The 67,525-nt window shown below is 32.9% G+C and overlaps 1 long non-coding RNA gene across 1 annotated transcript; it reads right to left on the reverse strand.

Annotated features, from left to right (window-relative positions):
* Positions 1 to 10,256: 10,256 nt before the first annotated feature.
* LOC114330567 (uncharacterized) lies at positions 10,257 to 53,801 on the reverse strand. Its single transcript, XR_003652490.2, has 2 exons — positions 53,533 to 53,801; positions 10,257 to 10,416 (listed from the first exon to the last, which is right to left on the reverse strand). It is a non-coding gene; the product is annotated as an uncharacterized LOC114330567 (long non-coding RNA).
* Between the last annotated feature and the right edge of the window lie 13,724 nt (positions 53,802 to 67,525).

Here is a 67,525-nt window from a genome sequence, read left to right on the forward strand (position 1 = left end):
GATATAACAAATTTTTCTTAACATTTGTCCCTCTATCGAATTGTGGGGTTATTTTTAATAAAATAGTTTTCACCCACGGGAAGGGGTGGTATTTACCACCAGGGTAAAAGTGCAAAATTGCACTAAATCAGTTTTGTTTCTTGAGGTATGCTCTAACTAGTCACCAATTTTCATGCAAATCGATGGAGGTTTAACAAAATAGGTGGTGAAAACCTTTAAAGACTACACTAATTTTCCCCTTTCATCCCTTATTGCTACTTCCTGTATCCACTGAGGTGTCAGCCTGAAAGGGGTCATAATTGTCAATATACAATGGACACATTTCACAGGAAAAACTCCATATCGTCGGCTTAAGATGCAAATGGCCTAACTCCACTTTTAGCTCAAATTAACATTTTAGGTTGGTTGGGTTCATAAAAATTAACCGCGTCGACTTAAATACGCCTAACAACCGAAATGTCAAAAATGCCGCGACAAAATACCAGTCGAAACTCGCCTATCTCCGGCTTGATTTTCAACAATACGCAGTTGGCCTAACTCCCAGTGTGTAATGGTAATAACAGGTGAAACGTTGTTGTTCTTAATTTTATGTGCATAAAACAATATCTGAGGTAAGTATCAATAATTTTTTAATGCTTTAATTACCTTTGACGTTCAAATTATCTAGAGAATATAAATTTAGTATTTAATTTTTGTGCGTTCTTGGGTAAATCTGATGTTAAAATATCGTGTTGGAGTTAGGCAATTTTAATTTTATATTTACTTAGTTTGGATAGGAGATAGGCCATTATAGTTTCGATGATAAACCACATAGGTACCTACCTTTAATATTTTTTTCCCTATAATAACATTCTGAATTTTTGCTTAGCTAGGTACATAAAAGTATACTTTCTAATTAACGCTGTATATTTCAGAATGAATCCGCAATCCCGTGCGATGAAAATGCTTTTATTGGCTAAGCAAAACATCCAGGAAAAGCCCAACAGACAAAGCGATGCCGAAAGCGATGTAACAAGAGATTTGTTAACATTTTGTGATACTTTTGATCAAGATAAGGATTTATCTACACTCTTAACTGATAGTACTAATCTAGCAAGCTCCTCAGCATCTAATCACCACTTATTAGCTGACGACAATTTAATTACTGATGATGATTTACTCACCCTAGCTGAAGAAAAAGTTGCTAACCTGAATTTTATCTCCTCAAATTTTCCTGAAGATGAAATCAACATTGAACCAGAAGATCGTCAGAATTTCGTTCCAGAATCAATTCATGGTGAAGAAGTGCCAACCTCCATTTTGGAAGAAGAAGTTATTGAAGCTTCTTCTAGTCGTTCAGATAAATCTTATGAACCCAGTGAAAATGAAACAAGTTCAAGTGAAAATGAAAATGAAGTAGTAGAAGAGCTACAAAATAACACTCCAATGCAAACCCCTTCACGGACACGCAGAAAGAGACGTCATGTAGATCAAAAGGAATGGAAGAAAAATAAAAATAAGATTTTGAGACAAGAAGGAAAGGAATATTTTGGAAAACAAAAGCAAGAAGAAAAATGGAATTATGATATTAAAAAAAAGCAAAAGCTATAGGACCGAGATGCAAATGCAGTGGTAAATCAGTAATGAATAATGGGAAATCAGTAATGAAGTGCAATGAGATAACAGAAGATCAAAGAACAGAAATTTTTACAAGATTTTGGAATTTTTTGTGGAACGAAAAACAATTGTTTCTAAGGACGCTGGTTGAAAAGAAAAGTACTTCAAGAGCTAGGGATCGAAAAAAAGAGAACGAGTCAAGAAGGGAATTTTCCTATATATATTTTCTTCAAACAACATCCAAGATAAGAGTGTGCAAAACAATGTTTTGCAATACTCTTTCAGTTGCACCAAGAACTGTTGCACATTGGTTGATTGAAAAAAATAAATCACAACACACTGCAAATGATTTGGTGGATGATGACCTTAATGATACGCGTGATAATAATTCCTCCCAAATAGTTATTCCTAGAAAAGCGAAAATCGACAAACAAAAAGAAAATTTGTGCAATTTCTTTACAGTTCTTCCAAAACTAGAGTCACATTATTGTCGAAAGAGCACAAAGAAATTATACCTTGAAAGATCTTGGCAAACAAAAATGGAATTATACCGGTTTTATAAGAATGACTGGTGTACAAAAAACGATTCACAACCGCTATCTATTGCAGCATTTAATAACAGTTTCGACGATTTTAATTTAGCACTTTTTTCACCTAAAAAGGACGAATGTGATACGTGTGTGGGTTACAAGACTGGTAATATTGACGAAGCTACCTATCAAGAACATCAGAAGAAAAAGGAGGAGGCACGAAAGGAAAAAGAGGTTGACAAAACAAAAGATGTAAAAGTTTTTTCAATGGATTTGCAATCAGTTCTACTGAGTCCAAAATCTAATGTCAGCGCTCTATATTATAAAACAAAATTAATAGTCCATAATTTTACAATTATGGACATTAAATCCTTGGATGGATATTGTTTCCTCTGGCATGAGGGTCATGCTGGACTAACTGCCAACACATTTGCTACCATCATTTACAAGTTTTTAGAGACTAATATTATACCCCAAAAAAACTCTACTAGTAAAGTCATTTTGTACAGTGATGGTTGCACTGGACAAAACAGAAATGCAATTCTTGCCAATGCACTTTTCAACTTTGCACAAAAGCATGGGATTACAATTGAGCAAAAATTTTTAGAAAAAGGGCATACGCAAATGGAGTGCGATTCAATGCACTCCACAATCGAGCGAAAACTAAAAAACCGAGTCATAAATGTCCCAGCAGACTATGTCAATATTTGTCAAACTGCTCGTATAAATCCGAAACCCTACGTGGTGGAGTACTTGGATCATACATATTTCAAAAACTTTCAAGAAGTTCAATACATTAGTTCCATCCGTCCTGGTAGATCGTCAGGTGATCCTACTGTAACAAACATTAGAGCACTTCAGTATAATGAACACGGAATTCTCTTTAAAATCAGGCATACAGAAGAATGGATGCCTTTGCCTTACAGAATCACGAAAAAAGATAAAAAAATCTGGAATTTAGAAGAGTTGCCGTTAATGTATCCGACTCCAATACCAATTAAATCGGAAAAATTTCAACACTTAATGGACCTTAAATCGTCAATTCCTAAGGACTTTCATTTTTTTTATGATAACTTACCACATTTGTAAAATGCCTCTTTCTTTTTGTCTTTTGTCTTGTGTTGCCGTCTTTAAATTTTTTTTATACTTAAGTTGCACAATTAATTAGATTATTGCCTATCTCCTGATGCCAACCCATGCTCAGGGAACGCATATTACCTAACTCCCAATTTTTCAAGAATAAAGCCTATTTTTGACAAGAGCAAGTATTTTCTATGTTGTAGCATTAAACAAAATAAAATATTTTGGAAACTTACCTTGTTTTATTATTATTTTCTAATTCTGACAAGTTTTTGCATCTCCTGAATAATTAAAATTTTTGGAGTTAGGCCATTTGCATCTTAAGCCGACGATATTACTTATGACGATGATTTTTCGGCTCTAGCTCTCGGTCTATTCGTAGAAAGGTAGAGATTTGATTAGCATATTATTTCCTTACGACAATTTAATTTGGTACATATTTCCACGGCAAAATTTTACTTAAATTTTTATAGATATTAGAAATATGGTCAGGGTTACTTTTGTAAATTTTTGCTTGGTATTTTCAGATGAAAATTCCATTTCATTTGGAGGGGTTTGATAAATAGTGGAAAATATAACACTAGAAATAAATTTACTCCAACATAACATCCAACATCAACAATGACGATCATATACTTTTATATTCGAAATAACACAGTAAAGTCACAGTCGCAATACCCTATATAAACAGTTTTCTACAAAAGTAGCGAACTAGCAGAAGCAGAGTGACTTAAATATTCCCGCGACGAACGATAGCAGAGCGCAGCGTCACAAGAATATCGCAATTCTCACTGCTTACGTAGAATAGACAGCGACAGCAGTTTAAAAATCCAAACTGCTACTGTTATTTTGGGTGTGCAATAGGGTGGGCCGAAAATGGCAAATTTTTTAAAAGTCGCAAAAAATAAAGGGCGCTAGTTTGGAAAAGGTGCATATGGATATTACTCATGCAGGTAGAAAATTTGAATTTTTTAAAAAAATATTTAACCGAGCCCAGGGGCCACTTTAGGGGTCAAAATTTTTTTTCCAAAAAAATTAGGGGCGCTACCTTAAAATCTTTTTTATTTAATCAGTAATGTTACTAGAAAAAAATTAAAGAAAATAGAAAGCATTTTAACCGGCCCCATGAACCAAAACAAATTTTTAAAAATTCAATATATACCATAAATTAACATATTTGTATAAATGTGCAGTCTTTCGTTTGATTAGTATAATTTTTTATATAAAAATATACTAATCAACCCAGAACCCACCACGCGGAGGTATCTGCACCTTTTTTTTTTTTTTTTTTTTTTTTTTTTTTTCATCACTAGGTGGGGAATCTGCAAACAGACGTCGGAGGTAAACATTTCCAACAGTGCTGGGTTCCTGAGCTGAAACCTCATCAGTGTCACGTCGACCAGTTTGGCCCTAAATCGGACCTCCCTGCCCTCCGTAACTCCGATGTGGCCGGGACCAGCTAAACCCCACCCCTCTCATACTAGGGCATCAGGGTGGAATCGCCCGTTAGGGCATGACTTCTCCCCGATGTCCTTCTTTTGCCCGATTCTCAGTCGCTCGTCATCACGCATCAGCTTCCGTCTCTCGCAATCATCCGACCACCACGTCCCTTAATCCTATGCTATCTGCACCTGGAGTTCCTCCCAATTGGGGACCCTCCCACCCATATATTTTTAAATTTAGGTGACATTCCGTTTTTCAAAATATTGCGACTTGTTATCGAAAATGGGTAACATTTGTCGACCTTCTAACTTTAGTCGAACGTATCCGTCTCTGGACTCATCGCCACATACTTTAGTGGAGGCCTCAGTCACCAACTTCACACAGCGTTCCACTGCCTGAGTGTGACATGGGAATTTATCAAACACAAATGTGCCTTTTAAAAAATTATCTAAATCTTCATTTTTTAAAGAAACTGTCAAAGGTGGTTCTGAAATCACTGTTTTTTGCCAGTCTATTAAATCTATGTAATCCTCAGCGGCTAAGTTGATTAAAGGTACCCTAAAGACTCTCACTTCATTACTTGGGTGCATTCTGCATTTTTTTATCCTCCTTACAGCCAATTTCTTTATATGAGGCCTTGGGTCGGTTAGCATAGCTAAGAGTAAGTTTTCAGGATGAGCAAAATATCCATTGTCGGCAAAGACTTTGTTCACTATTTTGGTAACTTTAGGTGGAAAAGTTCTGGAAAGACTAATGGCTTTCCATAAATGTCGTGCTCCATCATAGATCAGTGGTCGTGTTTTAACATTAAACCAAACAGGGGCATAAATTTTCATAATAAATTCAGATAAAATAACTAGGTTTGATATGGGTTTTTCGGTGGCTACATATAGTCGTAGTATCCTGTTGGCTGTAGTAAGCCAGCGAGCATGGGATAACTTTCCAGGATCTTTATTTGCCAAACTTTCAGAAAAATGTCCATTTTTAATAGCAGAACAAATGTTGTACAGATATTGTTGGTCAGTACTTAGAATATCTGCTGTTACTTCTGGAAGCTCCGTGTCTATAATTTTAAATTTTTTTACTGGCATTTGTTGGCAGTCTTTCAGTTGGGAACCCACTGGCCCTGAAAAACTATAAGGTCCCTTGGTTTCGCCATCTAAATTTTGAAGAAGATGACGTAAAGGCAATTCATTTGTATGGAGGAGACATATACTCCACTGAAGGGGTCTTCCGATATGAGTTTCCATAAGACGAATTATGCCTCCCTTCCATCCCGTATTTACATTTGTTCCATCGCAACCGATTAGAGACAAAAAACTTATATCCGTCTGATAATTATCTAAACATTTTAAAAGTTCATTTTTTATATTCACTGCAGTAGAAGCTCCTTTTGTAGATATATGTGCGAAATATATACTACCAGGTTCTTTTATAATTGAAATGTGTTCTTCTTGTTGAAGATTTTTTTTATTATTTACCATAGAAAGAGTTTGGTCCTTTCGCCCATCAAAATATAGACCTACAATAGTCTTGTTTTCCTGATTTTGTTGTAGTTTTTGTCGACTTTTACGTAATTCTCGTCTTATTTTATTTTTATCTATTACGTTCGTTTGTTCACTTGTTGAAATTAGATTAAAGTCTTCCAACACGGCATTAACAATTTTAGCTACAGCACTGTTAGAAGTTCCAGTCTGATCTGCTATTCTGGCAGTGTTGGCTAAGCTAAGTCGCATCTGTTTGGGTTTCGACACTGATACTTGAGGATGGGATTCTTGTTTTGCTGAAACTGGACATTGGTATTCCTCCTCGCTTGAACTTTCATTAGAACTTTGGTTTATATTCATGATGTATTGCCTAGTAGTATTTACATTTGTAAGGCCACTTGTACTTGGAATTGGCTCTTCGGTTTCTTTCTTTCTTTTCAAGATGTTGTATTTTCTTTCTTCTTTTTTTTGTATCTGTTTTGTCACAAGTTGGTCAATCCCTCCAAATTGCATTTTTCTCTCAGATCTTTGGTCTTGTAAGAAGGGCCATTCTATTTTCGGAATCTTCCTATTTTTTTCGCAACAGCAAGTTTCCAAAACGAGACACTTACAAGTTGATATATCAAAAAGCTTTTTCGACTCTCCTAGAAACGTATCTAACTTAGCTTGCAAAAACTTTGAAATTTTTCCTTTTATGGGTTTAATAATGTTTTGATATTTTTCAATTCAAAATTAGTTTAATTATTCTTTCATGAGTTATTATAGGTAGAGAAGCACGTTTCCACACATGCTCTACTTTATTCGCAACAATCTTGGCAACTGTAGCACTTGGCGGTTGCTTACTACCGTCGCCTTTTAACTCTAATCGAACCTCCAAATAACATTTCATCACATCCTCGTACGTCGGAAGCTGAGATGCATTTGGCAGAATGTCTTTTGAATTGCCAAATATTGGGCACGTGGCACTAGCACGAGTTTTTACTAAAGTGTTTGGCATTATAACTTTATGTCACGTTCTAATCACAATTAGAATTTATATGTCCACAAAAACACTAAAAACGTACACAAAACAACTAAAAGTCCACAAAAACAGTCAAAACAACTACTTTTAAACGATTTGCACTCCGCAACAACAGTCCGCATTAGACAAAGACTCGCAGGGAACTAAATTAAACTTAAACCAAAGGCGTTGGTCCGACTACGCATAGTTCAACGACCTTAAAATAATAGGCAGATCATATTAGAGGGCGGACTGATATTATCAGCTTAGAAAATTCGTCATGGGCCCGGCTTAAAATATTTTTTTTTGTATAATATTTTTTTTTGGGTAATAAGGAGGTTAAAACAATGGTTTTTTCAGTAGCGCCCCTAAAAAAAATAATATTAAAAAAATAGCCCCTTGAAGGGCCCCTGGGCCCGGCTAAAAAGTTTTTTTTACGTAAATTTTTTGTTAATTATTTTTTTTACATAAAAACGCACCTTTTTTGCTATAGCGTCTTTTAAAATAAAAAAAAAAAGTTTTTTCGGCCCACCCTAGTGTGCAACCAAAATTACCTAATATTGGTTGTTGCCTATTGTCTATAGTTGGGACATCGAGTTAAGAGTTAGGATTTTCAATTTCTATCATTATACAAGTACATAATGTTCGTCTCGTCGCATAGATACCCGAATTTCTCAGTCGACACGGAAGAAGCAGTATGAAGCAGTTATTATGAAAATGGTATAACAGTGTGAAGCAGCTTCAGTAAAATAACAGTTAAAAAATAACTGCTAATGCTATCGCAACACATCCCTTTCAAACAAAATGTTCCCGTTCTCATATGTCGATTACACATTACACCATATACATCATTCCTTATTTCAATTTTTTAAATACAATATCCTGTATATTGTACCTTTATTGAAATTTTTACTTCAATACCAGTTCAAGCCATGTAGAATACTTTTGATTTTATGTAGTTAGAAACATCTTACAAAGATAAAACAAAACCCTAGAAACCCTAGAAACGACAGATTATTAAAAAATTTTTATACAAATCATGTACAACTAAATTTGATCATAATAATTAAAAGTTTGCTACATTGCTTAAATTTATATCTACCAAATCAAGTGTTTAAAAATGTCCTGTGTTAATTTGATAGTATCCTAAACGATGCATCTATTACATTTCTTTATGTTTCTCTGGAAATTAATATGAATTCATCAATCATTTTTCACCGCAACATTAATTTGCTATTGTTTATTTTTAACCAAGAGGATTGTTTCAAACTTACCGCGCCGTAATGCTTGTTTCTAATTGGTCCAACCGCAGGCAAGTTTACTCCATAGAGGTATATATTGACATAGAGAGAGTGTCATTCAAAGCGAAGTGACGACACCATCTTTTTTCTTTGGATTAGTGCTGTTTCACTCTTACGCATATTAAGCTGAGACAGTTGTCCTCCTCTTCCGTGCCTATACTCACACCTTAATGTCATCTTAGTTTCTCGGTACGATGTGTTAGAAAGAGATAGCGCAAACCAGTCCAAGAGATCTTGTCGTCAGGACGCGCATAGTGAAGGCTCTCTCTATGCTAATATATAACTCTATGGTTTACTCCATTGTTATTAAATTTTGACACTAATGACATTTATGAAATTTTGGCACTTCTGTCATTTTATAGGTTAATTAAGTATATCGGCGATTTTTGTGTTTTATGCATTATTCCTTTAATTTTTAGATTTTTAGTCTACTTTTATATAAAAACAGTTGTTTTTAGAAATATTTAGCGATGTGTTAGTATAATATAATATGTATGGATTATCATCGAAAGCTGATATGATCAACGAAAAAAGAAGATGAATTTGGTGACTTTTCTAGTAACTTTCTTCGGTGTGAATCTGTCTTTTTAGTTTACTCCTCTTGGTTAAAAAAATCAACTATACTATCATTTTATAAATTCTCTTTTTCCGGTATCCAGTATAAAAAAAATCTTTAGGATTCAAATTGGGTGAACTAGGAAGGCATTCAGCATTCAGTACTATCTAATAATCTACCAATACCAATCCACCTACCGGGAAATTTCTGATCTAAATCCTTCTCCTAAGTGCCTTCTCTATTCAGACTGGCGATCAATATGGCAAATTTCTCTCTGTTCTTGGCTTGGTTTCTAGGTAAATCAGCTTCAACACTATCATTCCATCTTTTTCTGGGAAGGCCCACTGATATTTTACCTGCTCGTCTGTTTCTCAAACTGATTATAACTTGACTCAATACATGGTCTCTTTCAATGTTTGGGTTTTATATATTTATGCATATACATATGCATATACATATGCATAGTGGGCATTTGAGTCGATTTATAGCATCATTAAAGAAAGTTAACCCCATGGTTATTTTATACTTTATACTAATAGTAAACTGGCAAAATAAATTATAAAAAGTATCTTCTTCTGTGAGTACCGCTCCCGAATTTTAGACGTGGATAACTTCCAAATTCCATATTTATACAAAACAGTCATCAGACCAATAATGACATACGCGGCAGAAACACTACCTGATACAGAAAGGACAAAAAAAGTATGCTAGAAACAGCAGAGATGAAAACACTTCGAAAAATCGAAATTAAGACATTATGGGATAGAGCAAGAAGTGAAGATATAAGACAGAGATGCAAGGTGCACAACATTAATAACTGAGTGATAAACAGAAGAGTAGAATGGAACGACCATATAACCCGAATGACAACAAATAGAGTAGTATAGGGAAGGCAAGAGACGGATCCGCAACAGGAAGACGATCAATGGGAAGACCACGAAAAAGATGGAATGATAATTTACTGGAGGCACATTCAAAAACAGACATATGTCTACACAAAAAGAACAAGGAGAAGAAGAAGAAGTTAACTTCCATGACAATTTGCCGATATCGTTCTTGATCTTGCGCGGCATGTAACCATTCATCTGTTGATAAGCCAGTCCATTGAGGAAAGTTTCGAAACCATAAATATTTCTTGCTACCAATTCATCTTTTTCCATTGAGTATTAACTGCAGTATCCAGTATCTGCTGCCTCTCATCATTATAATGGTCTTAAAAAGCATGGTTTATACACTTAATAAAATAATATTAAAAATAGCATATAATTTATCATTGAAATCATTTATTTATCTACATAATAGTTTTTGTTTATAATTTAGGCTTTGGCGCATTTTCCTTCAGCGTTACATACTAATCCATCTACACATTTTCCTCTGAATGGACCTCCTCCAATAAAACGTGACCTGCAAGCATCGCCTTCATCTACAAAAAAAAAAGAAATTTTAGCATTTAAAAACATGAAAAAAAACATAAAAAAAAACAATGAAGAAATAAGGTTGGTCATGAAATACGAATCACGAGAGACAATCAAACATGCTAATTGAAACGAAGAATTATCCTCTTCTGGGCTGCATATGGTAAACTAAGGGACGTATTCAAAAGTGATGTTCCAATCTGTTTGAAACGGAAAGTCTTTACCCAATGCGTTTTGCCGGATATGACCCATGGTGCTGAAAATTAACAACCGAATCTGCTAAGAAGCTAAGAATTGCTTAACGTAACATGGAAATGTCGATAACTGGTGTGTCATTGCGACCATATAACAAGCGAAGAACTACGATTGAGAACAGGAGTCACAGATGTTGTATGTCAGGTGGCTAAACTTAATTGGAACTGGGTCGGTCATGCGGCCCGTCTGACAGAATTTAGATAGAAAAAGAGGTCGTTCGAGTGGAGACCAAGAGCCGATAAAAGAAGTAGAGGAAGACCACCCACACGATGGACGGACAATATAAAATGAATGACCACAAATTGGATTCAAAGCGCCCAGGACAGAAGATAGTGGACCGTAATAGGGGAGGAATATATCCAGCAGTGGATGCAAATTGCTGATTGATGATGATCTTGAAACTTCTACTTCGCAAACGCATAACTAAATGTTAGATATTATGGTCAGTTGTCTTATACGGATCAAAGAAAATAGCACTATCTTCGATCCGCATTGCACCGCATTCTCTCCTAGAAGAAGAGTTTGAATGGAACATATGGTCACGTTTATTTGTCCCTTGAAAATACCGTAGTCATACTCAGTAGGTGCACAAAATCCTATGATGAAACATTACAGAGCAGTACCTTCTATTAACGTTTATATTCTTTGGTTATATGTTGATGGTTATATAATTCAAAGAGTACCCAGTTTTAAATATCTTGGTTGCCATATTACTGAACAACAAGCGTATGATTAAATGTTACATTTGGTCAGTCCTCTTGTACGGTGTCGAAGAATGGGCATTAAAAATATCTACCATTCAGACGTACATACGTATAGTAAAATTACCATGGACGGCTATGCTGACAAATGTGACAGTCCTTAATGGAGCAAATGCTACTCAAGAGCTGCTTGATAATATCAGATGTAGAAAATGGCCTATTGTGAATATGTACTAAGGGGAGACCGATATAATAGTCTTCAACTTATTATGTTGGGTAAAATCGAAGGACGCAGAGAAATTGGTAGAAAACAGGCCTCTTGGTTAAAGAATATCAGAGAGTGGACAGGCATAAAGAAAGCAGACCAACTATTTAGAATAGCTCGAGACAGAGACAGCTTCGCCATGTTAATCTCCAACGCCAAGGGGACTTGATAGGGCACGTTAAGAAGTAGGTAAGAGGACAAGGCAAAGGATAGCTAACATTCACTTAGATAGCAACAATCTGGTTTCAACAAACAACCTCTGAACCAGAGAAGTATTATTCAGTTTGCAGGTTATGGCTCAAGGATGTAGGGATATCGAACAACAGGTATGTGTTTTATCGATTTCGAAAAGGTCTGACCGAATCACCCGGTGGGAATACGCGCGGAGTGAGGCAAATATGCATTTTATCGCTTCGACTTTTAATATTACCTACTACGAATTTAAAGGCATTTAAATCAAGGGAATTAATGCCAACAATCTCAGATACACAGACGATAGGTTACTGATTGCCTTAAATGAAGAAGATTTGCAGCGACTTATAGACAGGGTGACCGAAGCATGTGGTGAATATGGGCTACAACTTAATACTTCTAAGACAAAGCTTATAGTTGTCAGCAAAACGGAGTTACAACCAGTGAACACCAGAGCGTACGGAATAACGTTAGAAAGAGTCCAAAATATTAGCTACTTGGGCGCCAACGGTGTAGTAGGGGAGGAAAGTATGCTAAATTTGCAGTTACTCGAGCGCTTTGGGGACCTATTGGGTGGCGAAGAGGAGGTCCTAAAACGAGAAAAAGTTAAGTAAAATTTTCCATTTTAGAGGGGACTTTTCATTTTTAATTTTATTTTCCATTTCCAAGAACCGTTTTTCCGATTATAGCGCCATCTATTCATAATTTGAAAACATATCTCGAATAAAAGTTGCTTATTTTTACGCAAAAAATCCAAATCTGCAATAAAAGTTGGAGGCTCCTATTTAAGATTTTTCAAAAATATTGAATACATGTATTTAGTATGATACAATTGATCCAAATAATAGCATAACCCAGACATCCAAAGTGAAAGTTATCCTCCAACACCAAACTGTTCTATATGGTCCACACAATGTTCAGAAAAAAGTCACACCATTTTGAGCGTCGGGTTTGGGGGGAGAGGGGGAGATATCGGTAAATTCGTAGTTTTTACGTTTTTCGTCAATATTTCTAAAACTATGGGGTTTAGCATGAATAATCTTCTATACAAAAATGTTCTACATTAAATTTGAAACAAAAAAGGCCCTATCCATAATCCTAAAATGAACGGTTCCAAAGTTACGGATGTATTATAATATATTTGGTCCAAAAAAGGCCTAACCCAGACATCCAAAGTAAAAGTTTTCCTCCAACACCAAATTGTTCTATATGGTCCACATATTGTTCAGTAAAAAGTTGCACCATTTTGAGCAACCGGGTGGGGGGGGGGGGTGATGGGGGTGAAGTCGGTAAATTTGTAGTTTTTTTAAGTTTTTCGTCAATATTTCTAAAACTATGCTTTAGCGTAAACAATGTTCTATACAAAATTGTTCTACATAAAATTTAAAACAAAAAAGGTCACATACATAATTGTTATAAAAGCAACGGTTCCAGAGTTACGGAGGGTGAAATTGGAGGTTTTCGAAACTTTTTATATTATTTTGGCAATTGATGATGATTTTTGGTGGTGAGGTTGACGTTTCTTCACGGGCTTATCACTAGCATACCACCGGCCACTAAGATAGCAAATTTTATTTACAAAACACAATCCTGTTAAAGAAAATTTTGTTTCATCAGTACTAATATTATAAATTGCTCAATAAATATAAAAAGTATCCAAAACCTCCACTTTTCACCCTCCGTAACTCTGGAACCATTGATTTTATAACAATTATGTATAGAACCTTTTTTGTTTCAAATTTCATGTAGAATATTTTTCTATAAAACATTGTTTACGCTAAAGCATAGTTTTAGAAGTATTGACGGAAAACTTAAAAAAACTTCTAATTTATCGACTTTTTCCCCATCTCCCCCCTAAACTGGACGCTCAAAATGGTGTAACTTTTTACTGAACAATATGTGGACCATATTAAACAATTTGGTGTTGGAGGAAAACTTTTACTTTGTATGTCTGGGTTAGGCCTTTTTTGGACCAATTATACTATTATACTACCTCCGTAACTTTGGAACCGCTCATTTTAGAAGGATTATGCAAAGGACCTTTTCTATTTCAAATTTAATGTAGAATATTTTTTATAGATGGTTGTTCATGCTATACCGCATAGTTTTAGAAATATTGACGAAAAACTTAAAATACTACGAATTTACCGATTTCTCCACCCTCTCCCTCCCAAACCCGACTCTCAAAATGGTGTGACTTTTTTCTCAACATTATATGGACCATATAGAACAATTTGGTGTTGGAGGATAACTTTCACTTTGGATGTCTGGGTTTATGTCTAGTTATACCATACTATATTTTACAATTGTTCGATCCGATGTTCATTCCGCGAAATATCGCGGGGTTCTAATTTAAAATTTAAATTTTACCCCTACCCCTCACCATGGGGGTCATGTTTGGTATCATTCAATAGATTTTTGAAAATTATTGAAAATGTGTTTTTTAGTTTTTTGATCTGACGTTCATTTCGCAATATATTCGCTCCTCGCCCCACTCAAATCGTCAGATGTTTGAAATATACACTCTTTTGCATTTACTTAACTTATACAGGGTGGTTCATCTTATTCGCCTCGGTCTCTGTACGGAGAACCACTTGATTTTTTAAAAAAATTTCTTCACAGAAATATACAGGGCCTTTAATACTGCAACCTAAAAATAATGTGAATTATACAGGGTGTTCCAAAAAAGAGTGGTATATCAAAGTTATATTTTTTCTTATGGAATGCCCTATATCTGATGACATTATTCAATTGACCTTAAAAAATAAGCTATACTTTCATAAGGGTTCCCTATACTTAAATACAGGGTGTTTTGATTTATTTCGATTTTTATAAAAATGTAAGGTTTTAGAAAAAAATAAATATCTACGAATCTAAGAAGCACTAACAAATTCTTTCTTGGATCTTAATAATAGACTATTTAGCATACTTAAACAGATGCATATTGCAACAAAATTTCTTACAGGGTGGTCAAAATATGAGATTGTTCTATTAACAAATTCAAGCTGTAATAACTTACTTATTTTAAATGGAACATCCTGTATCTTACTAGTCTGTCGAGTAGAAAATTTACTTAGCTTTCAATTCTTATTAGGGTTTCCTATACCTATCTAGTTTCATTTTTTAAATATTTAAAGATTTCCTAATTTGTAAGCTTTAAAAATTAGAATTAAGTACCTATATCGTAGTTATGTACAACACATCACCAACACCGGCAATATACTTAGATATCTTAGTCAAGATAGTTTCATTAATAAAATTCACATTTTTATCATTTAATCACACAGAGTGTTCTTATTTTAAATGACATACTCGATATTCTATTCTTTATAATGGAAGATATTTAAAATCTCTTCAATTCCATGTTAACATTCTCAATACACATGTTATTCTGTAAATATAAATTCCCATGTTATTCTGTAAATACCCATTTTTACATATTTTTGTACAATAGGCTCGTTTTCGTCAAAGTAGCCATTGCATTTAATTGTTTGTAATTGCGATTTAAAGATTCAAACAAAAAGTGGCGTTCTTAAATTTACTTAATAACCGTTGGGTTAAGATATGGAAAATATTTATACGGAATGAAATATAATTTAAATATCTTCCAGAATACGGCATCTAATATAGGGTATGAAGTTTAAAATAAACATATTATTCAATTTCACATGTAGGCCAAAATCAACTAAAATAATACAACACTCTGTGTGATTACATGATAACAATGAAAATTTTATTATTAATGACAGTATCTTATCTAAGTATATTGCCGGTGTTGGTGGTGTGTTGTACATAAACACGACATAGGTACTTATGTAATTCTAATTTTTAAAGCTTACAAATTAGGAAATCTTTAAATATTTAAAAAATGAAGGGAGATAGGTATAGGAAACCCTAATAAGAATTGAAAGCTAAGTAAACTTTCTACTCGATAGACTAGTAAGCTACAGGGTGTTCCATTTAAAAAAAGTAAGTTATTACAGCTTGAATTTGTTAATAGAACAATCTAATATTTTGACCACCCTGTAAAAAGATAGGTATAGGAAACCCTAATACAAATTGAAAGCTAAGCAAATTTTCTACGCGATAGACTAGTAAGATACAGGGTGTTCCATTTAAAATAAGTAAGTTATTACAGCTTGAATTTGTTAATAGAACAATCTCATATTTTGACCCCCCTGTAAGAAATTTTGTTGCAATAAGCATCTATTTAAGTATGCTATATAGTCTATTATTAAGATCCAAGAAAGAATTTGTTACTGCTTCTTAGATTCGTAGATATTTATTTTTTTCTAAAACCTTACATTTTTATAAAAATCGAAATAAATCAAAACACCCTGTATTTAGGTATAGGGAACCCTTATGAAAGTATAGCTTATTTTTTAAGGTCAATTCAATAATGTCATCAGACATAGGGTATTCCATAAGAAAAAATATAACTTTGATATACCACTCTTTTTTGGAACACCCTGTATAATTCACATTATTTTTAGGTTGTAGTATTAAAGGCCCTGTATATTTCTGTGAAGAAAATTTTTTAAAATATCAAGTGGTTTTCCGTACAGAGACCGAGGCGAATAAGATGAACCACCCTGTATATATATATATATATATATATATATATATATATATATATATATATATATATATATATATATATATATATATATATATATATATATATATATATATATATATATATATATATATATATATATATATAACAGGTATATAATATTTGCTGAACAGTTAGGAAACAAGGCTGAAATATTGGGGTAGCAGCAATCTCAAAGAAAACTCTTTATAATAGTTCCAAGCTTTCGAAAATGTTTATTTTCATCATCAGGGAAACTACAATCATAAATAGACAGTATTTAACAAATAGGCTAACTGAAATCAATAATAATTGCTATCTTTGTGTTACCAAAAATCCAGAACACCATAGTTTCCTCTCACTAAACCAGGTGTCGAGGATCCCCAAAAACACAAAAACAACAAAAAATTGTTTTGAGAAATGCAGAGTCAATACTTTCACTAAAAACACTGCATATCACAAAACAATCTTACTAAAGAGTTACTTATATGTTTGTACTTACATTATTTGAGGATGTTGAGCCTAGTTGTTAAACACTGACATATAAAACGAAATTTTGTCCTGGTACAAATCGTATATAAAAATTAAAATTAAAAACTATATATAAAAAATTGTTCTAAAAATCGAGTATAAATTGAAAAATGGTAAAATATTTTAAAAAATGATGTATGTCAAATGGCATTTTTGAAAATGTCTAACAAATGTTATATCGATTTTTATTAAATTTTGTTTGAATTCATACGGAAACGTCACTACCACTGAACCAATTATAATTATTTAATAAATGTTTTTTAAATTTTGAAATAGGAAAATTCCGAAATGAGAATAAAACAGTTTTAATCAATGCAAAGTTTTTTTTTTTTTTTTTTTTTTAAAGTAGATGTCTTTTTTATTATGTGATTTGTATTGAAAAAATCTATAAATTATATATTAAATGAAAGAAGAATTTGAATTATTAAATTTAAATTGGTTATTTTTATCTAAGGTGAGTAAATAAGAATAAATTTCACTGAGATGTCTTACATCTGATTTTTTGTTTATTGAATTTTCTTCTTGAAAGATAAAAGCCATTTCCAAAAAGAGTCTTTTGTTATATGAGTTCTCAGAAGCTAGTACTTTAGTATATTGATAATCCATTGTATGACCCTCTTTGGAAACGTGTTCTGCTAAAGCACAACGTTCAGGATGTAGTCTAGAATCACTTTTATGTGATATTATTCGAGATGATAAAGTTCTCGAGGTGATACCTATATAGTTCATATTACAACTATGACAAGGTATACTATAAACTACATTGGAACAAGATAATGCAGGAGTTTTATCTTTCAGTCTAGTAAAAATTGAGTTTATAGATAATGTGATACTATTAGCTATTTTTATGCTACTAATTTGATTAAAGATTCTACATAGCTTTGGTGTGATGTTTTTAATGTAAGGGAGTGAAAAATATTTAAAGTTAATGGGTTCCTGGTTTTCTGTAACATTAGGAAGATTATTTAAATTTTGGTTGTTAATACTATTATTATTTGTGTATGAGATGTCAGATGTGTTAAAAAGTAATTTCTTTATAAGGGTTTTTGGATAGGAATTGTCAGTGAATATATTAAATAATATTTTTAGATTTGTATTATGAAATGAGCTGTCTGATATTTTTAAAACCCTTGATTTCATTTGTTTTATTAAATTAACTTTTTGAGAAAATTTATGGTATGACCAATAATTCATATACCTACCTGAGCTTATTGGTTTTTGGTACCAGTCAATCATTAAGGTGTTTGTAGTAGTATTACGAATAAATTTAGTATCTAAGAAGGGTAGAGTACCATTTTCATCTTCTCTTTCTAAGGTAAATTGAATGTAAGGATCATAACTGTTGAAGATGAATAAGATTTCATCCAAGGCATTGGAAGGTAGGCTAAGTATTATGTCATCAACATATTTCTTAATAAAACAAAGGTCAAAAGGTAGTACTGGTATTACTACGTCTAACAAATCGTCCATCACATAACATGCAATAATAGGTGAAATTGTCGCTCCCATAAATTAATAATCAATATTATTCACAAAAATTTGGTACTCCTATGGGAGCGACAATTTCACCTATTATTGCATGTTATGTGATGGACGATTTGTTAGACGTAGTAATACCAGTACTACCTTTTGACCTTTGTTTTATTAAGAAATATGTTGATGACATAATACTTAGCCTACCTTCCAATGCCTTGGATGAAATCTTATTCATCTTCAACAGTTATGATCCTTACATTCAATTTACCTTAGAAAGAGAAGATGAAAATGGTACTCTACCCTTCTTAGATACTAAATTTATTCGTAATACTACTACAAACACCTTAATGATTGACTGGTACCAAAAACCAATAAGCTCAGGTAGGTATATGAATTATTGGTCATACCATAAATTTTCTCAAAAAGTTAATTTAATAAAACAAATGAAATCAAGGGTTTTAAAAATATCAGACAGCTCATTTCATAATACAAATCTAAAAATATTATTTAATATATTCACTGACAATTCCTATCCAAAAACCCTTATAAAGAAATTACTTTTTAACACATCTGACATCTCATACACAAATAATAATAGTATTAACAACCAAAATTTAAATAATCTTCCTAATGTTACAGAAAACCAGGAACCCATTAACTTTAAATATTTTTCACTCCCTTACATTAAAAACATCACACCAAAGCTATGTAGAATCTTTAATCAAATTAGTAGCATAAAAATAGCTAATAGTATCACATTATCTATAAACTCAATTTTTACTAGACTGAAAGATAAAACTCCTGCATTATCTTGTTCCAATGTAGTTTATAGTATACCTTGTCATAGTTGTAATATGAACTATATAGGTATCACCTCGAGAACTTTATCATCTCGAATAATATCACATAAAAGTGATTCTAGACTACATCCTGAACGTTGTGCTTTAGCAGAACACGTTTCCAAAGAGGGTCATACAATGGATTATCAATATACTAAAGTACTAGCTTCTGAGAACTCATATAACAAAAGACTCTTTTTGGAAATGGCTTTTATCTTTCAAGAAGAAAATTCAATAAACAAAAAATCAGATGTAAGACATCTCAGTGAAATTTATTCTTATTTACTCACCTTAGATAAAAATAACCAATTTAAATTTAATAATTCAAATTCTTCTTTCATTTAATATATAATTTATAGATTTTTTCAATACAAATCACATAATAAAAAAGACATCTACTTTAAAAAAAAAAAAAAAAAAAAAAAAAAAAAAAAAAAAAACTTTGCATTGATTAAAACTGTTTTATTCTCATTTCGGAATTTTCCTATTTCAAAATTTAAAAAACATTTATTAAATAATTATAATTGGTTCAGTGGTAGTGACGTTTCCGTATGAATTCAAACAAAATTTAATAAAAATCGATATAACATTTGTTAGACATTTTCAAAAATGCCATTTGACATACATCATTTTTTAAAATATTTTACCATTTTTCAATTTATACTCGATTTTTAGAACAATTTTTTATATATAGTTTTTAATTTTAATTTTTATATACGATTTGTACCAGGACAAAATTTCGTTTTATATGTCAGTGTTTAACAACTAGGCTCAACATCCTCAAATAATGTAAGTACAAACATATAAGTAACTCTTTAGTAAGATTGTTTTGTGATATGCAGTGTTTTTAGTGAAAGTATTGACTCTGCATTTCTCAAAACAATTTTTTGTTGTTTTTGTGTTTTTGGGGATCCTCGACACCTGGTTTAGTGAGAGGAAACTATGGTGTTCTGGATTTTTGGTAACACAAAGATAGCAATTATTATTGATTTCAGTTAGCCTATTTGTTAAATACTGTCTATTTATGATTGTAGTTTCCCTGATGATGAAAATAAACATTTTCGAAAGCTTGGAACTATTATAAAGAGTTTTCTTTGAGATTGCTGCTACCCCAATATTTCAGCCTTGTTTTATATATATATATATATATATATATATATATATATATATATATATATATATATATATATATATATATATATATACTATATATATATATATATATGCCATTTTTTGACGAATTTGTGCTCCAATGCCATGTATTATGGCGTTTTAATTCATAAAAGCAATAGCAAGCTTTGCTAGAAGCTTTATTCTTTTTGCACATTCCGATAGCTCAGAGGATAGGAGACGGTATTATTAAATTGTCTTCGTTCCCTGCCATCAAAAGAGATGGCGCCTCTGTAAGCTGCCACTAGAGTGGCGAAATTTTTGGAGACGTTCAGAGAAACTTCCGTGATTTAATTTGTAGTACCAGCTCGACTGACTGATGAGAGGGAGACCTTGAAATATCGATATATCAGTCTATTGGTACCAGTTAAATCACGGAAGTTTTGACGAATTTGTGCTCCAATGCCATGTATTATGGCGTTTTAATTCATAAAAGCAATAGCAAGCTTTGCTAGAAGCTTTATTCTTTTTGCATATATATATATATATATATATATATATATATATATATATATATATATATATATATATATATATATATATATATATATATATATATATATATATATATTGATACATGTATCCATGTGACTTCCAAAGTAGATTCTCGTAATACGTTGTTACTTCATATATACCGTTATGACTTCCGATTTCGGAAGTCACAACGTTTTGCCTATATTTTTACGAATTTGGCTACTAGATGGTATCAGAAGGCTTATATTAAAAATTTCGCTGGAAGTCATATCGTATCTAACATACTCATAAGAACAGATTTTAGTTCGACGGTATATCACCAGCGCTAGTGTCGCTCCCGTGCTACTATACAGGCTATGTACACAACGCGTAGCGTCTTCCGTATACCACACCGCTCGGTGTGACTTCCGTTTTTTGGCAACCCTGTGTAACGGTTTCCAGACATTTATCTGTTGTAGATTCGCGGTCCTAATCGTACTTAGTGTTTTGTGTGCCTTTTGTTTTTAAACATGAATAATAGCAGATCTGCTTTACTTTTAAAGTTAGCCTTAAATGAAGGTACAATAAGTGATTATATATCTCTATAATTATATATTTTCTGTACTTATTTTAATCTATAATATTTACTTACCTATTTACTTATATAAATTCATTTTTCTCGTGTTTTTGTTTACTTCCTTTTTTACAATGAACTTCTAATTTAATCTACACTCACCGGCACGAAAAACGGGCACCCCAAAAAAATGGGTAATTTTTGATGTCTCGTATCTCCCAAACCTGTTGTCCGATTTAAGTAATTTTTTTTAATATGTTATAGCCTTATTCTTTAACAAAATAGCTATGATAATATTGTTGATAGACAGGTAAATTTTCATTGTATACCGGGTGTACCAATCAAACTGGGTTTTTTTTCTCAATTTTCACAACACCCTGTGGAATATTCTAGCCTTTATAAAATATTTAAATCAAAGCCTAACTATAGCTCCAGGTTTTATTAACATTCTGTTTTTTTATTCATTCGCTTACGTTGGATAATAAAAAGTTAAGGACTTTAACAACTAGCCATGTTCTTTATCGATACAGGTGTTTCTAAATATAAGTGCGACAAACTTTAAGGGGTAATTTCTGCATGAAAAAATAATGATCGTTTGGCAAAAGAATTTTATATTTGCAAGCATTTGCGGACATAGCTTTATCAAGTAAACGATCATTATTTTTTCATGCAGAATTACCCCTTAAAGTTTGTCGCACTTATTTAGAAACACCATGTATTGATAAAGAACATGTTTAGTTGTTAAAGTCCCTAACTTTTTTATTATCCAACATAAGCGAATGAATAACAAACAGAACGTTAAGAAAACCTGGGGCTATAGTTGGGTTTTAATTTCAATATTGTATAAAGGCTAGAATATTCCACAGGGTGTTGTGAAAATTGAAAAAAAAACAGATTGATTGGTACGCCCAGTATACAATGATAATTTACCTGTCTAGAAACAATGTTATTACAGCGATATAGTTAAAGAATAAGGCTATAGCACAGGGGTGGGCAAAAGCCGGCCCGCGGGTCGGGTCCGGCCCTTTCGCTTACTTTGTCCGGCCCGTTGAAAAACCCCGCAAGTACCTAATCTTTTTAATCCCTTTTATGTGATTTTGTTGAAATCAACAGTAATAGTTTGCATAGTGTTCACATAAATTATTAAATATATAAATAATAGAGAGTATTATAATTACGAACAGCCTTAGCTAACTATATTTTTAAAAACTGTTTAATTGTAACTATTTACTTTAAATTTCTTTTAAAATATAGGGAAATCCCCGGAGATTCATAATTGTTTATTCGGTATTAATAATCGTATTTAACTCTCAAGGTCTCAAGACAAGCACTCGGTGTTTGGGTATCTATTTCAACCATATCACTGACAGTTTATGATCTAAATACCTCAGCACTTTGGTCCCAATAATATGATTCTTTATTTATTAAATCTGAATTAAGTATGGTTGTTTGGAATACCTACTTCAGCATAAAATTCATTGTTACCGATTTTTGCCGAAGTTTTACAACTACTTCGAAAGACGCGTATAAGTTTATTTTGATTTAGCACTGGTCGTATTTCCTATTACTCCTCATATTTCTTTTGATACAGTGTGTGTTATTTTGCAAATATATAATAAATTGAAAAAGTGGAGGACATTTTGTAAGTAAAATTTGAAAACATTGTTTTTATTTTATTGTATTAAAATATTTATTTGTAAGCATTTGCAAAATGATACAATCTAAAAAAAGAAAAGTTGATTTGGAATGCAGAAATTTTAATGAAGCATGGACAGAAAAATACCTTTTTACGAACATTGGTAAGAAAGCAATTTGTTTAGTTTGCCATTAAACCATTGCTGTTTTCAAGGAATATAATTTAAAGAGGCATTTTACATCAAAACATCCAAAATATGCATCGTTTTCTTTAGAAGAACTTAAAAATGCTGCAGACAACTTAGCAAAAAACTTAAATAAACAACAAAATATTTTTAGCAAACAAAGTAACATCGAGAAATCTACCACACAAGCAAGTTATGTTATTGCACACAAAATTGCTAAGTTATGTAAACCTTTTTCTGAAGCAGAATTTGTTAAACAGTGCATGGTAGAAGTGTCGGAGATATGTTGTCCTGAAAAAAAACATATTTTTGAAAATTTAAGCCTGTCAAGGAGAACAATAGTACGACGGATCGAAAATATTTCAGGAAATTTACTCGACCAGCTAAAAACAATAATTGCTGATTTTACATATTGTTCTCTGGCGTTGGATGAGTCCTGCGATATTACTGACACAAGTCAATTATTAATATTTATTCGGGGCATTAACAAAAAATGTGAAATTCGCGAGGAACTTCTTAGTGTGCATCCAATGAAAGATACAACTACCGGTGAAGACTTCTTTAACGCTGTTGAAGAGTGTTTAGTTAAAGTAAATTTACCTTGGAACAAAATAGTAAGCATCACTACGGATGGCTGTCCTAGTTTAACAGGGGAAAATGTGGGCTTACTAAAACGAATCAGCGACAAAGTAAAACAGTTGCAGCCAGAACAAGACATATTATTTTTACACTGCATTATTCATCAAGAAGTGTTATGTAGAAAAGTTTTAAAATTGAATCACGTCGTTACTGTTGTGACAAAAGTTGTAAATTTTATCCAGGAACGTGCCTTAAATCATCGACAGTTTGTTGAATTTTTGAAAGAAATTGAAAGTGACTTTTACGAAATTCCTTACTACACTGAGGTGAGATGGCTTAGCATCGGTAAAGTTTTGGACAGATTTCAATATTTGCTTGATGAAATAGTATCCTTCTTGTCGATAAAAGAAAAACTACATGATTTTCCTGAATTGCAAAATGAGGCATGGCTAAACGATTTGTCGTTTTCTGTAGATATTGTAAAATATTTAAATGAACTTAATGTAAATTTACAAGGGAAAAACCAGTTCGCTTTCAATATGCACTCAAATGTCAAAACATTTATGATAAAACTAAACTTATTTGCTGAGAACTTTAATAAAAAAATATTAAACCACTTCCCATCATTACAAACACGACGAGAATTATTGAAAAATTCTGATTTTCTTAAATATAGTTCAGTAACACAAGACCTGCATACTGAATTCCAAAGAAGATTTCAAGATTTCAAAGCTATTGAAAAACCTTTGTCATTAATTAGTCAACCTTTCAATTTCGATGTGCAAGAAGCTCCTGTTGAAATTCAGCTAGAATTAATTGACTTACAGGCAAATAATTTATTAAAAGAAAATGTTCAATCAAACGAATTGAGTGCTTTCTACGGTGCTTTGAATACAGAACATTTTAAACATTTTTTAAACTATGTTCAAAAATACCTAGTTTTATTTGGTTCGACATATATTTGTGAAAGAACTTTTTCGTTGATGGTTTCCACGAAAAATAAATATCGATCACAAATTACTGACGAAAATCTACACTCGGTATTAAGGATTGCTACAAGTGATTTGGATCCCAATTTTGAAGAAATAATATCACATGAACATTCGCGATTTCACGTTTCGCATTAACTATTATAGAAGTTATACTTATAATGAGTATTCTATTAATTTTAACGTTTAATGTTTGTCTTTTTTTTTATAATTTTATTTAATATTAGGTATATTTACAAAATATGTATCAATATAAATTAATTTGTATCGTTAAAATATAAATAAATAAGAAAATAAAATCTTTCAATAACTGATTTATTTAATTACCATTAATTTATTACTATTCTTCTAACGCCGACTCCACTAATGAAGGTTGGCTAAAACACCATTGCAAATTCGTCTCTATTTTCTGCTTTTCTTAAAAGCGTCTGTGTGTTTAACCCGGTCCAGTCTCAAATGTTTTCAGTCAGAATATTTGTCGTCTACCAGGACCCCTTTTTCCTTCGAACAACTCGTACATATCATTTCTGAGCATGTGCCGTAAATATGCTGTCTGTCTCCTTTTAATGGAGGTCAAAAGTTCTCTGTCTCTTTCCATTTCGTGCAACATCATTTTGTTCGTATATGATCGGTCCATGGTATTTTCTAAATTCTCCCAAAAAGCCACATCTCAAAAGCTTCCGGCTTTCTCATTAAGTCAACATTAACAATCCAAGCTTCGGCACCATAAAAAAGAATAGAGTGGATATACAACATTTTATCAACTAATATCAGATTTGCAGATTGAGTCTTTGGTGACTCAGAAATGTCCTCATCTTCAAAAAGTCTACCCTCAATTGCTCTATTCTTGATCGAATTTATGATTTCGAATTTAAATCTTCCGTAATCCAGACTCCTAAGTAAGTATTTCATTTTGTCCACTTGCTCAATATCTTCATTTTTTATCTGGTTCTTTTTCTGGATCTTCTTATGATTTAATATAATGACCATTTTTTTTTCAATTACGTGACATATTTTACTGGGCACAAGTTTTTCGCATGTATTCCCAAGTAGGACAATTTATTATTACCATTTTCTAATTATTAACAGTCAAATTTCTTTGTCCAAATGCTTTAAAATAATGCTTATAGTATTTATTTCTTGGGCAGGGAATAAACTACACCAAAAAAATTCGCGTGGGCACAGCGTACATATCCGGTATAGTCCTCCGGCCCGAGAGACATTTTGAAACTTTCATTTTGGCCCGCGCTTAAAAGTAATTGCCCACCCCTGATCTAAGCGGTTTTTTAAAATTTATGGGTTTTGCAATATTTTACCGTCAGCGAACGGACTAATAGTAGAGGATCCGATATAAGGCCGATCTGCATCGATCTATTTAATGGATAACGTGTGCGTGAAGTAACAATGTATTTTAAACGGGATTTACTTTTTCGCACTGTTTTTGACACACTTTCATATAATCAAATATCCTTAACTTTCGCGTTGTCATGGTGATGACATAATGAGCAATAAATTACAAAAAAAAATTTGACAGTTTTGTGGTTTGAAAGAAATTAGAATGTTTAAATAATTTCTAAAAATTGTAGAATAGGAATGAATTCCAGTGATGAAGAGTTACAGTTTTTTTATTTGTTTATCGTAGATAAAATATTGTATGAAACTGTGCGTGAAGTACTTTTTGCGAACTTAAGCGATGTATAGCACTCGCTCCGTTGTCGCTTGTGCTCTAAACATCACGTGCATTCGTAAAAAGCATACTTCACGAACTGTTTCATAAATAACTATTTTCATATATTAAAAAAAATGTTTCGACCCGGGTAGATATTATTCCAGATTTTCAGATTTCAGCACAGTGTTAGATGGTTGGGGCATATATGGAGAGCAGGTAGCGTAACAACTATAAACTCAATTTTACAATGGAAACCCGGAGTTAGAAGGAGACGCGGAGGAACTAGAATAAATGGTTACAGGAAGTAAAGGAAAATTTATATAGGGCAGGAATTAGAGACTAGCAGAAAAAGACAGAGGATAGAAAGAACTGGAGAAGCACAGTCAATAGTATCGAGTAGCAGACTGGGACTAATCTGCTCTAAAAAGATGGATCTAGATAGCTTTTTAGCAGCTCAACCCCACCTGGTGTATTTAGCCATTTAATTTTCTTATTACACATTATTATTGGTACATCAAAAATTAAAAGGACAGTGCCTGTAATAAAATCTAAAATTCAAAATTTAATCAAGAAAAATAATAAATATTAAAATTTCCTATAAGTTCAAATTTATTTATTAAAATTTTTGATATAATTTTCATAAATAAATTACTTACTAATAACACTTTTTTAATTAATTCCAAAAAATCCATTTTGCAGCAATAATAAAATATTAGTATTTGTAAAATAAATATCAATCATATCATAAATACTACAGGTTTACAAAAAAAAACTAAATTTCGGACTATTTGACGAAACCATGTTACAAGGGGGTTTTCGGGGTGGCTGATCACGAATCCGGGGTCCGCTCACCTCTTTCACGCCAGGTAAAGGTCATTTCAAGGTCAAATCAAGATAAATCGACAGTCGCTCTGAGAAAGTATATTAGGGCGTTTTTGGTGTCGCTGATGACGAATCATTAGTCCGCTGACCTCTATCACGTCTAGTTCAAGGTCAAATCAACATAAATCGACACAATCGCTCTGAAAATATAGGGGTTTTGGAGTCACTGATCATGAAAACTGCGGTCCGTTGAGCTCTACCACGTAAGGTAATGGTCATTTCAAGGCCAAATCAGGACAAGTCCACAAAACTGATTTGACCTTGAAATGACCTTTACCTGTCGCGGTTGAGCTCAACGGACCCCAGTTTTGTGATCAGCGACCCCAAAAACCCCCTAATATACTTTTTCAGAGCGATCGTGTCCATTTATCTTGATTTGACCTCGAAATGACCTTGAGCTAGACGTGATAGAGGTCAGCGGACACAAATTCGTCATCAGCGACCACAAAAACCCCCTAATATACTTTTTCATAGCGACTGTCGGTTTATCTTGATTTGACCTTGAGATTACCATTACCTGACGTGATAGAGGTCAGCGGACCACGGATTCGTGACCAGCGACCCCAAAAACCCCCTAGTCATATGGTTTCGTCAAATATTCCGAAATGTATTTTTTTTGTAAACCTGTTTAATCAAAAGAATATCAATCTTTTAATTTAAATAGACAACTTTAAAACATAGAACTGCATTCACAACTGTATTCACAGTAAAAGTTTCAAAAGATCACACATTACGCTTAAAGTAAGAGGTAAATCAGCAGACGAGTCGTTGTGACTTCCAAAATATGACAACACCGCTGGAAGTGACAACGCACCTTGAACTACCCTATATATGGAAGCCATAACGTATGCTGTACGCTTCGGTATATACGTATATATATACAAAATTTATTTTGGTAAATCCTTTCCCCTCAATAGGTAGACCCATTTTATAAGCCCCCCTTTTACCAAATACACAATTTTTAAAAAATAATTCCTAGTAGAAAAGGTGGAAGTCGGACAGCCTCTTCTGTATACCGGAAGTCACAACTTAACCTGCATCAATATATATATATATATATATATATATATATATATATATATATATATATATATATATATATATATATATATATATATATATATATAATATATATATGATATTTATATATAACACATATTTCATCTATAAGGAGCAAAGATATAAACAAGTTGAGGGAGCACCGATGGGTTCCCCACTGTCACCAGTAATAGCGAACTTGTTTATGAAGCAAATAGAACAGCAGGCAATAGAAACAGCTGAATACAAACCTAAACTTTGGCTTAGATACGTGGATGACACTTTTATCATCTGGACCCACGCAGAAGAAAAACTAAAGACATTTTTAGAACACATCAACAATATCCACCATAAAATTCAGTTTACTATGGAACTGGAAGAAAACGATCAAATACCATTCCTAGATGTGTTAATAATAAAGAAACAAGACGGACACATAGGTCATACAGTGTATCGGAAACCGACACATACCGATAGATATCTAAATGCTGCTTCACACCACCATCCTGCACAATTACATTCAGTCATCAAAACCTTGATTACAAGATCTGAAAGACTGACAGACCAAGAACATCAAAATGAAGAAATGCATAATGTACTTACTTACTTTCCGTGTCCGGAACACCAACAACTTTAAATTCTGTATTTCCAATGGTTGGCCACATAGATGGCCCTGTCATTTGCTATAATTAAGTCTTGTTCTGTGCAGGTCTCTCTCATCTCTGTGCATGATAGTAGATGCCGGCTGGTCTGAACCGCGCCACAGTCGCAGGTATCGTCCTCCTGGTATCCCCATTTTTTCAGGTTACTAGCACAACGTGAAACGCCGGTTCTTAGTCTGTTTAGCGCTTTCCAAGTCGGATACGGTAAATTGTGTCCAGCAGCCATTTCCTCCGAGGGAGGAAAATGTGTCACGGTAGCTGACGCTTGCCATAGGTGTATTCGGCGCGTCTCTGGCGCTTCGGGGATGGATCTTGATGTTTTCAGGAAGCTTTTCCGAGATCTTAGTCTGCTTGGCTGAGTTTGGTGGTCATATAAGGGGTGTCTTCGGTCCGTCTCCTGCTTTTTCCGTTCTACCTCTGACGTGACCTTCCTCCTGATAGGTGGTGGAGCAATTCCAGCAATGGGGTATACCTCTTCGATAGGTGTCGGTTTCAGGCAACCCGATATTATACGGACCGTTTCATTTAGAGCCACGTCGACGTTCTTTGCGTGAGCAGAGTTTGCCCATACTGGTGCTCCAAACTCCGCGGCCGAAAAACATAATGCCAAGGCAGAAGTGCGGAGAGTGTGTGGTTGTGCTCCCCATTTTGTATTAGTTAGCTTGCGGATGATATTATTTCTGGCACTTACTTTCTTCTTGACATCTTGACAGTGGTATCGGTAAGACAGAGTTCTATCTAGACGGACGCCAAGGTATTTTTGCGTCTTGTTGTGTTCCAGCATCTGACCACGCCATTCCACCTCCAGCGACCTTCGGGCATGCTTGTTTCTCAGGTGGAAAGCACATACCTGGGTTTTTGTGGGATTGGGTTTCAGATGGTTTTTATCATAGTATAGAGCTAAGTCTCCCAGGGCATCTGTCAGTTTCACTTCGACTTCATTGAAGGTTCTTCCCTGAGCTGCCACCGCTGTATCATCAGCGTAAATAAATTGCCTTGTTTGTTGGTGTATGGGTTGGTCGTTGGTGTATATGTTGTATAGAATCGGCGCGAGGACACTTCCCTGTGGTAGCCCATTTTTTTGGTCCCTCCACCGACTGTTCTTGGACTGGAGCGTTACGTAGAAGCGTCTATTCTAGAGGAGACATTTCACTAACCTTGTTAGTCGGAAATCCTTTGTAGTTTCGTAGAGTTTTGCGAGTAGCCGTTGATGGTTAACTGTATCATAGGCGGCAGTTAGGTCTATGAACGCTACTCCTGTTATTTCCTTCCGTTCAAAACCATCTTCAATATGTTGGGTGAGATTAAGAATTTGACTGCAGCAGCACTTTCCGGGCCTGAATCCTGCTTGTTCTGGAATAATTTTAGTCTCCACATATTCTGCGATCCGGTTCAGTATCATTCTTTCAAAGGCCTTGAAAAGGTGGCACAAGAGAGATACAGGTCTAAAACTCTTTGTATCCGCCGGATCCTTCCCTGGTTTTAAGAGGGCTATAGCATAATGTGAAAACAGCGTTAAGAGAAAACGGCTTCTCAACATACACCATCGAAAAAGCTCAAAATGCTCGAAGAAGAATGAAGGACCCAACAGAAGACGAAAAACCGATCGGCAAAACCATTCTGCCGTATGTTAAGGGTACAACAGAGAAAATATTGAGAGTGCTGAGAAAACATAACATAGAAACGATATTTAACATCGACAGAAAGATCTCAACTATTCTACCAACACCAAAAACCAAAATATCGTTAGAAAGTCAAGGAGTATACGAGATTCCGTGTGGGGATTGTGGAAAGTCGTACATTGGACAGACCAACCGAAGAATCCATGTAAGACGAGAAGAACACCGAAATGCCATCGAAAGGGGAGAAACCACGTCATCCCTTGCACAACATGTTGCAAATACAGGACATAAAATAAACCTGAACCAAACAACGATGTTAGCAAACAGAAATAAAAAGAAAACGTGAAATCAGAGAATCGATAGAAATCGAAAGAACTCCCAACGGTCTAAACCAAAGAGATGATGCGCAACGGCTTCCTACAACATGGAAAACGGTATTGAAGAAAAAGACCAAAATAAATCAAGCAGCGATATCTACGCGTGTCACCCTTCCAGACCCCCCAACATATACTGGACCAATCACAAGATCCAAGAGACGCGCAGGTCAAGCAAATACATCAGGATCAACTATATAAGTTACGATATCGTGAATAAAAATTCAGTCTACTTCAAGCAACAGCGAGAAGCGGAACTACCTGACTTGACAATGGCAAGTGAGATCTTGCCGAAACGTCAAAATAATGGTTTTTCTCAAAACCAAAATTATTCAACGCGGAGTCAAACCCGGAAAACAACAGAAAGCATATATATATATATATATATATATATATATATATATATATATATATTCTATAACACTATAAAACAGTGTTGAAATTATCGGGAAATGCGGTCTGTGGCTTAGATTGAAACTACATTTAATTCTATTGAATTCGATATTTCGATGAGTATTTATTAATTTTTCATCTTCATCAGGAACAAACTACAAAATTAACTAACAGTTAGGTACAAACATAATATTACAATGATATAACTTACGAATTGTTGTAGGTATGTTATATAAAGCAATTTAACTTAAAGCTATGCATGTCGTTTCACGAGAACGTTGAGGGCGGCACTGAATCAGGTATCTTTTCTCACATGTGTTAAGGGCCAAAAGTTCCAATATCGAGCCATCTGTTTAATATTCTGCTATTTTTAGAATTTTAAAACATTGCAGTAAATTTCGCTTAATCTACTTGTGTCTGATTTATAATTAATTGAACGTTTATTACTGTTTATGTGGTACATCTCGAGGAACAATCTTTTCTTATAATTGCTTTCTGAATCTAGGATCTTGATATCTGACAAATTAAATTGGTGTCCTGTTGTTATGGAATGGTGTGCTGCTGCACAAGTATTTTTGTGTGTTTTGCAATCACTTTTTGTGCAGCACAAAAGTGATTGCAAAAACACACAAAAATACTTGTGCAGCAGCACACCATTCCATAACAACAGGACACCAATTTAATTTGTCAGATATCAAGATCCTAGATTCAGAAAGCAATTATAAGAAAAGATTGTTCCTCGAGATGTACCACATAAACAGTAATAAACGTTCAATTAATTATAAATCAGACACAAGTAGATTAAGCGAAATTTACTGCAATGTTTTAAAATTCTAAAAATAGCAGAATATTAAACAGATGGCTCGATATTGGAACTTTTGGCCCTTAACACATGTGAGAAAAGATACCTGATTCAGTGCCGCCCTCGACGTTCTCGTGAAACGACATGCATAGCTTTAAGTTAAATTGCTTTATATAACATACCTACAACAATTCGTAAGTTATATCATTGTAATATTATGTTTGTACCTAACTGTTAGTTAATTTTGTAGTTTGTTCCTGATGAAGATGAAAAATTAATAAATACTCATCGAAATATCGAATTCAATAGAATTAAATGTAGTTTCAATCTAAGCCACAGACCGCATTTCCCGATAATTTCAACACTGTTTTATAGTGTTATAGAATATACTTGCACGGTCGATAAATACATCGGATTTCGAATCCAGTTCTGTATATATATATATATATATATATATATATATATATATATATATATATATATATATATATATATATATATATAGACTGTCAAGGTAGAAAAACACTTGTGCGCCAAACTTTATTGATAATGCTAACAAAAATAGGACTAAATAACTCACGCTCACTAAAATTTCTGACTTTTGGTGATTAAAAAAATAAAAATAGTAAAAAAATTTAAATCCGAAAAATATTAATTTGACGGAAAAATAGTTTTATATACAATTTTAATGTTTTAATGTTAAAATAAATCGAATTTATGTCTCTCATGCCTGGTTGCACGAACAGATCTTAGGCTTAAGCCGAGAATATCATAAGAATTAATGTAATATTTAAATAATAAATAAAATAAATGACTGCAACCCCAAAACAAAACTATAATCTACATAGTATCAGTCAATATTACCTAATTACTTTATATATATATATATATATTTGTTTGACCGCTTATACAGTCCCAAAACGTCATACTTCACCGCCAATTCAGTACAAAAGTGACGTTGTCAGACCCGGCTTCGGGTCTGACAAAGTTTACTTATAGTACTGGATTCTAGGGGTGCAGGGGGTGAATTTTTAGCTGGGCTTGAAAAATCGGTAATACATCATATTATATACAGATTTAGTTCACCGTTCGGCAGATTCGAGGGCGCTTCGGTCGCGCTCATCTAGCTGTATATATTTCGCATAGTTAACATACGCCTAGAAGCCCTACACCTGGCAACACCGTATGGTGTATAAATAAACCAAGAGTATATATTCACAGGGCTCATACAGTCCCGATACACTAAAACGACCTAAAACTTATTTGATCCAAAATTATAACAAGTTTTAAGGATTATGAGGCTTTTAAATATATACATTGATTGGGTATATATCTACAGTTCTGATACAGACCCGATATGCTAAAACTCCCTACTAACTACCGATTTTTTTATTATTTCGCGCTGGTAACAATGATAGATTTGTGTTGAATTATTCCCCAAAAATAAAACAAAGTTTGCTTAATCCAAAATGCGATATTTTATTTCAGAAAATTGAAAAAAACATGAAATATTGTAAAAGTAAATTTTACAGATTTTTCTTTGAGATACTCGAAACACATTCACAAACATGCCATATTGTCACTAAATAAAAAAAATAAAATGGTTGTTAACTAAAAAATTAAAAAATTAATTAATATTTTTAAAACTAAGTACTGCAAACGCTAAAATTCATAAGAAAACTTTCAGATCTTTAAATCTAATAATAAACTTATTTCTAATAAACCTAATCTGAGAAATCTAAATTCTTTAACTTACATCACTGCAGTTAATGGTAAAAGGGAATCTCATTATTTCGTTCTTGTTTAAAAATAATCTATTAAAGAAGTATTTTTGATTTTGCGCAATGTTTCTCAATACGAACACAAACACAATAGTAGGTATAGGTACACAACAATAATTGCAATAATTTTTAAATTAAGGTATATTTTAATATGTAGGTATTTATAAAAACAGTACAGTGTAAAGCTATATTTTGAATCAAATTGTGTACAAAATTAAGTAAAAATGTAGCAACACAGAACTGTTACATCAGTAGCGTACGATTGTCTGATATATTTTAATAAAATTATTATTTTCTGGAGTATTTAACTTAAAGGAGTGTTTCATAAAATTTATATTATTAATAATAAAAAATGTTTTTGGTTATTTAATTAATATAATTCTAAAATTCTCAGTGTAATCGCGATTACGTTTTTCTTATTGACTATGAGTTTCGACGGTAGCGCTCTCTCGCGGTTTAAAACTTGTACTTTTCTGATAAAATTGGTGTATGTCAAATATACAAAACGAGAAAAATAGATATTTATCTAGAAAAACACAAATTATGAACTGAAATAATATTGTAACCTGATTACTGAACGAAGACACAGAATTAATGGTAAAAGTAGTTATGTTTTTTTTTTATTTTATTCATTATAATTTTAATATTTAATATATAAATTCGTACGCTGGCGAAAACTGTCAAATCCCCTCTACTGATCGGCTCACAGCGAACTTTTCATCGATTGTCATTTGTTTCGAGCTTCCGTCATATTTTGTATAATCTATGTATAATATTAATATACACGGATTATACGACATATGACAGAAGCTCGGAACAAATGACTATGAATGAAAAGCCCTATTATAATACCATGTTGACACTTTTGCAAGATTGGTCAGTTCGGTCAGCTAAAGAAATGTCAATTTTAAAGTTGATGTCTATTTACGTTAATTAACATTACAAATATTTTGGCGTATTATTAATATATTTCGGCAAGAAATGAAAACTGATTGACATAATTAATAGGAAAAAAGAATTAGAGATATTATTTGTACAGTAAACAAAAACAAAGAAAATATCTAGCAGGTAATGGCATTAACGTGGCCATGACAAAAAGTCACATTCTAATGATTTAGCAGTGCTCTGACGTCAGAAATTTTGACCTACGTAACCTTGCTTATGTAGTAAAAAGACTATACCTACCTTTAGCCCAGTCGGGATAGCAGTCGACCTTGCATGCCGAGCTGTCCCAAATTTAATTTTTCTTATCTTTAAGGAGGGTTAATAGTAGTGTAAATTTAAAATCTCGACTGAATTCCGTCGTAGCGTTAGCCGCCATCTTGTTTTAAACGAAAGCCGTTTTTGCTCAATATCTCCGCCATTTTCAACTTTTCGACAAAACGTGTAAGTACTAAAATTGTTGAAAATTCAATTTTCGATAATTTTTTCGATATTTTCCGAGTTATGGGGGAAAATAGTGAGTTGGAGCATAATTATTGAATTATTTCGTTTATTATTAGTTTTACGAGAAAAATACCTATACAGAAATACCTATACAAAAATAAAAGAGAATTAAATTTTATACAATTTTGATTTGATCCGTTTTTTCATAACATCAATATTTAAGGTAGTGCGTATGCGGTAAAGGCGCGAGCGTAAGACCTGATTGGTTTTATAGCAAATGTTTTTGTTCCATATCTCCGCATTTTCAACTTTTCGACAAAAATTGTAAGGACTGAATTTGTTACAATAGCGAGTTACTACAATTTTTTGAGAGAACCAGTGGCTAGAGAGACCAGAGAACCTACGAAGGGGGAGGGATGGAGAAATTTCCCAAACAGGGTCCAAAATTAAAAAAAAATGTTAGAACAAAAATATATTTAGTTGACAAAAAACTTAATGGAAGTTTCAAAAACTGTATAAAATATAATTCTCTTTATTTTTGTTTACGTACAATTATGTCGTTAAATTAATGATACACGAGACAACTATTCAATAATTATGCTTCCACTCCGCTTTCACTATTTTACCCCGTAACTCGAAAAATAGTGATCGCATAAAAAAATTGTGCAAAAGAAATTGTAGGAGATTGCGTTTCCAACAATTCTATTCCTACAATTTTTGTCAAAAAGTTAAAAATGGTGAAGATATTAAGCAACAACGCTTTTCCTTTAAAATCAATATGGCGGCTAACGCAACGGCGGAATTCAGTCGCAATTTTAAATTTACACTACTATTGACCTTCCCTAACTGATAAAATTATAAAACTTGGGATAACTATGCCTCCTACCCCTTTTTACTATTTTCATGCTTGCCTCCAAAAATATCAACCGCACCAAAAAAATTGTTAATAAGAAATTGTAGGAAATCATATGTGAAACAATTTTAGTTCCGGCCGCTGTTATCGAAAAGTTAAAAATGGCGTAGATGTTGAACAGAAACCATTGCTATAAAATGAATCAGGTCTTACGCTCGCGCCTTTACCGACTACGTACTACCTGAAATATTGATTTTAGCAAAAAGGCGAAAGAAATCAAAATTGTATAAAATTTAATTCTCTTTATTTTTTATCGGTACATTTTTGTCGTAAAACTAATCATAAACGAAATAATTCAATAATTATATTCTAACTCTCACTATTTTCCCCCATAACTCGGAAAATATCGACCGCACGAAAAAAATTATAATAGGAGAAATTATAGAAAATCGAATTTTAAACTATTTCAGTTGTTACACTTTTTGTCGAGAAGTTGAAAATGGCGGAGATATTAAGTAAAAACGGTCCTCGTTTAAAATCAAGATGGCGGCTATTCAACAGCGGAATTCAGTCGAGATTTTAAATTTACACAAATAGTAGAAAAATAAAATTTGGGGCAGCTCGGCATGCAAGGTTATAGGCCTTTTATTCGTCTAACCCGACTGGACTACTTTGTATAACTTAAGTATAGTAAATAATGAACCCCAAGGTCATGATACTTTATGGAGATAAATTTATTAACTTCTAAAAATCCAATAATTGTGACCACGTAGGGATTGTTATATGGTATAACATTTTCGACCAACGCCACGAGTCCACATTGTCTGGCAACACCGCTGGGTCTGGTTACGATGGTCGGTTATTATTAAGTAGTATATATGGGCTCGAGAAGGTGGTAAAATGAATTGGGTTTAAAAACTGTTATTTGGTATGCAACTTTTTATGTAAAAAAAAATGTTTTCCCCTCTAAGCATCCTTAAGAAGTTATATTTTCGAACTGCTTATTTCCTGTTTATATACACACCTAAATCATTTGGATTAACCTTTCGTTACTCGCGCCAACTTTTTGTGATCGGATACTCGCGCACGGTGCAGGAGACCGGGTCCAAAAATATGGGTCAGCAGTGTTTTAAAATTATTTTTTTTTTTGCAAAATTGTGTACGATTAAATTATTTAATGAATATATGATCATATAATTTTGTAGATATGCGTTTGTGTTCACATTATATTACTTTAATCAAAAATTTAATAATTTTCATTGTTATCCATTTATATGTATATACAAAAACTTTGGAAGTGAAAAAAAAATTGAATATGGTTAAATTTGTTTACTAAGAACTTTAGATCTTAATTCAATACACAAAAAAATTAAAAATAAAGAGTAATTGTAGTAACAAAAAAAGTTATAAAAATTAATTAACGTTTTTAAAACATGAAATACACAATGGTGTCACATTCATTGGAACAATGGTGTTCCAAACACAGATATTTTGAGCATATTTGGCAGTAAAACTTTGTTTTTCTATTTTTCTTCCAATCACAAACAGCACAGCGATCTGAAGTTCCTGGTGTTACGACTGGTACTTGTTCTGTTGGTAAACCACATATCTCCCTAAACCTCATTCTGATGGTTCTGGGTAAGTTATATATTTATATTTATATATATAAATATAAATAAACTAATCTATAAACATTGAAAATAAGGAAAATATCTTAAATTACCTTACTAATTAAAAATATCGATGTGTGATCCAAACACAAAAATTGGTGCACAAATACTCGCACACGGTGTACGGGACCGTGTTGCGTAATAACAAAAGGACAGTACTATTTTTTACACTGCGAACTGACTTTACCCACAGTTGATTGACCACTGAAGAGGAATACGAAGTAGCCATTCAAAATCCCCACTACAAGCAGAGTTACAGGAATTTATTTACAGGCCCGGTCTCCCACACCGTGTGCGAGTAACGGAGGGTTAAGTGGGTCTTAGGTAGCCTGAATAATATAGCGGGACTGAAAACGTGGGCCGGATAAATATATATATATATATATATATATATATATATATATATATATATATATATATATATATATATATATATATATATATATATATATATATATTGATACATGTATCCATGTGACTTCCAAAGTAGATTCTCGTAATACGTTGTTACTTCATATATACCGTTATGACTTCCGATTTCGGAAGTCACAACGTTTTGCCTATATTTTTACGAATTTGGCTACTAGATGGTATCAGAAGGCTTATATTAAAAATTTCGCTGGAAGTCATATCGTATCTAACATACTCATAAGATCAGATTTTAGTTCGACGGTATATCACCAGCGCTAGTGTCGCTCCCGTGCTACTATACAGGCTATGTACACAACGCGTAGCGTCTTCCGTATACCACACCGCTCGGTGTGACTTCCGTTTTTTGGCAACCCTGTGTAACAGTTTCCAGACATTTATCTGTTGTAGATTCGCGGTCCTAATCGTACTTAGTGTTTTGTGTGCCTTTTGTTTTTAAACATGAATAATAGCAGATCTGCTTTACTTTTAAAGTTAGCCTTAAATTAAGGTACAATAAGTGATTATATATCTCTATAATTATATATTTTCTGTACTTATTTTAATCTATAATATTTACTTACCTATTTACTTATATACATTCATTTTTCTCGTGTTTTTGTTTACTTCCTTTTTTACAATGAACTTCTTATTTAATCTACACTCACCGGCACGAAAAACGGGCACCCCACAAAAATGGGTAATTTTTGATGTCTCGTATCTCCCAAACCTGTTGTCCGATTTAAGTAATTTTTTTAAATATATTATAGCCTTATTCTTTAACAAAATAGCTATGATAATATTGTTGATAGACAGGTAAATTTTCATTGTATACCGGGTGTACCAATCAAACTGGGTTTTTTTCTCAATTTTCACAACACCCTGTGGAATATTCTAGCCTTTATAAAATATTTAAATCAAAGCCTAACTATAGCTCCAGGTTTTATTAACATTCTGTTTTTTTATTCATTCGCTTATGTTGGATAATAAAAAGTTAAGGACTTTAACAACTAGCCATGTTCTTTATCGATACAGGTGTTTCTAAATATAAGTGCGACAAACTTTAAGGGGTAATTTCTGCATGAAAAAATAATGATCGTTTGGCAAAAGAATTTTATATTTGCAAGCATTTGCGGACATAGCTTTATCAAGTAAACGATCATTATTTTTTCATGCAGAATTACCCCTTAAAGTTTGTCGCACTTATTTAGAAACACCATGTATTGATAAAGAACATGTTTAGTTGTTAAAGTCCCTAACTAACTTTTTTATTATCCAACATAAGCGAATGAATAACAAACAGAACGTTAAGAAAACCTGGGGCTATAGTTGGGTTTTAATTTCAATATTGTATAAAGGCTAGAATATTCCACAGGGTGTTGTGAAAATTGAAAAAAAACCAGTTTGATTGGTACGCCCAGTATACAATGATAATTTACCTGTCTAGAAACAATGTTATTACAGCGATATAGTTAAAGAATAAGGCTATAGCACAGGGGTGGGCAAAAGCCGGCCCGCGGGCCGGGTCCGGTCCTTTCGCTTACTTTGTCCGGCCCGTTGAAAAACCCCGCAAGTACCTAATCTTTTTAATCCCTTTTATGTGATTTTGTTGAAATCAACAGTAATAGTTTGCATAGTGTTCACATAAATTATTAAATATATAAATAATAGAGAGTATTATAATTACGAACAGCCTTAGCTAACTATATTTTTAAAAACTGTTTAATTGTAACTATTTACTTTAAATTTCTTTTAAAATATAGGGAAATCCCCGGAGATTCATAATTGTTTATTCGGTATTAATAATCATATTTAACTCTCAAGGTCTCAAGACAAGCACTCGGTGTTTGGGTATCTATTTCAACCATATCACTGACAGTTTATGATCTAAATACCTCAGCATTTGGTCCCAATAATATGATTCTTTATTTATTAAATCTGAATTAAGTATGGTTGTTTGGAATACCTTCTTCAGCATAAAATTCATTGTTACCGATTTTTGCCGAAGTTTTACAACTACTTCGAAAGACGCGTATAAGTTTATTTTGATTTAGCACTGGTCGTATTTCCTATTACTCCTCATATTTCTTTTGATACAGTGTGTGTTATTTTGCAAATATATAATAAATTGAAAAAGTGGAGGACATTTTGTAAGTAAAATTTGAAAACATTGTTTTTATTTTATTGTATTAAAATATTTATTTGTAAGCATTTGCAAAATGATACAATCTAAAAAAAGAAAAGTTGATTTGGAATGCAGAAATTTTAATGAAGCATGGACAGAAAAATACCTTTTTACGAACATTGGTAAGAAAGCAATTTGTTTAGTTTGCCATTAAACCATTGCTGTTTTCAAGGAATATAATTTAAAGAGGCATTTTACATCAAAACATCCAAAATATGCATCGTTTTCTTTAGAAGAACTTAAAAATGCTGCAGACAACTTAGCAAAAAACTTAAATAAACAACAAAATATTTTTAGCAAACAAAGTAACATCGAGAAATCTACCACACAAGCAAGTTATGTTATTGCACACAAAATTGCTAAGTTATGTAAACCTTTTTCTGAAGCAGAATTTGTTAAACAGTGCATGGTAGAAGTGTCGGAGATATGTTGTCCTGAAAAAAAACATATTTTTGAAAATTTAAGCCTGTCAAGGAGAACAATAGTACGACGGATCGAAAATATTTCAGGAAATTTACTCGACCAGCTAAAAACAATAATTGCTGATTTTACATATTGTTCTCTGGCGTTGGATGAGTCCTGCGATATTACTGACACAAGTCAATTATTAATATTTATTCGGGGCATTAACAAAAAATGTGAAATTCGCGAGGAACTTCTTAGTGTGCATCCAATGAAAGATACAACTACCGGTGAAAGACTTCTTTAACGCTGTTGAAGAGTGTTTAGTTAAAGTAAATTTACCTTGGAACAAAATAGTAAGCATCACTACGGATGGCTGTCCTAGTTTAACAGGGAAAAATGTGGGCTTACTAAAACGAATCAGCGACAAAGTAAAACAGTTGCAGCCAGAACAAAACATATTATTTTTACACTGCATTATTCATCAAGAAGTGTTATGTAGAAAAGTTTTAAAATTGAATCACGTCGTTACTGTTGTGACAAAAGTTGTAAATTTTATCCGGGAACGTGCCTTAAATCATCGACAGTTTGTTGAATTTTTGAAAGAAATTGAAAGTGACTTTTACGAAATTCCTTACTACACTGAGGTGAGATGGCTTAGCATCGGTAAAGTTTTGGACAGATTTCAATATTTGCTTGATGAAATAGTATCCTTCTTGTCGATAAAAGAAAAACAACATGATTTTCCTGAATTGCAAAATGAGGCATGGCTAAACGATTTGTCGTTTTCTGTAGATATTGTAAAATATTTAAATGAACTTAATGTAAATTTACAAGGGAAAAACCAGTTCCCTTTCAATATGCACTCAAATGTCAAAGCATTTATGATAAAACTAAACTTATTTGCTGAGAACTTTAATAAAAAAATATTAAACCACTTCCCATCATTACAAACACGACGAGAATTATTGAAAAATTCTGATTTTCTTAAATATAGTTCAGTAACACAAGACCTGCATACTGAATTCCAAAGAAGATTTCAAGATTTCAAAGCTATTGAAAAACCTTTGTCATTAATTAGTCAACCTTTCCATTTCGATGTGCAAGAAGCTCCTGTTGAAATTCAGCTAGAATTAATTGACTTACAGGCAAATAATTTATTAAAAGAAAATGTTCAATCAAACGAATTGAGTGCTTTCTACGGTGCTTTGAATACAGAACATTTTAAACATTTTTTAAACTATGTTCAAAAATACCTAGTTTTATTTGGTTCGACATATATTTGTGAAAGAACTTTTTCGATGGTTTCCACGAAAAATAAATATCGATCACAAATTACTGACGAAAATCTACACTCGGTATTAAGGATTGCTACAAGTGATTTGGATCCCAATTTTGAAGAAATAATATCACATGAACATTCGCGATTTCACGTTTCGCATTAACTATTATAGAAGTTATACTTATAATGAGTATTCTATTAATTTTAACGTTTAATGTTTGTCTTTTTTTTATAATTTTATTTAATATTAGGTATATTTACAAAATATGTATCAATATAAATTAATTTGTATCGTTAAAATATACATAAATAAGAAAATAAAATCTTTCAATAACTGATTTATTTAATTACCATTAATTTATTATTATTCTTCTAACGCCGACTCCACTAATGAAGGTTGGCTAAAACACCATTGCAAATTCGTCTCTATTTTCTGCTTTTCTTAAAAGCGTCTGTGTGTTTAACCCGGTCCAGTCTCAAATGTTTTCAGTCAGAATATTTGTCGTCTACCAGTACCCCTTTTTCCTTCGAACAACTCGTACATATCATTTCTGAGCATGTGCCGTAAATATGCTGTCTGTCTCCTTTTAATGGAGGTCAAAAGTTCTCTGTCTCTTTCCATTTTGTGCAACATCATTTTGTTCGTATATGATCGGTCCGTGGTATTTTCTAAATTCTCCCAAAAAGCCACATCTCAAAAGCTTCCGGCTTTCTCATTAAGTCAGCATTAACAATCCAAGCTTCGGCACCATAAAAAAGAATAGAGTGGATATACAACATTTTATCAACTAATATCAGATTTGCAGATTGAGTCTTTGGTGACTCAGAAATGTCCTCATCTTCAAAAAGTCTACCCTCAATTGCTCTATTCTTGATCGAATTTATGATTTCGAATTTAAATCTTCCGTAATCCAGACTCCTAAGTAAGTATTTCATTTTGTCCACTTGCTCAATATCTTCATTTCTTATCTGGTTCTTTTTCTGGATCTTCTTATGATTTAATATAATGACCATTTTTTTTTCAATTACGTGACATATTTTACTGGGCACAAGTTTTTCGCATGTATTCCCAAGTAGGACAATTTATTATTACCATTTTCTAATTATTAACAGTCAAATTTCTTTGTCCAAATGCTTTAAAATAATACTTATAGTATTTATTTCTTGGGCAGGGAATAAACTACACCAAAAAAATTCGCGTGGGCACAGCGTACATATCCGGTATAGTCCTCCGGCCCGAGAGACATTTTGAAACTTTCATTTTGGCCCGCGCTTAAAAGTAATTGCCCACCCCTGATCTAAGCGGTTTTTTTAAATTTATGGGTTTTGCAATATTTTACCATCAGCGAACGGACTAATAGTAGAGGATCCGATATAAGGCCGATCTGCATCGATCTATTTAATGGATAACGTGTGCGTGAAGTAACAATGTATTTTAAACGGGATTTACTTTTTCGCACTGTTTTTGACACACTTTCATATAATCAAATATCCTTAACTTTCGCGTTGTCATGGTGATGACATAATGAGCAATAAATTACAAAAACAAATTTGGCAGTTTTGTGGTTTGAAAGAAATTAGAATGTTTAAATAAGTTCTAAAAATTGTAGAATAGAAATGAATTCCAGTGATGAAGAGTTACAGTTTTTTTATTTGTTTATCGTAGATAAAATATTGTATGAAACTGTGCGTGAAGTACTTTTTGCGAACTTAAGCGATGTATAGCACTCGCTCCGTTGTCGCTTGTGCTCTAAACATCACGTGCATTCGTAAAAAGCATACTTCACGAACTGTTTCATAAATAACTATTTTCATATATTAAAAAAAATGTTTCGACCCGGGTAGATATTATTCCAGATTTTCAGATTTCAGCACAGTGTTAGATGGTTGGGGCATATATGGAGAGCAGGTAGCGTAACAACTATAAACTCAATTTTACAATGGAAACCCGGAGTTAGAAGGAGACGCGGAGGAACTAGAATAAATGGTTACAGGAAGTAAAGGAAAATTTATATAGGGCAGGAATTAGAGACTAGCAGAAAAAGACAGAGGATAGAAAGAACTGGAGAAGCACAGTCAATAGTATCGAGTAGCAGACTGGGACTAATCTGCTCTAAAAAGATGGATCTAGATAGCTTTTTAGCAGCTCAACCCCACCTGGTGTATTTAACCATTTAATTTTCTTATTACACATTATTATTGGTACATCAAAAATTAAAAGGACGGTGCCTGTAATAAAATCTAAAATTCAAAATTTAATCAAGAAAAATAATAAATATTAAAATTTCCTATAAGTTCAAATTTATTTATTAAAATTTTTGATATAATTTTCATAAATAAATTACTTACTAATAACACTTTTTTAATTAATTCCAAAAAATCCATTTTGCAGCAATAAGAAAATATTAGTATTTGTAAAATAAATATCAATCATATCATAAATAATACAGGTTTACAAAAAAAAACTAAATTTCGGACTATTTGACGAAACCATGTTACAAGGGGGTTTTTGGGGTGGCTGATCACGAATCCGGGGTCCGCTCACCTCTTTCACGCCAGGTAAAGGTCATTTCAAGGTCAAATCAAGATAAATCGACAGTCGCTCTGAGAAAGTATATTAGGGCGTTTTTGGTGTCGCTGATGACGAATCATTAGTCCGCTGACCTCTATCACGTCTAGTTCAAGGTCAAATCAACATAAATCGACACAATCGCTCTGAAAATATAGGGGTTTTGGAGTCACTGATCATGAAAACTGCGGTCCGTTGAGCTCTACCACGTAAGGTAATGGTCATTTCAAGGCCAAATCAGGACAAGTCCACAAAACTGATTTGACCTTGAAATGACCTTTACCTGTCGCGGTTGAGCTCAACGGACCCCAGTTTTGTGATCAGCGACCCCAAAAACCCCCTAATATACTTTTTCAGAGCGATCGTGTCCATTTATCTTGATTTGACCTCGAAATGACCTTGAGCTAGACGTGATAGAGGTCAGCGGACACAAATTCGTCATCAGCGACCACAAAAACCCCCTAATATACTTTTTCAGAGCGACTGTCGGTTTATCTTGATTTGACCTTGAGATTACCATTACCTGACGTGATAGAGGTCAGCGGACCCCGGATTCGTGACCAGCGACCCCAAAAACCCCCTAGTCATATGGTTTCGTCAAATATTCCGAAATGTATTTTTTTTGTAAACCTGTTTAATCAAAAGAATATCAATCTTTTAATTTAAATAGACAACTTTAAAACATAGAACTGCATTCACAACTGTATTCACAGTAAAAGTTTCAAAAGATCACACATTACGCTTAAAGTAAGAGGTAAATCAGCAGACGAGTCGTTGTGACTTCCAAAATATGACAACACCGCTGGAAGTGACAACGCACCTTGAACTACCCTATATATGGAAGCCATAACGTATGCTGTACGCTTCGGTATATACGTATATATATACAAAATTTATTTTGGTAAATCCTTTCCCCTCAATAGGTAGACCCATTTTATAAGCCCCCCTTTTACCAAATACACAATTTTTAAAAAATAATTCCTAGTAGAAAAGGTGGAAGTCGGACAGCCTCTTCTGTATACCGGAAGTCACAACTTAACGTGCATCAATATATATATATATATATATATATATATATATATATATATATATATATATATATATATATATATATATATATATAAGATTATGGTATTCTTGACTGTATATTCAAATATCAAGCAGTGATTCTTGAGGATGCAGTCTATTTTGGCCCACAAGACAAAGAAAACTCTTTGACTTACTGTCAAGCTTTCGAATTTATTTTAATTCTTTTTCAAGACATCTGTTGACAAAAATATACAAATATAAAAATTATTTTATACAGAAAAGGTTATTTATAGAAATGACACATATACAGAAAAATAAAAAATGTATAAATAGAAAATCAGATATAGACAAATTAAGTAACATTTATTGTTACATATTAGCATATCAACAAAAAAATTAGTACATCATAATCTGATTTTCTATCATATAATCCAACATTAAAATTTATATACATGCTTTAAAAAATGACTGGACTAATTGGGTTTGATGTTATTGATTTTTTTTCATAGATCAATCTAATAAAATCTAATAAAAAATAAAAAATATGTTGTTACTAGTTTTACTTTCCTCCTATATAAAGTGTATACACTTTACATATTTCATGACACATTTCAAACATGACAACATAACTGAAGTTTTTAAAAATAATTTTTCATACCTATGTGCATAATTGTCCTTTTGGTAAAGTTTCAAATTTTTTCAATGTAATCTCATGACTAGTAAGTAATTAAGAAAATTGTAAGTACCTACATAATTTTTATATTTGTATATTTTTGTCAACAGATGTCTTGAAAAAGAATTAAAATAAATTCGAAAGCTTGACAGTAAGTCAAAGAGTTTTCTTTGTCTTGTGGGCCAAAATAGACTGCATCCTGAAGAATCACTGCTTGATATATATATGTATATAAGGAAAAGAAGTCTTTGCTGACAACGTAGAAAACGGAATTCTGAGGTTATTGGGATATGCAGCGGTGAAATAAGTGTACTCTTTTAACTAAGTTTCAAGCTTTCGAAAATGTTTATTTTCATCATCAGGAATAACTGAAATAAAGTGCTACTGTTAGTACAGCATCCTCGAAAACATACAGTACAAGGTGTAAAGGTTTAAAAACTTACGTTATTGAGATTTGCTTTCCGTGGATGTTATACTCACAGGTGACAAATTCACGCACCACTCATTGATTGAGTCAAATATTAAAAAATACATGGTGTAAAAGACCAAATTGACAAATTATTTTCTACACTAACACATAAGAAAAAGACAATTAAAAAGGTTTACATGCCACGTGTGCCGGCAAGTGTGAAATGTGAGGTTAGAAGTCAATGTCATTCCTGGACATACGCAAATGACACCACTTCTTCTTTTTTCTTTGTCTTATGTAGTACTAATACTTTAAGAATACACATCAAAAATTTACCAGAGTTTTGTTTGAAGTTAAAAACCAAAATTATAAATAATTTACATTTCAATGTACTGAAAGCTGGAAACTTTACAATGAATCAGTTGATAAGACATCATTGAAATGAGGATAGTTGTCCAAACATAATAGATATGAGTAAATAGAGCTTAATTGATTTATGTCACTCCTTTTGTTCATTGCATTAGAATTCTGCGAAATGAAAGCCATCTCTAAGAACAGTCTTTTAGTATAGTTGGATTCAGAAGCTAAAACTCTGACCGATTCGTAATTCATTTTGTGATGTTCTTTATTAACATGTTCGGCAAGAGCAGATCTTTCAGGATATAATCTGCTATCACTGCGGTGACTAACTAAACGACTACCTAAATTGCGTGCGGTTTGTCCAACATATACCAAATTACAGTTGTTACAGGGAATCTGGTAGACAACGTTAGAACAATCCCTAATGTCACTCTTGTCCTTAACCTTTGAAAATATAGATCGTGAAGTTAAAGATGTTTTAAAGGCTATTTTCAAGTTAGGGATGTCTTTAAACAGTCTAGCCAGTCTGGGTGTTATGCCTTTCACGTATTTTAAAGAAGTATATAAACAATTGGCATTTTGTTCTCCGCTTGTAACAGTAATTTGCAACTCATCATTATGGCGTATTATGTCAGGGGTCAAACTGAATAATATCTTGGTGACTAGGTGTTTTGGATAAGAGTTGTCGATAAAAAGGTTAGACAGGATTCTCAGGTTCTTCTGATGGCAAGAAGGATCACTGATAGCTATGATTCTAGCCTTCATTTGCTTAATCAAGTTGATTTTTATTGAGTGTCGATGATATGACCAATAGTTAAGAAAACGTCCAGAACTATGAGGTTTTCTATGCCAGTCAATTCTCAGGGAGTTGTTATGGGTTCTAATGAACCGGGTATCAAGAAAGGGGACTGAGCATAGATCATCCTCATGTTCAATTGTGAACTGTAATAGAGGGTCATAACTATTGAATACTTGCAAAATTTCAGCTGATCTATTGCTAGGAATAGCGAGGATTAAGTCATCCACATACTTTTTAACAAAAGGAATATGACGTCTCTAATGAATATGACGTAAAAAGTTCTTTTGATGTCTTTAACAGCTTTAACAACTATTAGTTACCTGAGGGCTATGTTATTATCAGTCTGGATGTAGTCTCTTTGTTCACTAATGTACATCTAGATGCAGCCTTAATAGCTGTTGAAAACAATTGGAATTTTATTAGTTCTCATTGCAATATTAGCTTGGAATCTTTCAAAAAACTCATCTCCTTTCTTTTTAACAACACCTATTTCACATTTAATAATACTGTGTTTAGACAAACACAAGGGACTCCTATGGGAGGTACTATCTCTCCCATTCTGGCCTGTTATGTGATGGATCATTTACTGGATATGGTGATCCCAGAATTGTCCTTCTATATTCCTTTTGTTAAAAAGTATGTGGATGACTTAATCCTCGCTATTCCTAGCAATAGATCAGCTGAAATTTTGCAAGTATTCAATAGTTATGACCCTCTATTACAGTTCACAATTGAACATGAGGATGATCTATGCTCAGTCCCCTTTCTTGATACCCGGTTCATTAGAACCCATAACAACTCCCTGAGAATTGACTGGCATAGAAAACCTCATAGTTCTGGACGTTTTCTTAACTATTGGTCATATCATCGACACTCAATAAAAATCAACTTGATTAAGCAAATGAAGGCTAGAATCATAGCTATCAGTGATCCTTCTTGCCATCAGAAGAACCTGAGAATCCTGTCTAACCTTTTTATCGACAACTCTTATCCAAAACACCTAGTCACCAAGATATTATTCAGTTTGACCCCTGACATAATACGCCATAATGATGAGTTGCAAATTACTGTTACAAGCGGAGAACAAAATGCCAATTGTTCATATACTTCTTTAAAATACGTGAAAGGCATAACACCCAGACTGGCTAGACTGTTTAAAGACATCCCTAACTTGAAAATAGCCTTTAAAACATCTTTAACTTCACGATCTATATTTTCAAAGGTTAAGGACAAGAGTGACATTAGGGATTGTTCTAACGTTGTCTACCAGATTCCCTGTAACAACTGTAATTTGGTATATGTTGGACAAACCGCACGCAATTTAGGTAGTCGTTTAGTTAGTCACCGCAGTGATAGCAGATTATATCCTGAAAGATCTGCTCTTGCCGAACATGTTAATAAAGAACATCACAAAATGAATTACGAATCGGTCAGAGTTTTAGCTTCTGAATCCAACTATACTAAAAGACTGTTCTTAGAGATGGCTTTCATTTCGCAGAATTCTAATGCAATGAACAAAAGGAGTGACATAAATCAATTAAGCTCTATTTACTCATATCTATTATGTTTGGACAACTATCCTCATTTCAATGATGTCTTATCAACTGATTCATTGTAAAGTTTCCAGCTTTCAGTACATTGAAATGTAAATTATTTATAATTTTGGTTTTTAACTTCAAACAAAACTCTGGTAAATTTTTGATGTGTATTCTTAAAGTATTAGTACTACATAAGACAAAGAAAAAAGAAGAAGTGGTGTCATTTGCGTATGTCCAGGAATGACATTGACTTCTAACCTCACATTTCACACTTGCCGGCACACGTGGCATGTAAACCTTTTTAATTGTCTTTTTCTTATGTGTTAGTGTAGAAAATAATTTGTCAATTTGGTCTTTTACACCATGTATTTTTTAATATTTGACTCAATCAATGAGTGGTGCGTGAATTTGTCACCTGTGAGTATAACATCCACGGAAAGCAAATCTCAATAACGTAAGTTTTTAAACCTTTACACCTTGTACTGTATGTTTTCGAGGATGCTGTACTAACAGTAGCACTTTATTTCAGTTATTCCTGATGATGAAAATAAACATTTTCGAAAGCTTGAAACTTAGTTAAAAGAGTACACTTATTTCACCGCTGCATATCCCAATAACCTCAGAATTCCGTATATGTATATATATATATATATAACCGGTTCTATAGCTTTCTACGCCTTCCGGTACCCAATCACCAAGCCTATCGATCTAGCCAGTCATTTTCTTGAAGATTTCTTTCTGACATGGCTTTTGTAATTCCTTGTTTCCAGGAGGTCGGTGGCCTTCCTCTTTTCCGTTTTTCTGGCGGTGTCCATCTCATTGTAATTTTTGGTAATCTTTCATCTCCCATTCGTTGGACGTGTCCACACCAAGTAAGTTGGTTTCGTTTTACCTCGTCCACTATTGTTTTCTGCTTACTTACTTTTTCTCTGATCTGATCTGGCAGATCTTCAAAAAAATCCATTTCAGTAGTAAGCAGCTTATTTTCGGATTTTTTTGTCATTTGCTACACTTCGGAGCCATACGTTAAAATTGGTTTTAGAATAGCGTCGTACATCCTCATTTTTGTATTTAAATTTATGTTACGTTGCCATAAGACAGGGTTTAGGGCTCTAGTAACCTTTCTAGCCTTCGTCACTATCATCTATACTGGGTTCCGTTCTTCCACTATTTGTTAATTTAATCCCTAGATATATATACTCTGTACAACCCCTGATGTAGTCACTTCCGTCAAGATCTAGGTCCTCCTGTTGTATTTGGTTACCGATGTGTATATATTGTGTTTTCCTTATGTTTACCTCTAAACCCCATTTCCTGTATTCTTCCATCAATTTTCTGGTCATATATTTTAAGTCTTCCTTATCTTGGGCAACTACCACCTGGTCGTCTGCGTAGTTCAAAGTGTATAATGTTATGTCTCCGATTGGTATACCCATACCACTGCATTTCTGCTTCCAAAGTCTAAGAGCTCCGACGGTGCTGTACTTAACTTACCTTATATTAATCTGACGATTTCGAGTTTTTCTAAGGATGGATTTTTTTTTCGGACCTCCCCCCTCCTTAACGAACTCCCATGTATTAAGAGTCAATATATGGTGGAGGTACATTTACAGGGTACAAGGTTTCTCCCCGTGTAATAATCTGACGCGCTCGAGTAACTGTAAAAATCCCCGCTTGGGCTTCCCTACGCTTCCCTACCATCAATAATCACTGCGATATAAGTAGAGAAATAAAAATACGCATTGAAAAGGCCAGAACCGCCTTGTATAAACTAAAATAATTATAAAAAGGAAAAATTATTATAAAAAGGAGAATTCTTATTAAATCACGTTAAACCTTAAAATCAGATTAATACGGCGCTACATATTCTGCACATTGCTGTATGGCATGGGGTGCCATACAATGTAAATGTATCATTGTAACTTATTGGGTATTGAATATTGATTCAAAAACCTAAAACCGGTTTTTGAAATAACCGGTTTTTTGACCGGTTATAACCGCCAGGTTAAACCGTAAGTTTAAAAAACTGGTGTAACCGAAAATCGGTGTTTTGTCAACAACCGCCATCCCTATGTAGTAGTAGTAAGATCGATAGCAGATTTTTAAATTATCTAAGATTTGCCGATGATGTAGTACTCATAAGCAACAATACCAAAAAACTAATGTACATGCTAAAGGAGCTTAAACAAGAATCTGAAAAAGTCGGTTTAAAAATGAACTTGAATAAAACAAAAGTGATGACAAATCAAAATATGACAATCGACTGAGATGGATGTGAGATCGAAAGTGTCGAAGAGTATATACCTAGGTCACACGATCAAACTAGGCAAAGGGAATCAAACGGCAGAAATAACTAGAAGAATCCGAATGACTTGGGCAGCAATAGCAAGACTCAGTGATGTGTTGAAAAACAAAAAGGTACCAATAAATCAAAGAAAAGGGTACTCAATAGTTGTATTATACCAGTTATGACCTATGGAATAGAGATGATGAAACTTATAGAGGTATTAGCCACTTTACAATTACATTAGGTATTATAGAGAACGACACACAGGTACGATTTAAAGGTACAAATTGTTTTTTCAATTCACCTGACTTGAATATTGGAATTTTTTAATGCAACTTTAAAGAATACATAAAAATAGATATTTTCAGCCATGTTTGGTCACAGGAACCTTGATATAATACAATATTAGATCAACTTTTGTACTTAATGAGTTTTTCCATGAAAACAATTATTGGATATTGATATCCTGTTAGAGGTAAAACTCACTAACTACACTTTGTACTTGATAAGTTTTTCCATGAACACAATTATTGGATATTGAGAAGTTAATGAATTTGTCTCCATAAAATTTCGCTAACTTACAAATAACAAACTACCAAAATAACAGTCTATTATTTAAAAAATGAGCACTAAGTTTCGTTCTTTGAAATAAATGCAATTCTTTCGGCATTTATGACAGCCACAAAAGTCGCCTGCTTAATCGCAAAATGGATTATGTTACCATTTATGTAAGCTACTACTGTTACAGAAAGAAATTTAAGCTCATATTTCTTTAATCAATTGCCGAAGAGATAATGCACACAAATATCATGAACAGTTTAAACGATACCATATTACAAATCAGTCTCCTGCTTAACAGTAGTCGCGCAAAATACATTATGTTATCTAATGTATTGTTTAAAAAATCACTAAGTACGCATTCGGCATGCCAGATTGTAAGGAAAAATTCACTTAGCGCAATAAGTTTTAATGAGTTTTACCCTGAAACCGAAATTCACAACATTGCACTCCAGACTGTAAGGAAAAATTCACTAAGTGCAATAATAAGTTTTAATGAGTTTTGCCCTGACACCGAAATTCACAATAATACACTTAGTGAATTGTACCATAAATTATCTCAGCAATTAGAAGGGTTAGAGCCCCAGTTGATTTCTCCAGGGCCGGGCAGTACCGTATTGAGTTCAAATTGATGAAAATGTCTAAATCTCAAAAAAGTGCACTTAGTGAGTTTTAACTCTAATAGGACAATATACGAAATTAGGACGTGCAAAGCAGGACGAAGGTGGAAGATGTAATTTGAAGAATTGAGCAAATGAAATGGAACTGGGTAGGACACGTAGCACGACAAAACATCGAAAAGTGGACGAAAAACCCGGGACATTGGAGACCACTCGAGCACAGTCGTAGTAGAGGAAGACCACAAAAACGATGGCTAGACGGCATCAAAGCAAAAATGGGAAAAATAGCACAAAACAGAGAAGAATGGAGAACTCATAGGGAGGCATTTGTCCAGGAGTGGATGCAAACAAGCTAAAGAAGAAGAAGAAGAATATAAAAAAGAAGTATTAGTATGAGGAACTGAGGTAATTTAATAAATTTAAAAATAAACTTACTTAGTTTTCTGTAGCAGTCGTCGCAACATCCGCAAATGGTTCCCTTGGGAACCAGAACTTCAGAATCTTTGCAAACGAGGTTTTCTGTACATTTTTGATTGTCGCAAAAGGTTTCGTGACAGGCAATGAGACCATCTACTGCCTGATAAACGGCGAAAAGTACAATCGTGGCAACTATTAAACTTCTCATGATGACGATAGGATAAATTATTATAAATATATTTAATATAACTTCACTTGACAACGGTTTAACAATGTATGTCGATTCGACGGTTAGGTGCTAATATTTTATAGCAATAATTTACATATTTACTGTTTGCTTAACTTCTGACCTTCAGTTAAGTTACTGCGATATGCTGTGACTTCTAATAATTACGCATTGATAATTGATAATTTTTCACAATAGAATAATATTTATAATGCTTAGTAATTCGAGAAAATTATTATTATTTTTAGATAATATGTAAAATTCAAAAAACGATGTAAAAACCACGAACAAATATATTCGACACGAGTTGTTTGCTAAAACACCGAAAAATAATGTTTTGCAAATCAATCAATGAACAAAATCGATATTTAATATTAATTTTTATTGACATTAAAAGCGAGATCACTTTAGTTGGCGGTATACCATAGTAAAAGTACTGAAAAAGTAAAAAGATTTTCTTTGTAACTGGTATGTGAATTTTATTAAAAAATTTGATAAAAAATTATCCAAATTGAATTGTTAAATACATCACAGAACAAACGGTTTCGTTCAAATCAGGCCATCATCAGGTTACATTCTGTATAAAAAAAAATTGACATTGTTTTTTATTTGTATTTTGACAACGACGTCCAATGTGGACGTTTGAAGCGAAAAGTTAATAAAATCATTTTTGTAGTTAAATTGTGGCTTATTTCCCATTTAGAATAATTAGTTATAAAAATGCTACAAGGAAGTACTTAGCTTCAGACCCACATTAAGAACTTTCCAGTGTTTAACACTTATTGCTCTTGTGTCTTCTTGTACATCAGTCTCCTAGGTCTTCCTCTACATCTGGTCCATAGTGGTGTCCAGTTAGTTATCCTTCTCAACATATCTGAGTCTGAGCGTCGCTCTATATGTGCTATCTATTCTAAGCGAAGAGATTTATCTGACTATAGTTTCTCTAGACAATAGGCATTATCAGAACTGATCATGTAGCCTCTATTATGAGGTCTGGGGAGACTGAAACGTACGTAAGGGGATGTTTGATCATTAGGGTGGAACGAAACGATAGGAAAAAAATTTTTTTTTTCAAAGAACTTTCTAATAGCACTCGAAAGTTGCCTTTTCATGTCTACAATAAAACTACAAAATATTTTTGTTCTAGGTTTACATCTTGAGGTGCCGCAAGAGCATTGAAAAGATAGGTTTTTAACAAAAAAATACAGAAATTTCCAAATATTATATATATATATATATTTAACCTGGTGCCATAGTTAACATTTCTTAGTCAAATATTGTTTGTAATAACAGTTAACATTGCTATCGTTGCTATATGTACATATTGCTATAAGATTTCTTTAATTACAGTATTCCTCTTGTTACTCAAAACATTGTTTTTTTGTCTCAAACTTGGGCATAATCTTTTGGGAACCAATACTTGCTCTAGCAAAGCCATTTCTTGCTTCTAGATCACAGACACTAAGAGATGACTCAGTAACGAGCTTTATGACTCCTTCCACTGCCTGTGTATGATAGGAAAAACACTGAAAATCCACACACTGCACCTGACAACTAGGGTCTCTTGCTTCACTTATATACTTTAAGTCCTCGTCAGTTATATGTTTTGTCATAGGAGGTTCAGTAATTCCTTCTTCCGTCCAGTTAATTATACCAATGTAGTCATTGGCATTAAAGTTAAGCTTCGAGACAACAAAGTTCCTTACACCATTTATGAGTTCCGACCTTGCCTTCAAAAGTCGCTGTAGACCTAGCTCTCCTATGTGTTTTCTCTTGTCACATAACATGGAGAGAATCATATTTTCTGGGTGAGAGAATTAATCATTCCTTTGAATTACTATATCAGTTATTTGGAGATGTTCCTCACAAAGATAACGTGAAAATTTGATGAGTCCCCATAGATGTTTTGATCCATTTACACAAGATGGTTTTAGTTTGATATGAGACAAGACTGGGACATACACCTTCATCACATACATAGTTAAAGTTTTCAAATTATCTGAAGGATTCTCTGTTGCAACATATAACCGAAGAATGTGATTGGCTAACGTAAACCATCGTGAATGAGCTAATTTCCCAGGGGTTTTTAAAGAAAGATTAGAAGAACATAAACCACTGGAGATTGCTTTGCACATTTCAAGTAAATATTTTCGATATGTTCTTAGATCATCCTTAATCTCTAGAATAGGGAGGTTGTTTTGTATAGTAGCGAAATTAACCACAGGAAGCTGGATACGGATTTCAAGTTCTTTGCTTAAAACCTCTTCAAATGCATTAGCGTTTTTAGTTTTTCCATCCAATCTACAAAATACATGACGCAAAGGCAATTCATTGGTATGGAACAAACAAATTAGCCACTGCAGCGGCTTATATAGGTTCTTTTCTATTAAAGCAATTACAACATTGTTAACACCGGTAATAGTGGCAGTTCCATCACATCCGACAGCTGTTATATTGGAAATGTTCTAAGGATTGTCACCTTGAAAATGCTCCACTATGCTATCTTTTATAGCTTCACCTGTTCCGGAAGCAGGAGTTATATGCCCTAGGAAGGTTGATCCAGGTTTCTCTACTATTGAAATGTGCTCTTCTAGTATAGTCTTTTTGTAAACTTTGTGCCCTCGTTTTTCTTGATTAATTGTTTTGTCTTTTCTTCCATCAAAGAATAACCCAGCGTTTTTCCGATTTGAGTGAAGCTAATTTCTGTAACTTTTGTACGATTTTTTAACCGTACTCGATATATTTTCATCCTGTTAATTACCTTACTTTTATTATCTTCCATAATAATGCCAACATCTTGTACAGCACTGGTGATTGCTGCTGCTATTCTGTCTGAGACACCAGTCCTGTCACAGATAGAACCTACTGTTGGCAGTTCTACTCGCATTTGTTTAGTTATACTTAAAGAACTTGAGGGCTTTTTGGAATTATAAATAAATTCTTGCTCGTAACTTTGATCATGATCATCAGCATGTAACACATGAAATAGTCACAGCTGTGTTACCATCAGCTACTGATTATTGTCTGTAATTCAAATGCTGCTGTACTAGTTTTTGCTTCCTTTCCTCCCTCGTTGCCAGAACCTTTGAAACTATCTTGTCAACTCTACCAATACACATTTTCCTCACGCATTAGCTTTCATCTCCTACTATGAATGGTAAATTATATTAAGGAATGAAATAAATATTTACTACTAAATATTTCTTTAAATGTGAAATTCTAGTTCAAACTTTGTCAGTTTTAGTAAAAATAAATATTGGATTGTTGTAAGTTAAAATTAAAATTATCTTTTAAGAGTAGTTTTAGAGTGTGTATTTATCATTTAAAATAGGAATTAAGACATTACAATAGCTATTTTTGACCAAAATAAAATCATCAAAATTCGCAAAATTTAACTAAAAATTCTAATTTTCAACCTTTTTGCGGCACCTCTAAAAATATTTTGTTTTGAAAAATATTTTATTTGTGGCTTAACAATGGCTATAGCCAACTTTCTATCACTATTACACTTTGAAATTATAAAAACATTTTTTTCGTTCCACCCTATTGATCATCTCTGAACCGAAATAAAACATAACATGTAAGCTGTCTTTAATTTTGTCAATTTGCTCATATTGTGAGTACACGGAACCAGCTTTCGTTGGCATTTTTCCCAGACGAGTGGACGGAATGTGACTGCATATTGTAGAGTCTCTATCATCTTCTTTATTCGTCGTCTGCTTGCTTTATAAATTATTGTAAAAGGTAGATATCAGGTAGGTCAATTTACTCATATTGTGAGTACACGGAACCAGCTTTCCTTAGCATTTTTCCCAGACGAGTGGACGGAATGTGACTGCATATTGTAGAGTTTTTATCATCTTCCTTATTCGTCGTCTGCTTACTTTATAAATTATTGTAAAAGGTAGATATTAAGGGTGTACCCAGAAATTGGTTCCACGGTAGAGGTTTTCAGATTTTCGGATCTGGCACTTCTCATTTCGTATATTTTCTCCCTTTAATTATTTTCAATGTCGGCATTTGTTTTCATTCTTCTTCCTTCCTCTCTTGTAATATTGTGGCTCAGTATCGTTCTCATTATTTTTCTTTCAAAATCGAGAAAGCTATCTTCCTTTTTCTTGTTAATTGTCGTTGTTTCCATCCCATATGTAACAATATGTCTTATACAGGGTGTTTCATTGGGAAAGTAACATACGTTAACTGTAGCGGCGGGCGTAATTTCGGCCGGTAATCCCTTGGCCTACCTGCATAAATCAGGGGGTACCATTTATGACAGGGGTAATTTCGGCCGAGGGGTTGATGTTTACGATGAGATTAAAATATTGGTAATTACGCTTAATAGTTTCTGTAAAATATTAATTGTGTATTTATTTGGAAATACCTAATCCTACGCCGCTGTAAAATTCACAAATAACAGGTATAAAATTATTATAGCTAGTCAGTTTGTATTGTATTTGTAGTATTGTTTTTCTTGAAGCTACTAGTCGATAGAAAGCATAAAATATATTATTTGTATACGATGGCATCTGTTTCAGTAATTAAGAGTTCACGCGGTTGTGACTTACTAGTTGTAGTAAAGTTTCAGTTTTGTAAACAGGACGTATTAAAAAGTGGTGAAGTACGTTGGAGGTGTATAAAGAAAAATTTAAGATGTTTAGCCAAACTGTACACTGTTGGTGCGGAATACACAGTTATTAGAAGTGAATTAATCCACAACCACGAGTCCGATGAAACTACGTTGGAGAGAAAAATAGTGACGACTTCATGCAAGCGCAAAGCTGTGGAAGACATATCGGAGAAACCTTCAAAAATTATTAAAAGCGTTCTTTCAAATCATTTGCCAGAGAATTTGTCATCGATAGATGTCAGTCTAATAAGAAGAAATTTGTACAACAGCCGCCGTAAGCTCTTACCAGCCCTGCCTAAGGATATTCACGATGTACATTCTGTACTCGATAGTTATGGACCGAAAACCACAACAGGTGAAAATTTTTTGTTTATTAACAGCACAGCTGATAATATCATTGTTTTTTCTTGCCATACAAATATAATAAGTTTATGTAAAATGAAAGATTTTTACATGGATGGCACATTTTCTTATTGTACAAAATATTTTTATCAGTTATTTACCATCCATGGACTGGAAAATGGGCATTATGTTCCTCTTTTGTATTGTCTGTTGCCCAATAAGACCAGTGACACATATATGAGACTTTTTCTGTTGGTAAAATCTAAAATTTTTGAACTTTATAATATTGTTTTTGAACCGAAGGAGGTATTTGTGGATTTTGAAATCGCAATTCATAACGCATTAAAAGTTGTCTTTCCCAAAACCAAACTAAATGGTTGTAGATTCCATTTTCACCAGGCGTGGTATAGGAAAATACAATCATTAGGGTTAACCCAAATGTATAAAGATAAAAACTGCGAGGAAAGCAAATGGCTTACTCATACTTTTGGGCTAACTTATTTAGACCCCTCTGAAGTTGAAGATTGTTTCATATTTGATCTCATGTCATACAAACCGGACCATAAACTTATAGATAAATACGCAGACTATTTATTAGAAAACTACATAGCGCCAGAATCTCATTTTCCACCAAATATATGGGCATATGAAAACCCATCAATTAAAAGAACCACAAATGCCTGCGAATCATTCCATTCGCACTTTAATTCTAGTTTTTATTCAAGTCACCCTTCTATATTTATTTTTATAGAAAAATTAAAAGATTGTCAGATCGATGCATATTTAAAAATAAAAAATTTAAATATTCCAGCAAAAATTAAAGACAAACAAGTAAAACACAAACTAAAATTTATCGAAAACATGGTAAATATGCTTCGATCTGACAATATTTCTAGAATTAATTTCGTTAAATCTGTATCACATCTAAACGTTTTTTAAGTTTACTTAAGTTATAGAAATAAGTCGATGTAATAATTTTATTGCAATAAAGAAATATTTTAATATAAAGCATTCTGTTATTTTATTTGATTTGCGGCCGAAAATACCTATGAGATAAGGAAGCAACTTAAAACCTCCGGCCGAATTTACCTACCGGCTTTTAGTACCTGCCCTTTTTCCGGCCGAAATTGCATCCGCCCAACTGTAGAAAGAGGACATTTAGGCGGTCTCAAAAATACCATACTTAATGGGTCTTACTCCATTAATAACAAAGATACTGGGTGTTTTATCTATTTTGCCATTTTTTTTATTTGGTTCATAACTTTTTAACCACACCGTATATTTATTTTATATTTGGCAGGCAAATATCCTTTAAGGTTTGCAATAAATTAATTTATTTACAATTGTAAAAAATCCAGGCCCGGATTAAAAAATATTGGAAAAATATTCCGAAACAAATAAAACACCCTGTACAGTAAATTTTTTTAAAATGGATTTTTCACTTGAAAAGAGGATGAAAAACTAAATTTAGCGGTATACTTTGAATTTTCGGCAAAATGATTTTTCTGGTCAAATTTTGAATTTGAATTCTGAAATTATGTGAATTTCGAGAGCTCTAAGTAGAAAAAAATTGAAATACAGCTTACAACTTGTCAACCGCACTGTATATTTATTTTATATTTAACACGCGAATATTCTTTTAGGTGTCCAATCAATTATTTTATTTACAATTATAAAAAATCCAGGTCCGAATTAAAAAATATTGTAAAAATATTCCGGCCCAAAAACCACCCTGTATATTAATTTTTTTAAAATGGATTTTGCATTTGAAAACAGCATGAAAAACTAAATTTAGTGGTATACTTTCAATTTTCGGCAAAATGATTTTTCTGATAAAATTTTGAATTTGAATTCTGAAATTATGTCAATTGGGAGAGCTCTAAGTAGAAAAAATTAAAATGCGACTAAATTTTAATTAATACCATTATTTAATTTTAATTGGTAAAATGTTAAAACATTTTTTTTTATTATGTGTGACAAATAGGTTATGGCGAATATTCATCTTTAAATAATGAATAAATAATAGAATACATTACTTTAATAAACAAAGTATCTAAAAATTATAACAAAACAGAAAAAATTTGCAGCATATTAACTATTCAAAATTACCACCATCAAAAATTATTGTTATGTGTCGAAATGTTAGTATTTTACCAATTTAGATTAAATAATGGTGTTAATTAAAATTAAGTCATATTTAATTTTTTTTTACTTTGGGCTTCGCAATTCACATAATTTCAGAATTCAAATTCAAAATTTTACCGGAAAAATTATTTTGCCGAAAATTAAAAATATACCTCTAAATTTAGTTTTTCATCCTCTTTTCAAATGCAAAATCCATTTTAAAAAACTTAATATACAGGGTGTTTTTTGGGTCGGAACATTTATACAATATTTTTTAATCCGGACCTGGATTCTTTATAATTGTAAATAAATTAATTGATTGGACACCTAAAAGAATATCGCGTGTTAAATATAAAATAAATACACAGTGCGGTTGACAAGTTGTAAGCTGTATTTCAATTTTTTCTACTTAGAGCTCTCGAAATTCACATAATTTCAGAATTCAAATTCAAAATTTGACCAGAAAAATCATTTTGCCAAAAATTCAAAGTACACCACTAAATTTAGTTTTTCATCCTCTTTTCAACTGAAAAATCCATTTTAAAAAAATTGAATGTACAGGGTGTTGTTTTTGGGTTGGAATATTTTTCCAATATGTTTTAATCCGGACCTGGATTTTTTACAATTGTAAATAAATTAATTTATTGTACACCTTAAATGATATTTGCGTGCCAAATATAGGATAAATATACAGTGTGGTTAAAAAATTATGAACCAATTTAAAAAAATGGCAAAATCGGTAAAACACTCAGTATCTTTGTTATTAATGGAGTAAGACCCATTAAGTATGATATTTTTGAGACCGCCTAAGTGTCCTCTTTCTACAGTTAACGTATGTTACTTTCCCAATGAAACACCCTGTATAGGTTAATCTTTGTTATCTTACTTAGTGTCTTCCTTCTCAACAGATTTCTGTTCGTGCAATATATCTTTTTATATACACTCACCGGCACAAAAGTCCTCCACCCAAAATTTTTGATAAAGTTTGACAATGTATAACTTTGTTATTTGTGCTCCGATTTTCAAGATTCTTGTACCAGTTTGTAGGTACATGTATTGATATAGTTTGGTATTATTCCGGTAATAAAAAAATTTGGCTTGCATGGCATTATACAGGGGTGAATGAAAGCGTTGTATTTTCTCCTAATTTTAAAAAATTCTGTGGAAAAAATAGAATGGCTGATTTTGGTTCATAGCCCTGTCATATTATCCCAGAGGCATCACTAAAATTTTGTTTTTTGAATTAACCGAATATTGCTTTTCTTGTAAGAGCTGTACCATTTTTTGAAAATAAAAACACTGATTGACTCGTAAAATAGAGGTTAGATTGATAAGATTAGAATGGCCCGCATGCAGCCCAGATCTCAATCCTATTGAGCATTTATGGGATGAATTAAAAAAAGGTATTTGCCGTCATCCTAGGCCTCCAGAAAATTTGGTACAGTTATGGCCCTGGTAGAGGAATATCGGTCTATTCCCCAGGCAAGGATAACACATCTTTATTCGATGCTAAGCAGATTACGAGCAGTCGTTGCTGCAAGAGGTGGACATACCAGCTATTACATTGTTATGTTTTGTTGTTAATTTTGTTTTGTTTTGTTAATTTTAGTGCGTTTGATATGTTTAATTAAATAAACCTTCAAAGCAGTGTTTTTACCTACAGCTCTTACAAAAAAATGGATATTCGGATAGTTCAAAAAACAAAACCTTAGGGATACCTCCAGGATAATACAAAAGGAGTATGAAATAAAATCAGCATTCCAATTTTTCCACAGAATTTTTTAAAATTAGGAGAAAAAACAACGCTTCCATTCATCCCCCTATATTGCTATATTATTAAATAATCATTTCATTTCTAAGCAAAAATTTTTTGTTACCGGAATAATAACACACGACATCAATACATGTACTTACAAACTGATGCAAGAATCTTGAAAATCGGAGTACAAATAGTAAACATAAGTTGTCTAACTTACCTAATCAAAAATTTTGGGTGACGGAATTTTGTGCCGGTGAGTGTATATAAAAAAGATATAATATGGTACTCTAACGTTACAATGTTCTATCTCCTTTCTATAGTTTCTCCTATTGTCTTACTTTGTGTTTTACTTCTCATAATATATAGATTTTCTGTTCATCTTTTTTTCTTTGACATTTAAGTTAATTTTCGTTCCAAGCCTTTTCGTTTTAGTTTAAATTTCATTCTGTAGTCTTTCCTTTCAAATCAAGTTCCCATTCGCTATTCAAAAATTAAATTCAGCACTTCAATTGTTCTAGCTCCTGTCCTATTCCGTTCCTATCAAAAATTTTGGGTGGCGGAATTTTGTGCTAGTGAGCGTATGTAGATTCGGGTAATTACAGTCTTCTTCTCTTAATCCTCGTTTGCCCATAGATCTTCTAACTCCTTCCATCCACGATTTCTTGGTCTTTCTCGTTTCTTGTGTTCCCGCTGTATCCATTTTGCTACTTTCTTTGGTAATCTTTCCTCTGGCATTCTTTGAACATGTCCATAGCATATAAGCTGATTTCTCTCTATGTAGTCGGTCACAGTTTCTTTTAGACCCATTCCTATTTATACCCTATCTTTACCCCTATATCTTTTTTACCTTTCAGAATTCTTTCCACTGTTCTCTCTTTCCGGTTTTCTTTATTGTTACTCTCAAGTGAATAAAGTTGGATACAGTTTCAAATTTAATGTTCTGTGTTATTAGATTTTTCTGAGTTTTTGTGTCATCCTTCCCAACCGTCATGTATTTCATTTTGTGCTAGTTTATCGCTAGTCATGTTATCTTTGCTTCCTTATCTAATCTTTTAACTGCTTTATAAGTGTCATTTTCGTCTTCGCTATGATGACTACATCATCTGCGAGTGCTATTGCTTGATCTGTAATAATGTTTTTGTTTGCAAAGTTTGTCCTACTTATAATTGCTTCCAATATCAGGTTAAATAATTTTGGGAAGATAGATAAAAAAGATCAAGATACTTTGGATTTTTGGAAAGATTTGGGGAGATACTTTGATCTCCTTCGAAGTTGTTCTGCTGAAACTGGTCTTTGCTGTGCTGTTCTTCAGGCTTACTATTAACAATGTAAATTTTTCTGGGATTCCAAGATGCTCTAGCGCGTCCATCATTTTAGTCTGATTAATGGTATCAAATAGGCTTTCCAAATCTATAAACATTGTGTGCATTTGTTTGTGTTATACTGTTTTTAAACGAATTTATTAAAAAATATATTGCAGTTTCACAACAAATTTGGTACTAAACCATGGAATAATTCAACGTTCTGTAAGGAAAATATTGAAAATAGAAAAATATTATCCCTATAAGATACAATTGGTTCAAGAATTGTCAGATGATGATTTTGACCTATGGCTGGGTTGGAGTTTTGCGGACGAATGATGGATATTTGTAACAATGACGAGTATTTTGCAAGTAATGTAATGTGTTTTCCGATAAGGCAATTTTTTGCTTAAATGGAACAGTTAACCGCCATAACTGTAAGTATTGGTCAAATGAGAATGCTCATTGGATTATTGAAGCACATACCCACCATCCACAAAAGTTTGGATGGGAATGGTTCCAAATAGACCAATAGGTCCATTTTTCATAGACCAGAAAATTTTTGGTTTCAACAAGATGGGGCGCCTCCCCACTATGATCGAGAGGTTAGTGATGTTTTGAGGTGAATTATCCAAATCGATGGATTGGATGTAGAGGATTCATAGAGAGGCTCGCTCGTTTTCCGAACTTCAACCCGTTAAATATTTTTCTTGGTTTTATCTTAAATCAGGTGTTTACGTTAGGCGACCAATATGATTGCAGGATTTGAGACAAAGAATAATTGATTAATGTGAACTAATACGTGGAAACATCTTGCAAAGAGTGACTCACGAATTTATTTAAAGATTTGCACGTTGCCAGCAGGTGAACGGCGGGGCCTTCTTAATATTTGAAATGATTTTTCTTTATTTTTATTATCATTGTTCTACAAGAAATAAATCTAAAGAGATTTATTTCTTGTTTTAATAGTTTTTTCTTCCACACTTGGTATGTATGAATTAAAAATAACAAGTTCTTTTTGCTTTTTTGCGGCGCTGTAATTGCATGCAAAGTTTCATAAATATTGTTCTATTCGTTTCAAAGATATTTGCTTGGTTCCATACTTTATCCCATACTCTGTATATGCTCTCTGTTGTTGGGCATAAATACCATAAATGAAGATTATTGAACAACTTCATTTTTATCGGTCTTTGTCCTTTGATTATATACTGTATAATTCTTGACCTCGTTTTACTCGTGTTCACCTTATTATTTTTAGTTATTTTATCGTTATTTGTCTTTTAAATATATAAAATAAATTAAGATTTAAACATTAATTAGGGGGTCAACATTTGGGCTAGGAGATTATTTTTATAACCTAGTTCAGATTAAGTGTGATAAACTTTTCTTCAAATAAAAATATTTATTTAATTTTTTTCACATGTTACGGAACCAAGATAAACCAAAAATGTAGCTGACTTTCTAGAAATTCGAAGATGCAAATGTCGCTTTTACCTTGGTCCAAATCCAAATTTAACTTTTCAATGTTTTTCTTAATTAAAGTGGTTTCTCTTATTTTAGGTAGCAGCACTAAAGGTTGAATATTTATTCCGAAATCGTCCTGTGATTTAGCCCGAAAGAGTTTTTAAATAAATATACTTTTTATAAAGGAACTTTTAATAAATTTTTATAAATATTACTAAAGTTTGTTTTTTATGCAGACATTTCTAAAACATTTCAAATTAGGACCACAGACTGCAAAATTTTCTTCTCCACAGGATTCTCCATCACCTAAAATATAAAATATTATAATAGTAATAATATTGAACAGTGGTATAGAATGAACTACAAAATATTTAAACTTTGAGAATTAATAAAAATAAGAATAATGCGAAGCAGGACGAAGGTGGAAGATGTAACTAAAGAATTGAGCAAATGAAACGGAGCTGGGTAGGACAAAAAAATGAAATGTGGAGAAAAACATTGTAAATTGGAGAGCAGAGTCACAGTAGATTAAGACCACAAAAACAGTGGCGAGACGACATTAAAGCAGAAATCGGGAGAAATTGGCACCAAATACCTAGCAGAAAACAGATAATAGAGGAAAACTCATGGGGAGACTTTTGTCCATAAGTGGATGCAAATAGGCTGACGAAGAAGAAGACTTATGCTTATGTAAACGCAAGAAAAAGTTTTATTCTAAACGAATAATCCTATAATATTATTATCCAATAATTGTCAATCATTCATCATCATTATTTCAATTGGATATTAATATTAGATCAGATCAATTAATATTATATCAGAAGAAATAAAAACCCAACTTAACTCGAAAATAAAAAATGTCAATTCAGAATTACAGCCAGAAATAAGCAAATCAGAAATAAAGAAGGCATTGAAAGAAATGAAAAACAACAAATCGCCTGGAAAAGATGGAATAACTACAGAGATGCTGAAATATGGTGGAAAAGTGGTAATTAATACTCTCTATTCCCTTTTTAACAAAATATTAAAAGAAAAAAGAATCCCAAACAACTGGAAGGAATCCGTAACCATTATCTTACACAAGAAAGGGGACAAAGCAGATATAAAAAACTACCGTCCTATAACACTCCTCAATGTAATGTATAAACTCCTAACAAAAATTTTAACCAACAGATTGACGACAAAATTCGACGGATACCAATCGAAAGAACAAGCTGGTTTTAGAAAGGGATTTAGCACAAGTGATCATTTATTAAGTATGAAAATCCTTATAGAACGAGCAAATGAATACAACATCCCTCTATATGTAGCGTTCATAGATTTCGAAAAGGCTTTTGACAGTGTCGAACATTGGGCAGTGAAGAGTTCTTTGATTAACAGCAGAATTGACCACAGATATACAGACCTAATAGCCAATATATATAAAGATGCCACAACAACAATTAAAGTATACGAAGGAACACAATCAATTCAAATAAATAGAGGCGTAAGACAGGGTGACACAATATCACCGAAACTTTTCAATCAGGTTCTGGAAGATATCTTTAAAAGATTAGAATGGGAAGAAAAAGGTATAAAAATTTGTGGACAACGCTTGAACCATCTAAGGTACGGCGATGACATCGTATTGATAACAGATAAAAAAGAAGAATTGTTTGAAATGATGAAAGAACTGGACATAGAAGCCGGAAAGATAGGCCTTAATATGAATTACAGCAAGACCAAAATCATAACAAATACAGATGAGGACATCACAATGAGGATCGGACAAGATGAAATAGAACAAGTTCATGATTATATATATCTGGGTCAAATTATAAAACTTAACAAGGAAAACCAAACAGCAGAGATCAAAAGACGAGTTAGACTGGCATGGGCGGCATTTGGAAAACTAAGCTACATCCTTAAAAACAAAAGATATCCACAACATCTTAAGACCAAGGTATACAATCAATGCGTACTCCCTGTTCTCACTTACGGTTCCCAAACGTGGACGTTTACAAAAGCAAACATGGACAAGATCATAAAGACGCAAAGAGCAATGGAAAGGCAAATGTTGCACATAAAACTATTGGATAAAAAGAGAAACGAGTGGATAAGAGAGAAAACCAAAGTTAGGGATGTTAGACAAGAAGTTGCAAAGTTGAAATGGAGATTTGCCGGACACA

This window comes from Diabrotica virgifera, chromosome 1 (assembly GCF_917563875.1).
Source record: "Diabrotica virgifera virgifera chromosome 1, PGI_DIABVI_V3a".
Classification (NCBI taxonomy): Eukaryota; Metazoa; Arthropoda; class Insecta; order Coleoptera; family Chrysomelidae; genus Diabrotica; species Diabrotica virgifera.